This window comes from Amblyomma maculatum, unplaced genomic scaffold, assembly GCF_055883805.1.
Source record: "Amblyomma maculatum isolate TAMU_Amacu unplaced genomic scaffold, ASM5588380v1 scaffold_15, whole genome shotgun sequence".
NCBI classification, from domain to species: Eukaryota; Metazoa; Arthropoda; class Arachnida; order Ixodida; family Ixodidae; genus Amblyomma; species Amblyomma maculatum.
The window spans coordinates 2,963,850-3,035,938 of NW_028146740.1; the positions used below are offsets into that span (position 1 = coordinate 2,963,850).

The following is a 72,089-nucleotide window of genomic DNA, read 5'->3' on the forward strand; positions in this document are numbered from 1 at the left end:
GCATCTCAGATAAGTCAACTTGAAAGTGAGCTTGATGAGACGCGGAATGAGGACGTTCTTGAGAGTAACCTCTTGCCGCCAGTGTCTAGTAAACTTACGAGACTTCTAAGTGGAACCCGAGAGGACTTAGCTATGGAGCAAGCCAATGATCCCAAGATACAGGAGATAAGGGAGCGCCACCGCGCCACTAAGACAGCAAAGGATATTTCTTTCGAGATGAGAAAGGGAGTGCTGTATCGCTTATTCACGGATAAGCGCAGAGTAGAGCGGGAACAATTAGTCGTTCCTCAAAAGTACCGCGAAGACTTACTGCGACTTTCCCATGGCAGCTCGTGGTCATGTCACCTTGGAATAAAAAAAAACGAAGCAGAGGCTGTTGCAAGAATACTATTGGCCTGGATGTTTTAAGGACACGGAAAATTTTGTACGGTCATGCGACACTTGCCAGCGGGTTGGAAAGGCGCAAGATAAGTGTAAAGCTCCGATGGTGTTAGTACCAATCATTACCGAGCCGTTTCACCGGATAGTAATAGATGTAGTTGGGCCACTTCCTGTGACAGAGTCAGGGTACCGTTATATCCTCACTATGTTATGCCCAGCCACAAAGTTTCCAGAGGCTGTTCCGCTGCACGAGGTGACGTTCGAGAATGTTGTGGATTCGCTGCTGTCAGTGTTTGCACGAGTTGGATTCAGTTCCAAAGTGATCAGGGTAGTGTTTTCAGAAATGTCCTCACCACCTCATTTCTCGAGCGATGCGGCATTAAGGTAGTGCACAGCTCGATCCACCATCCGCAGAGCAACCGCGTAGAAAGATGGCATTCTGTTCTCAAACGCGTCCTAAGGGGACTGTGCTATGAAAACAAGCGCGAATGGGTTACCTGCCTGCCTGCAGCACGTTTCGCTTTGCGGTCAGTGCCACACGAATCCACTGGATTTAGCCAGCCGAGTTGGTGTACGGAAGGTCACTGCGCTCACCTTTGCGAATGGTGCGCAAAGCTTGGGATGGGCACGGAGAAGACCCAACAGTAGTAAAATCCAGTCTGAACCTCCTGAATCGCTTACATAACACTAAGGAACTCGTTGAGGCCAGTATTTAGTCAGCCCAGGCTCGTTCCAAAGTGTACTATGATAACTCAGCCCGTCAAAGGACGTTTCGTATCGGGGACGAGGTGATGTTGCATAAGCTTGAAGTACAGTGGGAAGGACCTGCTGAAGTCGTTGCAAAGCTTTCTAACACTAACTACGCAGTGAAAATCCCCGGTGGGCGTAAAGAAGTGCGCATTTATCATTGCAATCTTATGAAGCCTTATGTGCAGAAGGAAGCCTCCTTCTTAAACCTGAAGTCTGTGCTGATTAGCCGTCTGGTATTGCGAGCTCCAGACTACGACCGAGAATTCACGGTCCAGTGTGATGCAAGTGATCGAGGGCTAGGTGCTGTTCCTTGCCAGAGGGATGACGACGGTAATGAGCACCCCGTGCTCTACCTGAGCAGAAAACTGAGCTCTAGAGAGAGGGCTTATTGCGCGTCAGAGAAAGAGTGGGCTTGCATGGGTCATTCAAAAATTGCAGTGCTATCTTGGAGGGGCCAAATTCACCATAGAGACGGACCATTGTCCCCTGGCTTGGCTGCAAACTGCGACATCGAAGAACAGTCGCCTTCTGAGGTGGAGCTTGATTTTACAGCAGTACAATTTTGAAATAAGATACAAAAGGGGGAAGTTAAATGGGAATGCGGACGCGCTTAACCACTGTTTCTAAGCGGTCCGAGGTGCTCCTCACCATGTATCCAAATTTACACTCAGGTTTTTTTTTCTCGTGCGCTTGTATATATGTGACAATGTAAAGCAGCACGTTTGGTTTTCTAGGCAAACGTGGGTCCTGAGTGTCTTGAGTGTGGGCTTTTCTCGGACAACGATGGCAGTTTTCGTTTGGCCTGGTCTCTTCAGACGGGAGCCGAGTGCTTGCTTAGACATGTGGTTGAGTTTCAGAGACAGCTCAAGCAATTTGGCCTACGACAATCAAGACAACGCGAGAAGCGACAGCGAGCTTCAAGCGTTCATGTGCAGGCCATTAAGTCGTCTCTTCATGCAGCAGCTGCGACTGTTGGCCTCCGTGACTCTTCTGGCGGGGGAGGAGGCTGTTATGACCGTGCATGGTCCGCGCTTGCGCGCACTATTGTTCGCCTGTGGGCATGGTATTGATATGTGCTGTTGGTGCAAGGGCTCGAAGTGAGCCTTTTTCCATGAATTTCTTTGTGTTAGCCTGCTTTGCTTTGTCGAGACCCTGCAACTGCCAAATTGGCCCTTTCAAGGGAACGTCAAGAAAAATACAAAGAAATGTCGCCGTGTGGGAAATAGCCGGAAGTGCTTTTGTTCAACTGTTCACCCTTCCCGTCGAGAGGCGCTATTGTCAAGTGAGGAATGCCTACTGTCCAAAGGAGACGATCGGAATGACACGTCCGCTGACTTACAGGAGAAGAAAGGAGCATGACGAATACGGCCATTAGAGGATTTCCCGGAAATGCAGGAAAGAGTTCCAATTGCCGGAAAGGGACAATGCTGGGAGCAGTATTCGTGGCGCGAACGTACACTTGGGTTTCTGAGAAGGAAATCTACTTGCCGGAACCACCATATCGGATCTTTGCAGAAGAATAGAAATGTACCTCCTCGCCGTTCCCAAGCTCTACCCGCCAACAAGTGACCACGCCCGAAGAAACAATACCGGACCAGTCAGTGCATCAGACCATCAGTGCAGTGATGTGTTCGATTGGATGCCGATATCTGAGGGTCGTGCCCTGGAACTGGTTGGTCAGCATCTTCAGAGAGGGGCTGGACATAGGGGGTTTTAAGGACGTTGCAGAGAACGAAATGAGGCTCTGAGCCCTGAGTAAACGGCTCATCCAGACGCTTCTCGCTATGAACTCTTAACGCTTGCCATTTTGCTGATATACCTTTTTTTCTTTCATGTAAATAAGTTTTCTCAAAGTGCCATTAAACCTGCTTGTATATAATTTACCAACTTTGAAGATTCAATCCTTCATCAACCCAGAGTCTCTGCACGCTACCAAGTGAAGGCCGGGTCGACTTAGTCCCAGCGTCACGACAATAATCAATAGCATACGTGGTTCCTGAGCGTCTTGAGTGTGGGCTTTTCTCGGACAACGATGGCAATTTTTTTTTACCTGGTCTCTTCAGACCAGAGCCTAATGCTTGCTTAGACATGTGGTTGAGTTTCAGAGACAGCTCAAGCAAGTTGGCCTACGACAATCAAGACAACTCAACAAGCGACAGCCAGCTTCAAGCATTCATGTGCAGGCCATTGTCTCTTCATGCAGCATCTGCGACTGCTGCCCTCCGTGACTCTTCTGGCGGGGGAGGAGGCTGCTGTGACCTTGCATGGTCCGCGCTTGTGTGCCCTATTATGCGCCTGTGGGCATGGTATTGATATGTGCTGTTGGTGCAAGGGCTCTAAATGAGCCTGATTCCATGAATATTTTTGTGTGAGCCTGCTTTGCTTTGTCCAGACACTGCAACTGTCAAGGGAGCCTCAAGAAAAATACAAAGAAATGTCACCCTGTGGGAAATAGCCGGAAGTGCTTTTGTTCAACTGTTCACCCTTGCCGTCGAGAGGCGCTATTGTCAAGTGAGGAATGCCTATTGTCCAAAGGAGACGATCGGAATGACACGTCCGCTGACTTACAAGAGAAGAAAGAAGCATGACGAATACGGCTATTAGAGGATTTCCCGGAAATGCAGGAAAGAGTTGCAATTGCCGGAACGGGACAATGCTGGGAGCAGTATTCGTGGCGCGCACGTACACTTGGGATTCTCAGAAGGAAATCCACTTGCCGGAACCACCATATCGGATCTTTGCAGAAGAATAGAAATGTACCTCCTCGCCATTCCCAAGCTCTACCCGCCAACAAGTGACCACGCCCGACGAAACAATACCGGACCAGTCATTGCATCAGACCATCAGTGCAGTGATGTGTTCGATTGGATGCCGATATCTGAGGGGCGTGCCCTGGAACTGGTTGGTCAGCATCTTCAGAGAGGGGCTGGACATAGGGGGTTTTAAGGATGTTGCAGAGCACGAAATGACGCTCTGAGCCCTGGGTAAACGGCTCATACAGACGCTTCTCGCTATGAACTCTTAACGCTTGCCATTTTGCTGATATACCCTTTTTTCATGTAAATAAGTTGTCTCAAAGTGCCATTAAACCTGCTTGTATATATTTTACCAACTTCGAAGATTCAATCCTTCATCAACCCGGAGTCTCTGCACTCTACCATGTGAAGGCCGGGTCGACTGAGCCCTAGCGTCACGACAGTGTCCAAACCCTCACTTTTTCTCCTGGATTCTACTCTGCGTGGCGTCGTCGTAATTTGTATCGTCGGCTGTAGGTGCGCTGTTGGTCTTTAATACGCAGCTGTGCCAGTCGTCGGGCGTCCTCTGCACGCTGCAGGTAGGCGGCGATGTCAAGGTTGGTCTCGTTGGTCACGTGCGGCAGCATTGCGTCGAGCGTCGTCGTGGCCTCCCTGCCGTACACAAGCTTGAACGGGGTCGCTCTGGTCGTCTCCTGAACTGCTGTGTTATACGCGAAGATCACGTATGGCAAGACGGCGTCCCAGGTCTTATGTTCAGCGTCGACGTACATAGCGATCATGTCCGCGATCGATTTGTTCAGGCGCTCCATAAAGCCATTGGTCTGGGGATGGTACGCAGTTGTTCGCCGATTGCTTGTATGACTGTATTCCGGCATGGCTTGCGTCACCTCTGTCGTAAACACCGATCCTCTGTCCGTGATGAGCAATTCTGGGGTGCCGTGTCGCAAGAGAATTTGTTCGACAAAAAATTTGGCGACTTCGGCCGCAGAACCATTCGGGGATGCTTTTTCTTCGGCGTAACGGGTAAGGTAGTCAGTGGCCACGATGAACCACTTGTTACCCAAAGACGAAGATGCAAAGGGGCCGAAAAGATCCATCCCAATTTGTAGAAAGGGCAGGATTGGGGGCTGAATCGGGTTTAGTAGTCCTGTTGGTCTGATCAGCGGTGTCTTGCGTCGTTGGCACTCACGACATGTCTTTACGTAGTTTGTAACTTTGGCAGGCATTCGCGGCCAATTGTACTTCTCCTGGATTCGACGCAACGTGCGCGCAAATCTGAGATGGCCTGCTGTGGGCTCATCGTGCAACGCCTGCAGGACTTCCTGCCGGAGGTTTTTAGGCACTACAAGGAGCTGCGTGGTCCTGTTGGGTGCGAAGTTCTTCTTCACGAGGAGGCCATTGCATAACGCAAACGATGATAAATGACGCCTGAACACACCAGGAGGGGAAGCGGTCTTTCCTTCTAAGTATTCGGCTAGCGCTTTCAGCTCAGGGTCTGATCGCTGTTGTTCAGCGAAACTGCTGGCAATTACCGGTCCCAAAAAGGCGTCATCGTCCTTCGGGGGAGCGCCGACGGGAGCGCGTGATAAGCAGTCTGCGTCGGAATGCTTCCGGCCCGGCCCACTCACCGAACCAATCTCGGCACATGTGTCTGAGCTTGCTGGTGTCTGTGTTGTCTGAAATAAAGCAGCAGCACTTGAGCGTCCTACCAAACAAGCAGTGTTTGTTGCTAAAACACAGCCAGAAAAGCCTGAAGTTCACATTCCTATTGCTCATTAGTGAGCGGGTCCCCGTAGCTTCGGCTAACTGAAATAAAGGATGCGTGTTAAGGATTGGTGTTATTGCAAGAAGACAGTGTTCCTGTGTAAGTGCAGCCTTTCTAAAGTTGCGCATGACGCTGCCCCGTTCAACTTGTGAACAAATATGGTTATGTGCAATGGCCAGTCTGCCTCATACTCTAGAACCACTGTTTTACACAACAAAACTAAACATTCACCATGGTTTACTCAATGATAGGTCAGCCCAAAGTGTATCTGACATTTAACCAGTGCTGCTGCGCCGAATTAAGCTTGCATGATGTGCACTCTTGTAGCCTTCCATTTTTCAGAGCCATCAGAAAGGTTGGCAGCTATGATGCAGCCACTATTCTTCATTCCGCACAAATTAGCTGACAGGATTCCCTCTTGGCTACACCAGTGGTCTCCACAGCCTTTGACATCTCAAAGTATTCAGGGTGAACGTTGGCGCTGGTGTGTTTTTTTTTTTCAGTTGAATCAGCTTCCCTCTTGGCTACACCAGTGGTACCCACAACCTTTGGCATCTAAAAGTAATCAGGGTGGACGTGGTGCTGGCGTGATCTTTTTTTTTTTCAGTTGAATCAATGTGAAAACTCTTGTACACAGCCATATTTGCAATTTATATGAGAAGCATGCCTTCCTGATAAACATACCGCATTTGTATAACTGTGCAGAAGGTCTGTGCCACGGTCCAAGGTAGGGTGTGATGGTGCTGTCTGTGTAGCCTGAAATAAAACTGCCACTTGTGACTACACAGTACAGTGCACACGCACTGCCACACACATTACTTGTTCATACATATCCATGCTTCAGAGTGCAGCGGTGGCGTAGCGGTAGAACATCCGCCTCGCATGCAAGAGGACCGGGGTTCAAATGCCGGCGCCACGCAATTCTCCACCGGATGAAAAAAAAAAAATCCACGTGTCGATGAAATTGATTAAACACGTTTGGGGTGCGACCGGTGAACACCTCCAGCAACGCACTCCCTCACCAGAATAGGAGTTGGCCACCCTGGTGCAGTAATTGGCCACAACCTCCTATGATAAGCTCCATAAAACCCCGGCCCTCAGTCACCAGCGGCTGCGGAACAACTGACCGCGGCGGCGGTCAGCCCTATGATGCAGCAGGGGGTGCTAAGAAAGCCTGGCTCCGATGGACAGGCCGCCATCGGAAACTGACCCTGGGAACGTTTAATGCTAGACCAGCCGGTAACACCTCCGGCAACGCACTCCCTCACCAGAACAGGAGTTGGCCACCCTGGTGCAGTAATTGGCCACAACCTCCTATGATAAGCTCCATAAAACCCCGGCCCTCAGTCACCAGCGGCTGCGGAACAACTGACCACGGCGGCGGACAGCCCTGTGATGCAGCAGGGGGTGCTAAGAAAGCCTGGCTTTGCTGGACAGGCCGCCATCGGAAATTGACCCTAGAAACGTTTAATGCTAGAACCCTAGCTTGTGAAGCTAGTTTAGCAGTGCTGTTAGAGGAACTAGAGGGCATGAAATGTGATGTCATAGGGCTTAGTGAGGTTAGGAGGCCGAATGAGGCATATACCGTACTGAAGGACGGGCATGTACTGTGTTATCGAGGTTTACCAGAGAGGCGACAACTAGGAGTAGGTTTCCTTGTCAATAAGTATATAGCGGGTAATATAGATGAATGCTATAGTATTATTGAGAGGGTTGCATTCATCGTGATTAGGCTTAATAACCGGTATAAACTGAAGGTTGTACAGGCCTATGCACCTACATGTACTACATAACTACATGTAGTTATGATGACCAGGCAGTTGAAAGCTTCTATGAAGATGTAGAATCGGCAATGCGAAAAGTAAAGACGCAGTATACTGTACTAATGGGCGACTTCAATGCCAAGGTAGGGAAAAAACAGGCAGGAGACAAGGCAGTAGATGACTATGGCATTAGTTCTAGGAATAGCAGGGGGGAGCTACTAGTTGAGTTTGCACAGCGCAATAACTTACGAATCATGAATACCTTCTTCAGCAAACGGAAGAACCGGAAATGGACATGGAAAAGTCCTAACGGAGAGACTAAAAATGAAATTGACTTCATAATGTGTTCAACCCCCGCAATTGTGCAGGATGTAGATGTGATCGGGAAAGTGCGATGCAGTGACCACAGGATGGTGAGGTCCCGAATTAGCCTAAATCTGAAGAAGGAACGCAACAGATTAGTAAGAAAGAAACCCATCAACGAATTAGCGGTGAGGGGGAGGGCAGAAGAGTTCAGGATCTCGCTACAGAATACTGAGGATGGCGACATTGCCCTAGAGGCAAGGAACAATAATTTCAGAGATATCATTACTGAGTGCGCGGTAGAAGTAGGCGGTAGGATAGTGAGAAAGAATACCGGTAAGCTGTCTAAGGAGACGAAAGATTTGATTAAGAAACGACAGAGTATGAAAGCTTCCAATCCAACAGACGAGATCGAATTGGCCGAGATATCAAAGCTAATCAATAAGCGCAAAGTGGCCAATATAAGGAAGTATAACATGGAGGAAATTGAGCATGCTGTGAAGAACGGGGGAAGCCTTGAAGCGGTAAAGAAGAAATTGCGCATAGGCAAAAACCAGATGCATGCGATAAGGGACAAGGCGGGCAACGTCATCACTAATATGGACAAGATAGTCAAAGTAGCCGAAGAGTTCTATACAGATCTTTACAGTAGCCAAAGTAGTCAGGACCGTAATGAGATTGGCGGTGGAGAAAAACAGTCAGACGTTCCACCAGTGACGGAGGATGAGGTCAAGAAAGCTCTAGAAACTAGGAAAAGGGGGAAATCAGCTGGAGAGGATCAGATAGCTACAGATTTGCTGAAGGACGGGGGAGATATCGTGCTAGAAAAACTGCCCACCCTGTATACGCAGTGCCTGGTGTCATCGACGGTACCAGAAACATGGAAGAATGCAAACATTATCTTCATTCACAAGAAAGGGGACTCTAAGGACCTTAAAAATTACAGACCAATCAGCTTACTGTCTGTTACGAATAAGGTATTTACTAAGGTAATCGCTAATAGAATCTGGACAACCTTAGACTGCAATCAAGCAAAGGATCATATCGATCATATCCATACCATCAATTAGGTGATAGAAAAATGCTCGGAATATAACCAGCCCTTGTACACAGCATTCATTAATTACGAAAAAGCATTTGACTCAGTTGAAACCTCGGCGGTGATGCAGGGATTGCGAAATCAGGGGGTAGACGAGCCGTACGTGAAAGTGCTGGAAGATATATATAGTGGCTGCACAGCAACCATAGTTCTGCATAAAGAAAGTAACAAAATTCCCATAAAGAAAGGTGTTAGGCAAGGAGACACAATCCCCCCAGTACTATTCACAGCTTGTTTAGAGGAAGTATTCAGAGACTTGGAATGAGAGCAGTTAGGGATAAGGGTAGATGGAGAATACCTCAGTAATCTGCGATTTGCTGATGACATTGCTTTGCTAAGCAACTCGGGGGATGAACTGCAAATAATGATTGACGACCTAGACAGAAAAAGTAGAAAGGTAGGCTTGAAAATCAATATGCAGTAGACCAAGGTAATGTTCGGCAGCCTCGGGCGGCAACAGCAGTTTACATTAGGTAGCGAAATGCTGGAAGTAGTAGGCGAATATGTCTACTTAGGGCAGGTAGTAACCGCAGATCCGGACCATGAAAAGGAAATAACAAGAAGAATAATATTGGGATGGAGCGCATTTGGCAAGCACTCGCAGATTATGACTAGCAGCTTACCGGTATCGCTCAAGAGGAAAGTATACAACAGTTGCATCTTGCGTGTACTCACCTATGGGGCTGAAACGTGGAGGCTAACCAAGAGAGTTCTACTTAAGTTGAGGACAACCCAGAGGGCTATTTAACGAAAACTAGTAGGGGTAACATTAAGAGATAGAAAGCGTGCAGAGTGGGTCAGAGAAATAACTCAAGTTACCGACATTCTAGTGGAAATTAAGAAGAAGAAATGAACATGGGCAGGACATGTAGTGCGAAGAGAGGATAACCGATGGTCGCTGAGGGTAACAAACTGGATTCCAAGGGAAGGAAAGCTGCAGGGGGCGGCAGTAAGTTAGGAGGGCGGATGAGATTAAGAAGTTCGCAGGGGTCAAGTGGATGCAGCTAGCACAGAACCGGGTTAAGTGGAGAAATATGGGAGAGGCCTTCGCCCTGCAGTGGGTGTAATCAGGCTGATGTTGATGATGATCCATGCTTCATTGCCCAGTAACAAAATTGTGAAGAACGCCTGAACATCATGCACTATAACATTGCTCAACTTACCATGTCAGCACAATGCCACTGGTAATCTTCCAATTCTTGGAGCGATAGTAAACCGGTCTGTGTTGTCTGTAACAGAACAGCAACTTGTCAGACTGAATGCTCCCTAAAAGGTTGTTTAAGCTGAATAGTGATGTTTCACACATATTCATCCAGTGAAACGATAAGACAACATAACCTACTTATTATAAGACTGCTAGCAGTGTTCGTAGGAAATGTATGATAAAGCTATTGCCTAACTTACCATGTCTGTAGTCTGCTTCTGGTGGCCTCCCTCCATGTTGCGTGAAGCAGTACCCTGCGTTGTCTGCATCAATTGAACACAAGCCAAAGAGGCACCCTGACTAAGCATAGTTAAAACTGCAGCATTTTATAGATAGAACAGACGTAGGATTATTTTAACATCAGAGCCACAACAGTTTCTTAGGCAGCTATTACATAATTTTTCTGGCACTTGCTGAATACTGCATATCGAAGCTTGCCTCACTGCTGCTACCAGCAGTGTCTTTCACCATTTTCTGTTTTGCCTGAAATATATTTTTTCACGCTGTCGTTACTCGATTCAAGACGTCCCAAATATGCAGCACAAAGACAACTTGCTCGATAGGCAACTCAGTGCAACAACACAACTGACATCACAGAATAACTGGGGGCAAGACACAACTGTTTATTCACCGTCTCATATTTCTGAATTTCCTGCACTTGCTGTATTGTGGTTTCGTCTTCAGACACTTGCAAGGATATGCTAAGGTGAGCTATGTTCCTTGAAACGAACATATAAGTAGAGTACATGGCAGAGAAGTGTGGTGCTTTGACTTAGGAAAACATCTTCTTTCCCCATTATTAGCGTAGTGGTCCATTTGGAGCTAGGAATGTCAAGTACGTAGACGCAGGGAATAATTTCTTTTAAGCAGCACTATTTTCGCACACACCACACAAGCAATAATCAAAATTCTGCGGAAATGGAAGCTTGCGTGTAAGCCTCCAAATACGCGCGGAACGTAGTGCGTAGGATTTAGCCTTTCAATTTAACTGGTCAACCCAGCTCTCAGACACTCGAACACGGAGCATATTTAATAGAAGCAAAATAACACCTACCATTACCATGGCGGTACGCAGAGCGCTTGTAACGCAACATTAGAGTGCGTGCCAGCCGTGCCAGACTACAAGTGCGATTAAAGCAATGCCAGCTCACTGGGCCACGTCTCCTCTCGGGCGAAAAAGAAGGCAAAACCTAAGTGAATAAAAAAAAAATACAGACATCTTACCGTTGACTGATGCTCTTCCCTAGTCAAACTATTCGCTGCTTCCTGCACACATGACTCGGAGGCACTCTGGATGGAAGCAGATCCCACAGAAACATCCCCCTTCGCTCGCTGAAAAAGAACAATTCTTTTAGTAACGCCGCTTTGCACATCGTGTCTTAACGAACCTTTTCGGGGTGCGTCGTCTCCCTTTAACAACCTGTAACTATTAAGACATTCATGGCATTTACCGAGGAACTGTTTTGCGCTCGTTACGCGCCCTGACCTTCCTGTTGTAGCCAAGGCGAAGCATGGGTTCCGGATTTTTATCCGTTCGCTTGCCATCAACAAAATGGAGAGAGCGAATGCGCGACAACTCAGAGGGCACAAAACCCTTGCGATTTACTGCATTTATCCAACGCTGCCTCAAGTCAGAGTCTGCCGGAAATATGTGCAATAAAAACATGTTGCACCCGCAGATTTCTTGCATAACGCCGTGAGCTGAGCAGTGCGCTTTTCTTGCCGAATTTCTTTTTTTCTTGTTACTCGTACACGCGTAAACAGCACAGTGTTGTCCAGGTGACGACCGGTAACAGCCGGCCATCGAAATTAGCGGGAATCACCACAAAAAACAATCGCACACAACTATCGCGTTTACAGCGCATCAGTCCAAGCAGTCAACAAGCCGTCCAGAGGGAATGAGCAACACTGAAATGCTCGGTACTCTTGCTACCAGCAAGCTAGCTTTGCTTTGGCTCCCTGGTTTGAGGCTTCTGTCAGAGGATAGCGCCTACCTTGTTGGAAAGGAGTATACTTGCAAGGTCTTCGCCTCCTGGCCACTTCACAGAAGAAAAAAGACGCCAGCGAGCACCCCTGCACCTGCGGAACCGTGACTCGTCTTAACCCCCCTCACCTCCTTGCTTCTCTTTTCTTTCACACCCATCGAAACGTCGGGTTTTGTAAAATAAAAAAGTAATGGTTCGAGAAATTTCAAGTTTCACATAGTTATCAACCCAACTAGACAGGCAAATCTGAAGCAAAATGTAGCTTTCAATGGTTCAACGTCCGCCCACCGGTTCCTACTACCACAGCGATGCCCGGCTGTCAACATCCCAGCGGCCCCCTCCACACATCATCGGGTCATGGCCATGCACTTCCGGATTTTCGTCTATACGTCACCAGCCCTACATAAATCACCGCGACATCGCCACCACTTTCAGTGGGCTTGGCAGCATGGGAGCGATGACGTCGCCTCACCGCAAAACACTTTTTTTTGCCAAGATATTTTGTTGGGCGAGTTGGTACTTATTCATTATTCGCACTGTTCTTTGCGCAGGTAACAAACTGTTAGCGCAAGCGCTACCGCGGTCTTTTGGTGCTGCCAAGCCAACATGCAGCGTATGTCATTGTTGTAACTGTGCACATGTTATTCAAGCACTTTTTCAACCGTCCGAAGATGTCGAGCTAAACACAGGATCCCCCTTTGCTCGTGCCTCTGCTACACTGTAAAAACAAAAACACCTTTTTGGACATTTGTCTGATTCAAAACACCATTACACCCTGAGTCTAGGGTGTTCGTGCCATTGGAAATCACCTCTTGCATGCCAAAGGGGTGCTTTGTTTGGAGAATATGCATTAGGGTGTTACGGGCAAGCAATATCACCTAACATGCTGGGGGTATATGGCTGCGTAACTTCGTAGCCTTTTATACACAAGCGGCGCTGCTAATATAACCCAACATCTAAATAAAGCACCAAAAGTAACGCTAAAATTAAAATTACGCACGAGTGCTTTCTAAAAATGAAACAGAAACTGAAACAAAATTTCACCGCCAGGAGGTCGCGGGAAGCTACGAACGCTCTTTTCAAATTTCACAATATGGCCGTTAGCATTGTCGGGTGCGTTTCGACCACGTTTCGGCGAATGCTGAATGTGCTTCTTCGATTGTGTACCCTCGTGAAATGTGTTGCATTTCCCATGCATATGTGTTACAGAAGTGTGTACGCTTGTGAAGTGCCTTCTACATGTGATGTTTAACGCAAACGGACATTTATCGTGTCGGCAAGTGTCCGGGCTTCTTTTTGCTTTGCTCAGGCCGAAGGACTGCTGCACCGCTTTATGTTTGAGATGTTCGAAAGAAGAAGGCATGGACGATTTTTTTTTTCTGCGTGACTAAGAGGTATATGCGCCGACTACATTGCACTCGCGCTGAAATCGCACTGGTTGGTTCGGTGCCGGTGATACGAAGGCGGACAGCGTACTTTGCGGCTGACGCAATCGTCTGTAAAGGTAAGCCTATTCTCACGCATATTGCGCTTTGTGGGAACAGTGTCCTACCGGATTTCTGCATTCTGTGTCTTTTTGTGCCGGAACGCTCCAGAATGTGCTGAAATGAAAACGTGAAACACGCGCTTGTTTTCACCTGGCTGCCAAAATGACATCGCACATGCGGTAGATGTCGCGGCGAGTTACGCAGATTTCGCGCAGAACATCAGCCTTAACTTTCTTGAACAGAAATAATGTATGTGCTACGTTTCCTTGCATTTTGTACGCGCAGGAGGTTCACGAAACGATTTTCGTTTCTTGACAGTTTGATACTTGCGCTCAGTTCTCAACGACTCGGTTTTGTTCTAACGTTTCCGTTCGTGCGGCAAGGTCATGTTGGCGTACTACCTTAATTCTCCTAGCACTCTCGACTCCCCCCTCCTCCCTTATCTCTTACACTTAGCGCTGGCTCTCCTGAAACCTCTTTCATGCTTTGTCGTCTTCTTTCACTCGGAGCGCTGCGATCCCCCCCCCTCCCCCCCCGCCCCCCCTTTTTTTTTATTTACTCGGAGCATAGGCGCGCACCGTCCTGCTGCTCGGGGAGCGTCCTCCCGCAGCCCTTCCGTTTAAACTTTTTGTTCGAGGAGGCTATGTTCGTTCTCGGCGGCCGTTCAGCGCGGCACGCCTCTGCGCTCGTGCTCTCGGCATCGAAGTGCGCTGGTCGGCCGGCCTGGTTGCATAATAGTTTATTCCAAACTGCGTAAACTATATGCCGCTATCATCAGCCTATGTTAACTCCCCGCTTCTGGATTTGCCTTTTTTAATCACAATGGGAGCATTTTTCATTTTACGGGGACCATATTTTGCGGTTGCATGGAATGTGAATTTCCATTTTTATTATGCTGCTTTTGTTATGGCGTTTACTTTTGCTCTCGAAGAATCATTTAGGTACGTATTTTATTTTCAGCAAGACTTCAATTAAGGCACTTGTACACGTGCTAAGTCAGCTGATGTGGTTTAAACATCTAGTTTTCATTATTTTTGTCGTCACATTTCAACATAACTGTTTGACCGCATTACTTGATTTTTGTAGTGTCTTTAGACTAGAATAAATGGATATTCGATACTGATGCCTCAGCATTCAAGTAGAGGTCGACAGCTTGAATCCCGTGGCCAAATATTGTACCGGATGTTGCTATTACAGATTTTGATTCTGACCAGATGTTTACTTTTTTTTGTCTTTTGCTTAAATGTACATATGAAGCGGTTATCATAGCCTTAGTCGCATATGTTTACCTTCTTTGCTCATCACAGTGCGCATATTGCAGGCAAATTTGTGACTTACTGTTATTAAAAAGTTGGTAATGTATGTGTTGAAAGCGGTTTACTGATTTAAAGGGCCCAGAAAATAATTTGACTTTCATATGCTAACAATGCATGTCTGTAGATTGTCTCTAAGAATTGAAGCCTACTTTTTAAAGCCGAGCGGGGACCCTTAGTTTAGAGATATATTACATATTTTATTGCCATTCAGCCGTGTGCCAAGTTGAGGGAAGGAGGATCATAATTTTTGCTTTGTTATTTTTTTATATTAGACTTTCCTTAATATTGCTTGCAGTTTGGCGATGAGTGGCAAAATACTGATGGTTTTTGCAGTTTTCTAACCTTAGTAAATATTTGTATTTGCTGCTTGCTAATGCCAGTTTTTTTTTCAGATATGTACAAAGGCATCATTTGCCTTAGCTTTTGTACAATGATTTTTAATATTCAGTTACTTGAAACATTGAGTAAAATGAATTCTTTATGGCTACCATTCACACAAACTTGCAGTTCTTACATGACGTCAACATGCTGATCAAGAAGGACGGCAAAGAGGCAGTTGAAATTGGCCTTAACAAGACACTTGTCTTGGTTTTGAAGGACACCATTCGTGCAAGAAAAAAAGGACATTGCCCGGGTGCTCGAAGTATGTTCTGAGGGAATGCGTGAAAGGAGAAAGAAGCGTAAGTATTAAGCTGTTTCCTTCTGTTTGCTGCATGTGCTATCTAATTGGCAGTTTTTCGCTAATGCCTACATTTTTGCCATTTTGCATTGCCTTATAGATATACTAAAAACATGGCTGAGCATCAGAAAGAATAATAAAACCATAACTAGCCTGTGCATTTCTTCATATGTAACAATTTTCGCATTAGCTAAATTTAAATTACCTACTGTTCTTCTCCATTGTAATGGTGCAGCCTTTTCGAATCTGTTCAACTAGTAGCAGAGAATTAGGTGATACCTGATTCGAATCTTCACAAGCTTTGCTAATTTTTGCTGTCAGATGTTTGGCTTTCAGTTTGCGTGCCTCTACATGTTTTCAATTTTGTTTATTTGCCTTCCTAAACTAGACAATAAATTATCACCTCAAAACTCGGCTGTCTCTTTTTACCTGCAAGGAGGTACACCATTGTTGTGTTACTTATTTCTATTGTAGATGTACAGACAGTATGCATTCTGCAACTCTTGGCAAACATTGGGAACCAGCCGGGAGCTCTGGATGTTGTTTGTATCATTTGTAAGTTTTCTCTTTGTCATTTGAATATTCAGAAAGCCTACCTTAAACCGACATTATTAGCGAATTTTCTTTGTTTATAAAATGGTTTAACGTCTAACTTGTAATATGTATTAGTGATTCATAATTCAGATAGAAATACTACACAAGTTTTCATCACAACTGTGAATTCTTTGCTGTGAAAGGATTATTTGCACTGTAAGTACAATCAAAAGCACTTTTAAGAGACTCCTGCCATCACATGCTTACCACGTCGTATTGCATACACCTGATGAAGCACTGGTTTCACCTAATGAAGCACTGGTAATGTCAAGATTGGTGCAGTGTGCCATTTGACTAAGCACTCTGCTGCAGTGGACCAGCAGTGCTTTATCAAATGGCTATTGCAGGCAGCTTGGTGGGGTTTAGCATTTGCTGGAAAGGGGTCTCTCAACCTGCTCATGCATGCTAGTACTTAACATGTTCCTAATGTCTGGAATATATAATCTGAGACTGCTGCAAGAGAAATATTTGCCACACTGTCGTATCCTACAGGCTTCTGAAGGTGGGTAATGCAGTTTAATAGTTGTTTTAAAAAAATGCTGTAATTTGCTAGCCAAGTTTGAAATGATGTAATAATTTTAATTCTTCTGAGATTAGGTTTACCACATTGGTTGGGAGAAAATACTGCTGTGTTTCAAGGTTCATGCTGTATAAATATAATGCGTTCAACTACAGATGCTAACATTTCATGAATTAACCATGTGGCACTGTCATAGACATTCTCATTTATAGTAAACATTCTCAATAAATCCAAATTGTTATTTTTGCATTTCAAGTTAGTCAACATATTTTTAGTTTTCGAACCTTTAGTATTTCAAAGTGCTCAGACTGCCTGCCGCTATAACGATTACAACTTCTATAACACTTGAGCTTCCTGCCGCCTCTTGAGGCTCACCACTGATGTTCTGGATGTCTATGCATACAATGTGCTATGCGTGGAAAACGTTTTAACATGCCATGCTTCAGTGCTGACATTTTTTAGAGCTTCTGCTGTTTGGTTGTTTGGTAATGCTCTGCTGTTGCACATGTAATTGTCGCGCAACTCAAAGCTCCACTGTACACTTTCACTGAATAATGTGTGATGAAGTTTCAGAGCTGCCACATAGAGCAGCGAGAACACTTTTTCCTTGTTAATAAACCTTAAATGTAAACACTTCAGGAAGCATTGCGATGACCTAGGGCTTGGCTGGTTCATACTTAGCACAAGAAGACGTGCAAAAGTTCAGAAATGCATTGTGTTATGTATTACATGCACTTTGTTTTTTTTTTGTAGTGCCTCATGACTAAGTATGCTCTTTCTACGTTTTTTTTTTTGTTGGGTTCTGCGGTATCTACTTGGCCAGTGCAGGGTATGCTGTAGGCCTTGTGTGAAGCCTTCAATTGAGCCAGCTGTTAATATTTTAGTAGTAAACACCGTGCTCCAGTGCTGTTTATTGTTTATTTACATTTTTAACTATCATAATAAGCATTCCAGTTCATGTGAAATGAAAAGTTCGTGGGGCAGCATTGAAGTTCTCTAACCCAGGTGCTTTTGATGAGTGTAGCCATTTTTGTTTGATAAAATAGCTTGCATAATCTAAAATTACCATGCAACAGCATGCTGCATGAATAAAAATGGGTTGACCTTATGTGCTCTCATTGATCAGACTGCTGGCTTTGTGCCTCCTGAACCAACCATAACAGTATACTCTGCATTGTTAATTGTGAGATAACCACCAGTGGTTTCCGATAGGGCCCTTTTCCAGCACACTGCTGTACACTAAAGGGGCATTGGCGTATTCTAAATATAGAGTAGAAAATATGTTGAATTTGCTTTTTGCCAGGTGCAGTGCATATTTATACAACTGCTCTGTTATACACTTCTTTCACAATTTTATCAAGGAACAGGAAGAAAAGCCTGCCACGCCGTGCGTCGGATATACTGGGAGCAGCATCAAAGAAGCTGAAGAGCATTTCCCCTTCATTCAGCAGCGGAAGCTTCTTCGAGTCATCGACTCTACTTAGGGTATTGTTCCAATAATGGGTCGATTTTGGCTGTTCAATCTGACATATGACAAGGGGCCGACAATTTGTGCTGCTTTATAGAGCACCTCTTTTTGGGCGTCTGCGTGTCGAAGCCAAGATGCGCTGCTGACGCTTTATTTCATCGCTTAAGGCCGAATTTTATGCAAGCGCACGCGTTGACACTGACAAAGCATAGTATTAATATTGTTTACTGCGATTATTGTTGCATACGACTAAACGTTTTGTTGTTGTTTTTTCAGAAATGTCACCATGCTGTTGTGTTAATTGTTCGGTTCTGTTTTTGAAAAAAATTGTATACTTTGCTGTCTGCATTTGTTGGAACTGTTTTGCTTCTTTCATTTTTTTAGGTATTTACGTACATACCATGTATGTTTTTGCCCGTCTGCTAGGCTCTCGGTGGAGAGTGGCAATATTGTTAAATAAATGAGGTTCCATAGCGCGCATCAATGAAGAAACAGAACACAAGTGCCCCCTGCCCCCCCCCCCCTCCACCAGCACCCGAGCACCCACTAGCCCGAACCCTGACCCTTCTATGCCGAATAAAAGACTTCCAGTTTCCTTCTGGGTGACATTTTTTTGTAACATGCTCTGTGAATTTGAAAAAAAAAAACAATCATACTGGCATGGGCCATTCGATATGTCAAAATAATGGCATGCAGCATCTCTTTACATCCTCATTTGGCATTACAGATGGTTAAAAGGAATACCATTAGGCTTGATTGCAAATGTGCACATAGGAAAACCATTAAGGAACGTGTAGTGGCAAAAGTAATTCCTTATTAGGGAATGCAATATATGGACGCTATCAGCACTGATTTTTATCAAGGGGTGTAAGGGTGCAATGCCACTGCTTCCACCCTGCAATAGGGTGTAAAGGTGATGAAAACACCCCAGTGCATTGGCCCCATAAAAGGGTGTTATGACCAACCGAAGCACCATCTTTGAGGGTGTACTGGCACTCTGAAGCCACTTTTTTTCAAGGGTGCATGGGTGTTAGTTATAGACATGCGAAAGCACCTAATAAGGTGTTTTTGTTTTTACAGTGTAGCGATGACCAATCTGCTTAGTTAGACGCCTTGAAGAACTGAAAACTGAAAGATGAGGTAAGAAATATTCGTGAACAGCAATCCGAAAATGATAAAAAACTGCAAGATATAAAAGAAAGATTAACCAGAATTGAAGAATACTAATCCCTTACGGCAATTAAAGCAGATATAGAAAGTGTTCAGACGCTCGCAGAGGCAAACGCTTGTTAGATTCATCATCATCATAGCATCATCATTTATTATACCCTTAAAGGCCCCGGGTGGGCAATTACATAAGGGGGGAGGGGAGGTAACACATAAAGATAATTATTCATGGTCTAAACATAGGCACCAAAAGTCAAAATGCTCAAATATAAGAATTCAGGAGGAAATGCAAATAAAAAGGAAGAGGAAATAATCGGTTATGAAGCGAAATCACATGTCATGCGTTCTTTAAATCTAGTAGGGTCACGTTCAGTTGCAATGTGTTCGGGAAGCTGGTTAAAAAGATTTATTAAGCGCGTTAGTAGATCCATGTAAGCGCTGGATGCTCTGCGCAATGGTAGAACTAGTAGAGAATCCCGGAGATGGTGGAAGTTGTGGTACATTTTATGGAACAGGCATAAGCGAGAAATGTTGCGTCTTAGGGTTAGAGGGCTGATACCGAGAGATGTCTTAATACAGCTGGTGCGGAAACGAAAGTCATAATTTGAAGATATAAAACGGACAGCGCGTTTCTGGATGGATTCAATTTCGTTAACTAAGTACATCTGATGAGGGGACCAGATTGCGGATGCGTATTCGAGCTTGGGCGTATGAAAGTTTCGTACGCAGGTTTGCGAATGAAGGGCGGTGCTAGTGAAAGTGACCTTCTAATGAAACCCAGAGTTGTCGAAGTGTCTAGCTGGTTTTGTGATATGTTCATTCCATGTTAGTTTATTGCTGATTAGGACGCCGAGATACCTGTAAGTTTCCATCTGTGATATAATAGTTGCCTTTAGAGAATATGTATAAAAAGAGTTACAACGGTTACGTGAGACCTGCATGAATTGGCATTTGGTTGCTTTCAGCTCCATCATCCAGTTTGAGCACCAGGTTTTAATTTTACGTATGTCGTTTGAAGGGTTACTTTGGTCATCGCGAAAAGAAATGCGACGGTACAGCACGCAGTCATCGGCGAACCGGTGAATGGATGATGCTATGCCAGAGCGGAGGTCATTTCTGAAGATAAGGAATAGCAATGGCTCAAGCATGCGGATCCTTGCGGCACGCCCGAGATTACTTAGTGTGTGTCGGAATGACGCCCTCCGATGACGGTGTATCGAAAGGGGTTCATGAGGAAACAGTTAATTCAGGATAAAGCCAATGGATCAATACAAAGGCGTGAAAGATCAAACATCGGTTTTTTTGTGGTAGACGCGATCGAAAGCTTTGAAAAAGTCCAGGTATATAATGTCGGTTTCGAAACATGAGTCAAGGTTAAAGTGAAGGTCAGTAGTGAATTCATAGAGTTCAGCTTCGCATGAAAGACCGGGGCGGAAGCCATGCTGATTCTTAAAGAAAAATGAGTTATTATCGAGGTGGCTGGCAACTTGGGCTATGTAAGTTAATGCAGGCTATGTAAGTTAATGCTTTAGGGCGATAATTGGATGAATGAAAGCGGTTTCCGGATTTGAACATTTGGGAACTCAGTTTCCTGTCATCCGGAATCGAACTGCTAACAAACGACTGGGTGAATATGATCTGAAAGATAAGGCTGGAAATAACTTTGGTGGACTAAGCGCCTTCGCAGGGATATTGTCAGGGCTACTTGACAGCTTTAAGCTGTCGATCAAGTTTTCGATTCATTCAGAATTGATGTGAATGGGGGACATCTGAGCAAAATTTAAAGTAGGTAGGGTGGGTGTGTTTAGGTTAGGTTCACTAGTGAGAATAGAAGAGAAGTATGAATTCATGACATCGGAACGCTGATCGATCGGCACTGGGGAGGCGTTATTAAGTAAGGATATGTTATGGCTTTTACTACGCTTAGGAGCAAGAATATTTCAGAATTTTGGGGGGTAGGTACGAAGAATGCAGAGTAGGTCTTGGTGATGAAAATTCTTTTTTTCTCGAACGCTGTGTGTATTCCTTCAGACAAAGAGGATATTTTTCCCATTGAAGTTCAAAATATGATGTCTTCGCTGCGCGAAAAAGGCGTTTTTTCTTTCGGGATAGCTTTCACAAAGCGTTCAAGTACCACGGGTTTTCTATACTATATTTTAAAAATACACAGTGCAACAAACATAGGACAAGCGAGTAGTTCCCGTCTACTCGCTTGTCCTATGTTTGTTGCGCTGTGTATTTTTAAAAAATGATGCACCAACTAGCTCAACTCACAGTTCTTTTGGAATTTTTTTCTATACTATTACCACGAGTAGAAACTCTTTTATCTGCTTTAACTGCTCGAGCAAACGACGGCGAAGATAAGGCGCGGAGAAACAACCTGGCTGTGTGGACGATGAGTGCGATGAAAGTTGGTCGAGTTCTGAGAAAGAGGTAATCGCTTCCACCAGAATTTGTATTGAAGCGAGGAACACAGAGCAGGCTTGGGTGCTCTGCCCCAAATAAACCCATACCAATTCTAGTGAAGTTTGGCTGTTTTAAAGAAAACAGACAAAACAAGACCTCTCAAATAATGTAGTCCAAGACTTCTCAAGCCACCCGCTTATCTCGGAAAAACTTGTTCAAATTGAAAAAAAAAAAGAAGCCTTCGAAATACTCTTCGCCACAACAGACTGGAAGCAGGAAAGGACGCATACGTTTACGATCCGGTCAACAAACAAGTTGATCTTTGTTCACCATAATAATTGGAGCATGACAACCATGGCGACCAAATGAAATCCCTCTCCTTTCTTTCCACTAGCATAAGGAGCGTGCTGACGAAACGCGATATCTTTGCTAACCTTATGAATTCATCACCTTCTAAGTTATAGCACTAACTGCGACATGGCTCTATTCATCTATAGATGATTCTGAACATTTTCCCTAACACCCAGACTAAAACCCAGAAGTTTTTCGTACGGACCGCGACAACAGACGCGATGGCGGTGTTCTTATCGCTACTCATCCTGATTTGACTTGCCACCGAATAACCAATCATAATTCTTTAGAAATCGTGTTCGTATTATGCAGAGCTGCACACCCCCTTATCATCCTACACTGTAAAAACAAAAACACCTTATTAGGTGTTTTCGCATGTCTATAACTAACACCCATGCACCCTTGAAAAAAAGTGGCTTCAGAGTGCCAGTACACCCTCAAAGATGGTGCTTCGGTTGGTCATAACACCCTTCTATGGGGCCAATGCACTGGGGTGTTTTCATCACCTTTATACCTTATTGCAGGGTGGAAGCAGTGGCATTGCACCCTTACACCCCTTGATAAAAAATCAGTGCGGATAACGTCCATATATTGCATTCCCTAATTAGGAATTACTTTTGCCACTACACGTTCCTTAATGCTTTTCCTATGTACACATTTGCAATCAAGCTTAATGGTATTCCTTTTAACCACCTGTAATGCCAAATGAGCATGTAAAGAGATGCTGCATGCTATTACTTTGACATCTCGAATGGCGCATGCCAGTATGATTGTTTTTTCAAATTCACAGAGCATGTTACAAAAAAATTGCACACAGAAAGAAACTGGAAGTCTTTTATTTCGGCATAGAAGGGTCAGGGTTCGGGCTAGTGGGTGCTGGTGGGGGGGGCAGGGGGGCATTTGAGTTCTGTTTCTTCATTGATACGCGCTATGGAACCTCATTTATTTAACAATACTGCCACTCTCCACCGAGAGCCTAGCAGACGGACAAAAACATACATGTTATGTACGTAAATACCTAAAAAAATGAAAGAAGCAAAACAGTTCCAACAAATGCAGACAACAAAGTATACAATTTTTTTCAAAAACAGAACCGAACAATGAACACAACAGCATGGTGAAATTTCTTAAAAAACAACAACAAAACTTTTAGTCGTATGCAACAATAATCGCAGTACACAATATTAATCCTATGCTTTGTCAGTGTCAACGCGTGCGCTTGCATAAAATTCGGCCTTAAGCGATGAACTAAAGCGTCGTGCAGCGCATCTTGGCTTCGACACGCAGACGCCCAAAAAGAGGTGCTCTATAAAGCAGCACAAATTGTCGGACCCCTTGTCATATGTCAGACTGAACAGCCAAAATCGACCCATTATTGGAACAATACCCTAAGTAGAGTCGATGACTCGAAGAAGCTTCCGCTGCTCAATGAAGGAAAAATGCTCTTCAGCTTCTTTGATGCTGCTCCCAGTATATCCGACGCACGGCGTGGCAGGCTTTTCTTCCTGTTCCTTGATAAAATTGTGAAAGAAGTGCATAACAGAGCAGCTGTATAAATATGCACTGCACCTGGCAAAAAGCAAATTCAACATATTTCCAACTCTATATTTAGAATACGCCAATACCCTTTTAGTGTACAGCAATGTGCTGGAAAAGGGCCCTATCAGAAACCACTGGTGGTTATCTCACAATTAACAATGCAGAGTATACTGTTATGGTTGGTTCAGGAGGCACAAAGCCTGCAGTCTGATCAAGTCATAAATGAGAGCACATAAGGTCAACCCATTTTTATTCATGCAGCATGCTGTTGCATGGTAATTTTAGATTATGCAAGCTATTTTATCAAACAAAAATGGCTACACTCATCAAAAGCACCTGGGTTAGAGAACTTCTATGCTGCCCCACGAACTTTTCATTTCACATGACCTGGAATGCTTATTATGATAGTTAAAAATGTAAATAAACAATAAACAGCACTGGAGCACGGTGTTTACTACTAAAATATTAACAGCTGGCTTAATTGAGGCTTCACACAAGGCCTACAGCATACCCTGCACTGGCCAAGTAGATACTGCAGAACCAAACAAAAAAAAACGTGGAAAGAGCATACTTAGTGATGGGGCACTACAAAAAAACAAAAAACAAAGTGCATGTAATACATAACACATAATGCATTTCTGAACTTTTGCACGTTTTCTTATGCTAAGTATGAACCAGCCAAGCCCTAGGTCATCGCAATGCTTCCTGAAGTGTTTACCTTTAAGGTTTAGTAACAAGGAAAAATGTTCTCGCTGCTCTATGTGGCAGTTCTGAAACTTCATCACACATTATTCATTGAAAGTGTACACTGGAGCTTTGAGTTGAGCGACAATTACATGTGCAACAGCAGAGCATTACCAAACAAGCAAACAGCAGAAGCTCTAAAAAATGTCAACACTGAAGCATGGCATGTTAAAACATTTTCCACGCATAGCACATTGTATGCATAGACATCCAGAACATCAGTGGTGAGCCTCAAGAGGCGGCAGGAAGCTGAAGTGTTCAAGAAGTTGTAACCGTTATAGCGGCAGGCAGTCTGAGCACTTTGAAATACTAAAGGTTCGAATGCTAAAAATAGGCTAACTTGAAATGCAAAAATAACAATTTGGATTTATTGAGAATGTTTACTATAAATGAGAATGTCTATGACAGTGCCACATGGTTAATGCATGAAATGTTAGCATCTGTAGTTGAAGGCATTATATTTATACAGCATGAACCTTGAAACACAGCAGTATTTTCTCCCAACCAATGTGGTAAACCTAATCTCAGAAGAATTAAAATTATTACATCATTTCAAACTTGGCTAGCAAATTACAGCATTTTTTTTAAAACAACTATTAAACTGCATTACTAACCTTCAGAAGCCTGTAGGATACGACAATGTGGCAAATATTTCTTTTGAAGCAGTCTCAGATTATATATTCCAGACATTAGGAACATGTTAGGTACTAACATGCATGAGCAGGTTGAGAGACCCCTTTCCAGCAAATGCTAAACCCCGCCAAGCTGCCTGCAAGAGCCATCTGATAAAGCACTGCTGGTCCACTGCAGCAGAGTGCTTAGTCAAACGGCACACTGTACCAATCTTGACATTACCAGTGCTTCATCAGGTGACTCTTGTATGCAATACGACGTGGTAAGCATGTGATGGCAGAAGTCTCTTAAAAGTGCTTTTGATTGTACTTACAGTGCAAATAATCCTTTCACAGCAAAGAATTCACAGTTGTGATGAAAACTTGTGTAGTATTTCTATTTGAATTATGAATCACTAATACATATTACAAGTTATACCCCTGTCACACGAGCAAATTTAATGTCATTCGTATCGAATGACATTAGCATCTAATGTCATTATTCCCATGCTACACGAGAAAATTTAATGTCATTAGGTTCGAATGACATTCTTTATCGAATGAGTTTGGGGAACTCATTCGCATTCGATCGCGAACCGAATGTGTACTCTTGACGCCAGATACGCAGCAGAAACAAGTAACGCAACAACATATTCTGCGCACATTGAAATTTAAAAATTATATTTCTAAAGTTTTGTTTTAAAACCTGTTAATTTAGGTGTAAAATTATTAGCACTGCAGACTCTTGCGGAACGGCATTACTCTCGGTCACAGCAGTGGTCCAGTAATGGCAGCAACTCACGATCATTTTGGGCTCTGTGTTCCTTGGTAACCGCATCTCCCCGTATGTTTATCTCGGAACTATTTAAAGTTTTGACTCAGCGCCTCACAGTTTGGACGCCAATTGCATGCTCTACGTGTCTCCGTGCGTCTCCGCACTGTGTATCTGCGCTCCGCTGTGCTCAGCCATATTGTTTGTTTACATATTTCGGATTTCTGGGTGACTCGATACTTGGCTTGGATATTTTATGGCTAAAGTGCTACAGCACAGCCAAAAGTAATGTTTTTCGCTTGAATTATCGTACAGAAATGTTTTGATCAGCTTTAAAATGTTACATAGTGATTTCAAACGCCTTTTATGCGCACTGATGCTCCTTAAGTGCAGCATTTTTTGTAGCTGATCGTAATTGCTACCATTTGCGAATGACATTATATTTTACCGTGTAGCACCGAAAGAAACCGAATGACATTTGATGCATCGAATGACATTCGATTCGAATGACATTAAATCTGCTCGTGTGACAGAGGTATTAGACTGTAAACCATTTTAGAAACAAAGAAAATTCGCTAATAATGTCGGTTTCAAGTAGGCTTCCTGAATATTCAAATGACAAAGAGAAAACTTACAAATGATACAAACATAACATCCAGAGCTCCCGGCTGGTTCCCAATGTTTGCCAAGAGTTGCAGAATGCGTACTGTCTGTACATCTACAATAGAAATAAGCAACACAACAATGGTGTACCTCCTTGCAGTTAAAAAGAGACAGCCGAGTTTTGAGGCGATAATTTATTGTCTAATTTAGGAAGGCAAATAAACAAAATTGAAAACATGTAGAGGCACGCAAACTGAAAGCCAAACATCTGACAGCAAAAATTAGCAAAGCTTGTGAAGATTTGAATCAGGTATCACCTAATTCTCTGCTACTAGTTGAACAGATTCGAAAAGGCTGCACCATTACAATGGAGAAGAACAATAGGTAATTTAAATTTAGCTAATGCGAAAATTGTTACATATGAAGAAATGCACAGGCTAGTTATGGTTTTGTGATTCTTTCTGATGCTCAGCCATGTTTTTAGTATATCTATAAGGCAATGCAAAACGGCAAAAATGTAGGCATTTAGCGAAAAACTGCTAATTGGATGGCACATGCAGCAAACAGAAGGAAACAGCTTAATACTTACGCTTCTTTCTCCTTTCACGCATTCCCTCAGAACATACTTCAAGCACCCGGGCAATGTCCTTTTTTCTTGCACGAATGGTGTCCTTCAAAACCAAGACAAGTGTCTTGGTTTCCAATTTCAACTGCCTCTTTGCCGTCCTTCTTGATCAGCATGTTGACGTCATGTAAGAACTGCAAGTTTGAGTGAATGGTAGCCATAAAGAATTCATTTTACTCAATGTTTCAAGTAACTGAATATTAAAGATCATTGTACAAAAGCTAAGGCAATTGATGCCTTTGTACATATATGGAAAACAAAAAAACTGGCATTAGCAAACAGCAAATACAAATATTTACTAAGGTTAGAAAACTGCAAAAACCATCAGTATTTTGCCACTCATCGCCAAACTGCAAGGAATATTAAGGAAAGTCTAATATAAAAAAATAACAAAGCAAAAATTATGATCCTCCTTCCCTCAACTTGGCACACGGCTGAATGGCAATAAAATATGTAATATATCTCTAAACTAAGGGTCGCCGCTCAGCTTTAAAAAGTAGGCTTCAATTCTTAGAGACAATCTACAGACATGCATCGTTAGCATATGAAAGTCAAATTCTTTTCTGGGCCCTTTAAATCAGTAAACTGCTTTCAACACATACATTACAAATTTTTTAATAACAGTAAGTCACAAATTTGCCTGCAATATGCGCACTGTGATGAGCAAAGAAGGTAAACATATGCGACTAAGGCTATGATAACCGCTTCATATGTACATTTAAGCAAAAGACAAAAAAAAGTAAACATCTGGTCAGAATCAAACTGTAATAGCAACATCCGGTACAATATTTGGCCACAGAATTCAAGCTGTCGACCCCTACTTGAATGCTGAGGCATCAGTATGGAATATCCATTTATTCTAGTCTAAAGACACTACAAAAATCAAGTAATGCGGTCAAACAGTTATGTTAGAATGTGACCACAAAAATAATGAAAACTGGATGGTTTGAACCACATCAGCTGACTTAGCACGTGTACAAGTGCCTTAATTGAAGTCTTGCTGAAAATAAAATACGTACCTAAATGATTCTTCGAGAGCGAAAGTAAACGCCATAACAAAAGCAGCATAATAAAAATGCAAACTCACACCCCATGCAACCGCAAAATATGGTCCCCGTAAAATGAAAAATGCGCCCATTGTGATTAAAAAAGGCAAATCCAGACGCGGGGAAGGTAAAATAGGCTGATGATTGCGGCATATAGTTTACGCAGTTTGGAATAAACTATTATGCAACCAGGCCGGCCGACCAGCGCACTTCGATGCCGAGAGCACGAGCGCAGAGGCGTGCCGCGCTGAACGGCCGCCGAGAACGAACATAGCCTCCTCGAACAAAAAGTTTAAACAGAAGGGCTGCGGGAGGACGCTCCCCGAGCAGCAGGACGGTGCGCGCCTATGCTCCGAGTGAATAAAAAAAAAAGGGGGGGGGGGGGGGGGGGGGTCGCAGCGCTCCGAGTGAAAGGTGACGACGAAGCATGAAAGAGGTTTCAGGAGAGCGAGCGCGAAGTGTAAGAGATAAGGGAGCAGGGGGGAGGGGGGAGTCGAGAGTGCTAGGAGAATTAAGGTAGTACGCCAACATGACCTTGCCGCACGAACGGAAACGGTAGAACAAAACCGAGTCGTTGCGAACTGAGCGCAAGTATCAAACTGTCAAGAAACGAAAATCGTTTCGTGAACCTCCTGCGCGTACAAAATGCAAGGAAACGTAGCACATACATTATTTCTGTTCAAGAAAGTTGAGACTGATGTTCTTGCCCAAAATCTGCGTAACTCGCCGCGACATCTACCACATGTGCGATGTCATTTTGGCAGCCAGGTGAAAACACGCGCGTGTCTCACGTTTTCATTTCAGCACATTTTGGAGCGTTCCAGCACAAAAAGACACAGAATGCAGCAATCCGGTAGGACACTGTTCCCACAAAGCGCAATATGCGTGAGAATAGGCTTACCTTCACAGACGATTGCGTCAGCCGGAAAATACGCTGTCCGCCTTCGTAACACCGGCACCAAACCAACCAGTGCGATTCCAGCGCGAGTGCAGTGTAGTCGGCGCATATACCTCTTAGTCACGCAGAAAACGAAAATTGTCCATGCCTTCTTCTTTCGAACATCTCAAACATAAAGCGGTGCAGCAGTCCTTCGGCCTGAGCAAAGCAAAAAGAAGCCCGGACACTTGCCGATACGATAAATGCCCGTTTGCGTTAAACACCGCATGTAGAAGGCACTTCACAAGCGTACACACTTCTGTAACACATATGCATGGGAAATGCAACACATTTCACGAGGGTACACAATCGAAGAAGCACACTCAGCATTCGCCGAAACGTGGTCGAAACGCACCCCACAATGCTAACGGCCATATTGTGAAATTTGAAAAGAGCGTTCGTAGCTACCGGCAGCCTCCTGGCGGTGAAATTTTGTTTCAGTTTCTGTTTCATTTTTAGAAAGCACTCGTGTGTAATTTTAATTTTAGCGTTACTTTTGGTGCTTTATTTAGGTGTTGGGTTATATTAGCAGCGCCGCTTGTGTATAAAAGGCTACGAAGTTACGCAGCCATATACCCCCAGCATGTTAGGTGATATTGCTTGCCCGTAACACCCTAAGGCATATTCTCCAACCAAAGCACCCCTTTGGCATGCAAGAGGTGATTACCAATGGCACGAACACCCTAGACTCGGGGTGTAAGGGTGTTTTGAATCAGACAAATGCCGAAAAAGGTGTTTTTGTTTTTACAGTGTAGGTGCATGCTATCGCCCACCTTATCACGACAGCTTCTCCGTGTCCCAATTTTATGACGCACTTCACTCTGTACGATCTTTGTATCCGCATTCCCCAATCGTTATATTCGGTGATTTAAACCTCCCTGAGCTCGCCCTCCCCATTTCGAAGTTTATTAACACATGCCTAATATTTTTTGCTATCCCAGATCGTTGACTCAGCAACGAGGCATACCCGTCATTCAGCTAAGATCTGGGATCTAGTACGTACTTACAACTCATCCCGACATAATTCCTCCGCTGTCTTACCTGTACATATATCACTGTAAACCCCTCACAACACCCACGTTTTTTGTTAAATGGGTGTTCTTATTTGTTCGCACCCATTTCACCTCCACTCGGAATTTCTAGGGTGTTGAAAAGGTTCATTCGGTAAAATGCACCCCGCCTATCTATCTCCAAGGGTGTAAGGGTGTTCTTGATCTTTTTTTATCAATCACAAAAACTTCAGGATAAGGGGAGTGATCAGCGCGGGTTTTGTTTGCAGCATGACGAAGTCTCTTCAAGTGAAAGCAGTACAAATGCTCTCACGGTGTTGATATCATCTTCTCTTTACTGTACATTCAGGCGCTCATTTTTGTTTTTCTCAAACGGTTGCGAGAATGAAAAAAATACAGTTCAGTGTCCATAATTAGGCTATATACAACAGCAGCAGCTAGGGAGCGCCGTGCGTAGTACAGCAATCCGAGATTAACTTGTAATGCGCTATACATCGGCGTTGTAAACATTGCGGAAGGTTTAGTATCCATTCTCGACAAACGAAATCTGGGCACTGCCCAACGCCGGTCAGAGTCCATGACTCAGGTATACATTATTTTCATCCACCCCGTTACCAGAGTGACTGCGCCAAATAGAGCGCGCAATGCCGTTGCGGAATTAAAATTTGTCCAGCGCTTCGTGTGCGTCCTGACGATCTAGGAGAAAGTGTCACAATACTGCTGACGCGCATGCGCAGCTAGTGCATGTTGCTATTTTATTTGGCCACATGTTTAACGCCTAGAGCCCCGCCACTCTACCTCACCTCCCGGCTTTCCTGCCTCGCATGAGATAATGCGCCCCATCCGAAAAAGGCGCTGTGTTCAGAATGGATGTAACGAAAAATCGAAATGTTGGGCATCACATGTTCCTTTCAAATTGGAAAATGAACATTCAGTTAAGCTCAATTTTCATATATCAGTAGTTTTTGCGCTCCATGCACATATAGAGCTGGAGGCCGACAGCTCCCTGTTACCTGACCGAAGATAAAGCGCACGGGAAGACACGCACAAGAGAAGAAAACACAGGACAGGCGCTAACTCACATCTGGTTTATTGCAGCAATAACAGCAAATATATGCAGAAAAGGGGTCATGCGCAGTACATAACAATCACATAAAGACAGAGAAAAAAATATAAGGAATATTACAAAACATGATCAAGGAACATCACAAAACCCGGTCAAGAAAACTGATCTCTGCCTTCCAGAGCTGCACCGACGTATCGCTGACACACCTATCTCCCCTTTTCCCGATATGGAATGCCCCCAAAAGCTCACGCGCTGTCTTATCACGGCCTCTGCCCAGAATCTTAATGTCAGCCAGACGCGGCTCGCACGCAGTGCAGTTCGCGCAATGCGCTGCCAAATTTGTCCCTCCACATCTTAAAGCCCGCAAATGATCCCCTGCTCGATCATTAATACAGCGCTCGGTCTGGCCAATCTAGGCCTTCCCACAGGTCAGCGGGATCTCATATACGACCCCCATGCAGCAGTCGACAAACCGCTTAGCATGTTTTTTTCTCACAACCGCTCGATTTTCCAACACGCGAAATGCGTGAGCAAAGCTCCGCCATCTTCTTCGGAGCGGAGAACACCACCGGCACGCCATGTCTGTTGGCCACTTTCTTCACGTGGTGCGCAACCTTATGCATATACGGTACCACAACAGGTTTAGCCGTATTTCTCACCGAAGCAGTTTTCTTCCCAAACATGGCTCGCTTGGTTTTCCGGAGCAGGGCTTCCGCCACTGACATAATGACCGCGCAGGGGTAACCAGCAGACAGCAACCGCTGCATTTGCCTATTAAAACTCGACTGCACAGCATGCGGGCACGACTTCGTGAGGGCAGACCGTAAGCATTGGCTAGCGATAGCTCTTTTAACAGTTTTAGAATGTGCCGAAGAGTAGGGCAAAAGTTGTTTCTGTGCCCGCGGAGCGTACGACCAACAAACATGACCATTCCCTAAAGTAACGTTAATATCTAAAAACTGCAATGAACCCTGTGAAGGAAGTTCATGAGTGAAAACCAGACCTCTCCCATTCTGCCGAAAGTTGTCCAAAATCCCACCCACCGCGTCAGTGTACGTCGAGTTTGGTAGCTTGTTAAGAACAATCAGAAAATCATCCACGTACCGAAATACCTTTAGCACACCTTTCCCATTAAAGCTCTGCTCAAGGGCACGGTCAACAAAAGCTAAAAACACATTACAAAGAACCGGGGCAACACAAGAACCAATACATATCCCTTGTTTCTGGGGATCAAATTTGTTCTCAAAAGAGATAAACGTAACACCAATACAAAATTCAAGCACACGTATAAAGTCATCCACTGTTAGACCACTAGCGTTCTGAAATTGCACAACCCCACTTTCTTCAATAGCCTCTCTCACAGCAACGAACAGGGCAGCATGAGACACCGAATAATATAAATCTTCCACGTCTACAGAGAATACATAGCCAATCGAGAAAGCTCACCACTTCATTCGAATTTTTCGTTAAAAATGGGTCTTGAAACGGCAGTGAATTTAAATGCTTCTGAAGGTACTTGCTTAATGCATGCTGCCAAGTACCATTTTCACTAACAGACCTAAAAGGCACATTCAGCTTAGCGCAGATAGCAGCAGGCATAGAGGAAGCAATAGAGAAAAGCCCGAAACCCGAAAAAGCCCGAAAAAAGTTCGAAACCCACCGCCGGACACCCACCGCTAAATATGGGTACAAGCGTCCCCCGGCCTGGCGCTCGGCTTTTCCAGGAGTGTGCGTTTGGGAGAAGCTCCGTAAACCCCGCTGCGCGCCCCTCCTCCGCAGTGGGCCCAAACCCAGTTTCGAACCTCGCAGCCTGCAAAGGTGGTTCTGTTTGTCTTGCAAAGGTACTTCCTATGAGCCTCACCTGAAGTGCTCCCTTAGAGCCTCAGCTGCAGCAGTCCTAAAAAAAAATGGGCCACATAATGGGCTGTTGCCGCACAAGGCGGACTTATTGTTGTCCGATGGCGGAACGAATCACTGCCACATCGGCGCAACTATTTGGGCCGTGACACCCTTTTCCCAAGCTTTTCAACCCAGAAGAGCCGAGCACCAGGCCGGGGGAAAGCTTGTACCCATTTAAAAACCGGTGCGTAACCGGCGGCACCAGGGATCGAACCCGGTACCTCCCGAATGCGAGGCGGATGCTCTACCATAAGGCCACCGCTTCGGTAAAACAGGTAAAATTACTCATAAGGAGGAAAATTAAGGATTTAAAGTAGCATACCGCTGGAATGGAATGAGGAAGCCACGGAGCTGGTGGATTAAGAAAATAAGGGAAGCCATTGAAAAACGACGGGCTGCTTCAAGGGAACACCGAGAGGTAAATAAAGCACAGGTGTCTCAGGAGGAAATCGACCAAAAATGGGAATCATATCGAAGAAAGAAACTTCACGTACAAGCTCTCGGCCAAAGTAAAATAAAGCAGTCCACCGATCGCTGGATGGCTGATATACACGATGCCTCTAGAGGCAGAGCAAGAAAATTCTGGAACCATATAAGCTGGCTAGGTAAAGAGAATAAAAAAAAAAAAGCAGGACATTACACCAGTTATAGCCGAGTCATCTAAGCGCGACGATAGGGTAATCCCGTCAAATCAGGAAGCAACACAAGATAACGCAATACAAAGCAGCTTATAACTGACCAATCTAAACTGGAAAAAGGCAGAAAAAAGTATTCCTAGAAACACATCTGCAAGAATAGATGGAATTCCGATCAAGCTAATTAATGAACTTGATCTAAGAAGTAAGAAAACGTTGTTAAAAGCTTTGGAATCAGTCATAACGAATAAGCAAATTCCGGACAGCTAGAGGCAGAGTAAAAGGAATTTGATTTATAAAGGGAATGGAGAAAGGATGCACATAAACTTCTACAGGCCAATTACCATAACTTCGGTTATGCACAGGTTAGCCATGCAGGCGGTGAAATTAAAAGTGCAAGCATTGGTAGAAAGTAACAAGATACTCGCAGAACTTCAGAACGGCTTTAGAAATGGTAGGCGCTTAGATGATAGCCTGCTCGTGCTTACACAATGCATCGAAATATCTAGAGGGAAAAATAGACTTCTGTATTTGGCCTTCCTGGACATAAACAGGGCGTACGACAACGTAAACAGATATCTCCTGTGGAAAATATTAAAAGAAGAAGGTATCGGTTATGAGATAACGGAGTTCCACCATGAAATAGCAGCGGTGGCGTAGCGGTAGAACATCTGCCACGCATGCAAGACGACCGGGGTTCAAATCCCGGTGCCGCGCAATTCTCTAAAGGATTAAAAGAAAAAAAATCTCCGTGTCGTTGGAATTGCGTAAGCAGGTTTGAGGTGCGACCTGATGCCGGTGAACACCTTCGGCTACGCACTTCCTCACCAGAACAGGAGTTGGCCACTCTGGTACAGTAATTGGCCACAACCTCTCATGATAAGCTCCATAAAACCCCGGCCCTCAGTCACCTGCGGCTGCGGAACAACTGACCACGGCGGCGGTCAGCCCTGTGATGCAGCAGGGGGTGCTAAGAATGCCTGGCTCCGCTGGACAGGCCGCCATTGGAAACTGTCCCTGGCAACGTTTAATGCTAGAACCCTAGCTAATTAAGCAGTGCTGTTAGAGGAACTAGATTGTATGAAATGGGATGTCATAGGGCTTAGTGAGGTTAGGAGGCCGAATGAGGCATATACTGTACTGAAGGATGGGCATGTACTGTGTTATCAAGGTTTACCAGAGAGGAGACTACTAGGAGGAGATTTCCTTGTCAATAAGTATATAGCAATGAGATGGTGGCAGGCATTGTAATTAGGTTTAATAAGCGGTATAAACTGAAGGTTGTACAGCACTATGCACCTACATGTATTTTTTTTTCTATGCGGTTATGATGGCCAGGCAGTTGAAAGCTTCTACGAAGATCTAGAATCGGCAATGCGAAAAGTAAAGACGCTGTATACTTTACTAATGGGCGACTTCAATGCCAAAGTAGGGAAAAAGCTGGCAGGAGACCAGTCAGTAGGTAACTATGGCATTGGCGCTAGGACTAGCAGGTTTGGAAGTGACCTGTGTGACTAAAGTCTCTAGGTATGTTGATGACTTCTTGGTACTTTTAAATATTCCTCCCGATGATAATCTGCATGTTGCAGCCGCCGACATTTTGGACTGTTTTAGATCTTGTTCTAAAGCTCTAACATTCACTCACGAACTACCAGACCGCAACAGTATTAGGTTTTTAGTCATTGTTCTGACATACCATAACAACGGGCACCTTTGCTGGGCCACGTACAAAGAAGGCCTTGCTACAATACAGCTCATGTCATTCAAAGTTGACAAAAAGGAGTATATAGATAACCTGCGGCGTAAGAACGCGTTGAAGAAAAGTTGCTTTCACACCATGCAAGATAGCTCACTGCAACAAGAGAGACGTTTAATAGAGTCGGAATTTCCTGTGCATGGAATTAAAGGGATCTCTGAAAAACTGCTGAAGGCAGTCAAGACGAAGCAAATGAATCTGACAGATAAAATGGAAAAAACCAAGATCGAAGTCATGCCTTATGTGCACACGCTTTCACACAACATGAAGAAGGTCGCCAATCGTCAAGATGTGCAACTAGTTTTTTCCCGCTCCACGTAAATTGGCTAGCTTGTGCAGGAGAATTAGCAATAAAGCCAAGCCACAGTGCACGGTGAACCACGAGAAGAAGTTTGTACCCTGTGAAACTCAAGTTGTTATTGCATTCCATTATCATGCGGGAGCATATATGTACGTCGGACAGACAGGTCGATGCCTAAATGCCTGAATTCGTGAGCATGAAAGATCTCTACTTTCCGACGAACGGGCCAATTTGCCGAAAAACTGCCGGGAGCATAAATGCAGGCCGCTGCTTAAGGAAACAGTCATTCTGGGGTTGGGGAAAAACAAAGAGCCGACGCGAAATTCTGGAGGCTTTTCACATTATTAAAAAAGATGAGACTTGTGTAAGCGAAACTTCTGTTACCTTGTACGATAAAGAATTTCAGTTTCTAAGCTCTTTACAGCGGACATAGATAGCGTGCTGTGAAGGTAATTTTCCCCGTAATTGTCTTTTGACTATTTCTCTTGCCACGTGCGCATGTGTTGCTTCTTCGCTGAAGGGAATACATGAATGTCCGTTTCTTAGCAATAAACTCCGTTTTTAATCCAGCGTTGTGTTTTGTTCTTCTCTCTTTGTCTGCCTCTTTCAGCTGGTTTCATTCCTTACGAATAGCAGGGGGGAGTTAATAGTTGAGTTATGAGAGCGCAATAACTTAAGAATCATGAATACCTTCTTCAGCAAACGGAAGAACCGGAAATGGAAATGGAAAAGTCCTAACGGGGAGACTAAAAATGAAATTGACTTCATAATGTGCTCAACCCCCGCCATTATGCAAGATGCAGAGGTAATCGGGAAAGTGCGATGCAGTGACCACAGGATGGTGAGGTCCCGGATTCGCCTAAATCTGAAGAAGGAACGCAACAGATTAGTAGGAAAGAAACCCATCAAGGAATTAGCGGTGAGGGGGAGGGCAGAAGAGTTCAGGATATCGCTACAGGATAGATATTGAGCTCTAATCGAGGGTGGGGACGGTATACCCTAGAAGCCATGAACAATAATTTCAGAGATATCATTACTGAGTGTGCGGTAGAAGTAGGCAGTAGGATAGTTAGGATACCGTTAAGCTGTCTAAAGAGACGAAAGATTTTATTAAGAAGCGCCAGAGTATAAAATCTTCCAATCGAATTGCTCGAGATATTGTCACGTAGTGGTGACAATGCCGTTGTCACCAAAAGAAGACACAGGCTTGGTGGTACTGAAATAACGTTATTGGGCTGTCTTGCGCCCGCAAAAGAACTAAGCAACTCGGCGATAGCAACAAACGTGCTCGTCGATCGTCGAACAAACAATGCCCGACCCACTCGCCAACGCTAAATTTAAAGGCTGCTCAGAACAATCTAGATAACGTCGCCGAACAAACAATGCCCGTCGCACTCGCCAACGCTCAATTTAAAGGCTGCTCAGAACAATCTAGATAACGTCGCAGCTGCTACCAGCGCAAGCTGGAACATTGTAGAAAGACCCACGAGTGGCCGGATTCTTCGAGACAGATTTCGGTGCATCTTACGCTAGCTGATAAAGGTGTGACTCGCGACATCGAGCATTAAAAAACAAAAAATACAGAACTGATACGCGATCCAGAAACAGAGTGATAAGGCCGTACGCCGGCGGCTGTTAAAAAACAACAAATATAGTTTTGAACGTTTCGCGGCATTACTCCCCCCTTAAAAAAACATCGCCTCGATGTTGCAAAACAAAGCAACTTAAACATAAACACTACAAAGTTTAAACACCACAGCTTCTTTAACGCGCGTAATATGGCTTCAGTCGTACAACATTTACAATTTCTGGGCGTGCGCGTCGCCGTTGTGATACTGACGTTCCGTCGGGAATGACATCATAGTCCAGTGGTCCGACGCGGCGAATGATTTTGTGTGGTCCAAAGTATCGACGCAACAACTTTTCACTTAGTCCGCGACGGCGAATTGGCGTCCAAACCCACACTTGGTCTCCTGGATTGTATTCTGCGCTGCGTCGTCGTAAGTTGTATCGTCGGCTGTCGGTGCGCTGTTGGTCTTTGATACGCAGCCGTGCGAGTCGTCGGGCTTCCTCTGCACGCTGCAGGTAGGCGGCGACGTCAATGCTGTCCTCGTTGGTTACGTGCGGCAGCATTGCGTCCAGCATCGTCGTGGCCTCCCTGCCGTACACAATCTTGAACGGGGTCGCTCAGGTCGTCTCCTGAACTGCCGTGTTATAAGCGAACATCACGTACGGCAAGATGGCGTCCCAGGTCTTGTGTTCAGATTCGACGTACATGGCGATCATGTCCGCTATCGTTTTCTTCAGGCGCTCCGTAAGGCCATTGGTATGGGGATGGTACGCAGTTGTTCGTCAATGGCTTGTATGACTGTATACCAGGATGGCTTGCGTCAACTCTGCCGTAAACACCGTTCCCCTTTCCGAGATGAGCACTTCTGGGGCGCCGTGTCCCAAAATAACTTGTTCGACAAAAAATTTGGCGACTTCTGCCGCGGTACCATTCGGTAGTGATTTTGCTTCGGCGTAACGGGTAAGGTAGTCAGTAGTCAGTCCACGATGATCCACTTGTTACCCATAGACGAAGCTGGAAAGGAGCCGAGGAGATCCGTCCCATTTTGTTGAAAGGGAAGGCCTGGGGGAGGAATCGGGTTTAGTAGTCCTGCTGGTCTGATCGGCGGCCTCTTGCGTCGTTGGCACTCACGACATGTCTTCACGTAGTGGGCAACTTTGGCAGGCAGTCGCGGCCAATTGCACTTCTCCTGGATTCGACGCAACGTGCGCGCAAATCCGAGATGGTATGCTGTGGGCTCATCGTGCAACGCCTACAGAATTTCCTGCCGGAGGTTTTTAGGCACTACAAGGAGCTGCGCGATCCTGTTGAGTGTGAAGGTCTTCTTCACGAGGAAGCCATTGCTTAACGCGAACGATGATAAATGTCGCCTGAACACACCAGGAGGGGAAGCGGTCTTTCCTTCTAAGTATTTGGCTAGCGCTTTCAGCTCAGCGTCTGATCGCTGTTGTTCTGCGAACCTGCTGGCGATTACCGGTCAAAAGAAGGCGTTGTCGTCATCGTCCTTCGGGGGAGCGTCAACGGGAGCACGGGATAAGCAGTCTGCGTCGAAATGCTTCCGGCCCGACTTATAGACTACAGTCAAGTCAAATTCTTGAAGTCGTAGGCTCCATCTGGTAAGGCGGCCAGAGGGATCTTTCAAATTAGCCAGCCACCAGATCGCGTGACGGTCGCTTATCACCTTGAATGGTCGACCGTATAGGTATGGACGAAATTTAGAATTGGCCCAGGTGATCGCAAGGCACTCCTTTTCGGTCGTCGAGTAATTGACTTCGGCTTTGGTGAGGGACCTACTAGCGTACGCGATTAGTTTATCCAGTCCGGCAATCTTCTGGACGAGAACGGCTCCTAGGACCACACTGCTCGCGTCGGAGTGAATTTCGATCTCGGCGTTTTCATCAAAGTGACCAAGTGCAGGAGGGCACTGCAGGCGGCGCTTAAGTTCGTCGAAGGATTCTCCTTGCGGCGCATCCCATTTAAAAGGTACGTCAGCCTTTGTAAGCTGCGTCAACGGTCCGGCGATGAGCGAAACGGTTCTGACAAATCGTCGATAATAAGCGCACAACCCAAGGAATCGGAGCACTACTTTCTGGTCGGCAGGCGGTGGGAACTGTGCGATTGTAGCTGTTTTCTCCGGGTTTGGGCGAATACCATCCTTGCTAACGATGAGACCTAAGAACCGCTGTTCATCGCAGGCGAAGTGGTACTTCTCTGTTTTTAGCGTTAGTCCCGATGACTTGATGGCTTCCAGCACTGTCTGCAGTCATTTTAGGTGGTCTTCAAATTTTGGCGAGAAGACAACAACGTCGTCCAGTTATACCAAACAAATCTGCCACTTCAAGCCTACCAGGACTGTGTCCATTACTCGTTGAAACGTAGCTGGTGCGGAGCAGAGGACAAATGGCATCACCTTGAACTCAAAAATGCCGTCCGGTGTGATGAATGCGGTCTTCTCGCGATTTCTTTCGTCGACCTCAATTTGCCAATATCCGCTCTTCGGGTCCATCGATGAGAAGTACCTTGCATTACAGAGCCGGTCGATAGTGTCGTCGATGCGGGGAAGCGGGTAGACATCCTTCTTGTTATGCAATTCAAGCTGCGGTAATCAACGAAGAAGCGAAGTGTGCCGTCGTTCTTCAGCAAAACGACCGGTGCCGCCTAGGGGCTCTTCGATGGCTGGATTACGTCATCACGCAGCATTTCCTCAACTTGATCGCATATGGCCTGGCGTTCTCGCGGCGATACATGAGGGGCTTTGGCGAAGAGGTCGGGTGTGTTCGTCCGTTATAATGCGGTGCTTGGCCAGTGTGTTTGTACCTTCGTTGATGACGAGAAGCACTCCCTGTAATTTTGAAGAAGACTGAAAATCTCGTCTTTCCTGCTGTGAGTAAATGTCAGGCTGATATCAAATGTGGGCTGACGGAATTCGTCCGGTGCGTCTTCCAGGTGTTGGTCGTGGAGGGTGAATACATTTTTGAGGTCCATTAATTCGTCGAGAAAAGCGATCGTCGTGCCCGTGTTGAGATGCCGGTATTCTTCGGTGAAGTTTGTTACCAGCACCTGAGCTTGACCTCTCCGAAATTTCGTGATGCCTCTTGCGATGCCGCACCTCGTTCCAAGAGCAATTGGATATTTCCTTCGACGATGCCTTCAGCGGTTTCGATTTTTGCACTAACTAAGCAGACAGCGACGCTTGTTCGGAGTGGCACTAGAGCAATGTGTTGCGTCGAAGTCGTTGTAGCAGGTATGGCTTTTTCTGCAGAGAGCTCGATGAGCTTGGATCGCAGGTCGATGATAGCCCTATGTTTATTTAGAAAGTCCATGCCTAAAATCACGTCACGGGAGCACTGCTTCACGACCAGAAAGCTGGTGGGGTAATTACGCCCATTTACGGTTATTCTTGCAGTACATCGTTCCGATGGAGTAATCAGGTTGCCACCTGTGGTGCGAATCAGCTGGTCATCATAAGCGGTCATAACTTTCCTAAGCTGGGAAGCTAACGGTCCACTGATGACTGAATAGTCAGCTCCGGTATCTACTAGGGCAGTGACTCTACGACCGTCCACATCAACTTCAATGTCATTTGTTCGCGTCCTCGCAATGCACGTGGGTCTTGGCGTCCAATCTCGGCTCCGTCGTTTCTTCAGGTCGTGGCCACGGCATACCTTTATTTCCCGGGGCAGCGGTGTCGTCTTGCACTCTGGTCGTACTGTCGTCGATGTCGTCATGTGAAGCGGCGGTGAAATGGCTGCGTCGTCGTTAGTGGTCGTCGGCGATGGAGGATCTTCGCATTTTCGCCGTGAAGCAGCCTCACCTCCAACGGTTGCTCTGTTTAGTTTCCCCTTCGCGGGCTTAAGGCCTTTCCGCGCACACTCTCATCGTAGTTACGGCCTGGCGATGCAAAGTGGGCCCTGTACAGTGATGGAGACCTGAACCGACGGCTTGCTGACGCTGTCTCACCGCTACGCAGATAGTTGGCGATTTCTTGCGGTCGTTCACCTGGTCGTAGCCGTGGAGCGTCGACTGCAAATCCGCGGAGACCGATTCGTCGGTACGGGCAGTGCCGCAGAATGTGGCCGGCCTCACCGCAGTGGAAGCATAACGGCCGGTTGTTTGCTGTCCTCCAGGCGTCGCACTTCCTGGGGCTTGGGGGTCGTCGGTAAGCTTGGCGGGTGGGGGCCAAGGGGCGGCTGTCAGAAACAGGACGGTAGCGGCGAGAGCTTGGAAAGTCATCACGTCGGGGCGCAAGGTGACGTAACGCAGCAACGTAGTTCATCGCTGTTGGCTCTTGTGCTGGAACAGTCGCAGCCGTCGCTTGAGGAACGCCCAGCGCCTGCTGGACGTCTTCACGGACGACTTCTGCGAGCGTCGCCACCTGAGGTTGTTGTGGTGATGGCGGCAATCGGTGGAGCTCCTCTCGCACGATCTCTCGGATGAGGTCGTGAGGTTCTCTCCGCTTGCAGATGCGTTGGGGTGGTGGCTTGAGTAGTCCGGCTGAAGTGGTAGCACGTAGTGGCGCATCCGGGTGTCCAATGTCTCCTCGATGGTACCCTTTCAAATTCTTCCACAGTTTTCGGCGGGTTCCGAACAAGTTCTGCAAAAAGGGGCTCTTTAACGCCTCGCATTAACAATTTCATTCTCTCACCTTCGGTCATGTTACGGTCGGCGCGGCGAAACAGGCGCTTCATCTCCTCTACATATACCAGGACGGGCTCGTTCGAGAGTTGATGTCTTGATTGGAGGAGGGCCTGAGCTCTTTCCTTTCGGACAGAACTTCCAAATGCCATCAAAACTTGCAAACGCCATCCCAATCCTTTAAAGAATTCTCTTGATTTTAGAACCAAATTTGGGCATGTCCCTGAAGAACAAATTAGACTTGCCTGAGTTTCGCAGCGTCGTTGCAGCTGTTGAATTCTGCCACACGGCCAAAAAGGTCCATTCAGTCTTCCGCATCTTCTTCCGGGCGTCCATGGAAAAAGGTGGGTTCACGGGGTTGGACGAAAACAACCGGCGCTGTAGGCTCGGCCTTTGTCAGCGTCGATGCCTACTGAGATCGAATGGGGTCAGGCAGCAGACCGTTTTCAGGTTGGAGCCCTTGAAGCCGGCGACTGGTTCGGTGGCCTGTTGGCTGGTCCTCCAGAGTAACAGGAACAAGGCTGGGGTCTTCGCTTGAAGGATCAAAGGCAGCACCTGCACCAGATGTCACGTAGTGATGACGAGGCCGTTGACACCAAAAGAAGACACAGGCTTGATAGTACTGAAATTAACTCTTTATTGGGCTGACTTCCGCCCGGAAAAGAACTAAGCAACTGGGCGGCGGCGATAGCAACAAACGTGCTCGTTGACCGTTAAACAAAGAATGCCCGTCGAACTCGTCACCGCTCAATATAAAGGCTGCTCAGAACAATCTAGATAACGTCGGAAACTGCTACCAGCCCAAGCTGGAATATTGTAGAAATACACATGAGTGGCCGGAATCTTCGAGACAGATCTCGGTGCATCTTGCTACAACGAAACTGATAAAGGTGCGACTGGCGACCTCGAGCATTAACAAACAATGAATACAGAACTGATACACGATCCAGAATCAGAGTGATAAGGCCGTATGCCGGCGGCTGTTAAAAAACAACAAATACAGTTTTGAAGGTTTCGCGGCAATATTGTCACGTAGTGGTGACAAGGCTGTAGGCAACAAAAGAGGAGGCAGGCTCAGTGGCAACTCTTTATTTTGCTGTCTTGCGCCCCCAAAATACCTAAGCAAATCGGCGGTGCTGATAAGAGCCCATGTGCTCGTCGCAGCGGCAAGGAAACATCGAGATAAAGCTGACTAGCGTAATCGGGAGCATTGCAGAAACACACACGAGTGGAATCTCCAATCGACGCATCTTGCGCGACAAAGGGAAGAATAAATCAGTATCTCGCGATACGCGCGCGAACAAAAACAAATGACAGAATCGATCCCCGCGCTAGAGTCACTGTGATATGGCCGCATTCCGGCCATATCACAGTCCGCGGCAATATAATGCGCTTCAATGACGTTTTGTTGGGCCAGTTGGTGTAGAAATTTTCAAAAATGGACGAAGCGCTAACAACACATTCTCACGAAAGAAGACACGGACAAGCGCTTGTCCGTGTCTTCTCTCATGTGAATGTGTTGTTAGCGCTTCGTTCATTTTTGGAATATTATATGCATCGTGTCTTCTTTCCCTTTATAAATCAAATTCATTTCACCCAGCTGTCCGGAATTTGCCTATTCGTTTTGACTGTTTCCAAAGCTTTCAAAAACGTTTCCTTACTCCTTGGACCAATTTTATTAATCAGCATGATCGGAATTTCCTGTAGATGTGCCGTTAGGAATATCTCCGCCTTGTTGTGGTTTAGATTGGTCAGTTCTAAGCTGCTGTTTATCCGGCTATCTTTTGCTGCTGATTTGGGGAGATGACCCTATCTTGGTCTTAAATTACTGGGCTATAGCTGTTGTAATTTACTTCACAGTGTTGTCTCCTTTTAAGCAATTTCCTTCGTCATCTTGTATCCGTTCCTGCTCTCTGGTTCTTTTTACCTAAACGACTTTAATGGTTCCAGAATGTTCTTGGTCCGCCTTCAGTGGCATTATGGATTTCAGCCATGCAGAGATCGCTAGAAAGCTTAATTTTACTTTTGACGAGGGCCTGTACATCCAGATTCTTTTGTAGCTACTTTTCACATTTTTTTGGTCTATTTCCTTGCGAGATACCTGTGTTTTCTTTGCCTCTCAGAGCTTCCTTTAAGCTGTCCGACGTCGTTCAGTGGCTTCCCTGATTTCCTTATTCCCCCGGATCCGTGACTTCCTTTCTCGATTCCAGTGGATTGCTACTTTAACCTCCGTAACTTTTGTCCGTATGAGTAGTCCCACCTGATCATAATCCCGGCAATCCATGGGGAGCTTCTCCATTCCTTCCTCTAAGCCTTCGGATATTTGCGCTATTTAATCATCGTTCCATTTCTGTTTTCATCAAGAGCCCCATCTGCAGACTAATATGTTCATGATCACTTCAATCTCCTTCTTTGTCTATTTGTATTATGGCGAGCTTGCTATACATTCCCTGCGACATTAGGCAGTAGTCAATGGTCGTCCGCCTGCTCAGGCATTTCCGCATGATTTCTCCCTCACATTTTGTTTCCCTATTTGCAATAACTAGGTTGTGTCGCTCACACAAATCTAGCCCGTTACAATCCGTGTATCCATCCAAATTTTCGATGTGCCTGTTCTTTTCCCATAGTAGAATAATGCCGGCTCCGTCTCCGAATTGTCTTATATTCGTCACTATTAGAGCCATCCTCATCATCACCAGCCTGATCATACTTAATGCACGGCGAAGGCCTCTCCCATATTTCTCCAATTAACCCTGTTTTGTGCTAGCTGCATTTAAGCATTAGAGCCAACAAGGCTCTAATGCTTTAATGCAGGAAGGAGAACAATGCCTGCCTGCATTGGCCCCATTTCCCTAGATAAACTGCCCTAGCCAGGTCCTTATTTATTTATTATTTATTTAACAGTACTCTGAGCTTTTCTCAGGCTCTGGCAGAAGTGAAAAAAGAAGTACAAAGAACCGACAATACAAGCATACCGGTAATTTTTCCTGATACCCAGATATGTTCTTTGCAATACCACATAATTCCTTGTCAGTTTGTTCCTTCACGTCTCAACGTACCTATCCCTGTCCCCTTTTTCTCTTTTGCCGTTCTGTTACGCCCTTTCCAGACGTAGCCTTCAGTATACGGCGGATCTTCTAGATCCCCGAGATGAGTCTTTCATAGAGCATACACACCGTCCTTCAACTGATGTTCTATATCTAGCCATTTCGCTCTCTTTTTACCCATTTGCATATTTATGTAGCTTATCTTGGTGTTAAATACGTTTTTGTACTTTTCTTTCTCGACCTTCTCTTTGCCATTTTGTTGGGTTCAGCCTTCATTAAGCTGTCGTCTGCTTCATTTCCAACTACCCCGGAGCACTCGCAGACCTTCTAAAAAGCTACAGCCCTGCCCGAAAGGCGCAGCCGATCTCTGCTCCCACCCTTCTAATAAAATTTGATGCCATCTCGTTACAACAACTGCTCTATGCACCTCTGCGTTGTGATGCGTGTGCATCTCTTGTGTGTCTTGTTCGCGTGTAACTATGCATCGCTAGAGCTCTTCAGAGTCATCTAGGAAACTAGGCCGCACGCAAGTACTACTGCAACCACTTCGATACGTTTAACTGTCACCACGTCCTTTTCAAGCTTTCCGTTCATTCCTAACACCGCCGGTACTCTGACACAAAGATTGGCGCTTGCTATGCTATTGCCCCGATATCGTCAACTCCCTTCCACCACTGTTGCAGCATCACCATTGAGGACATACTATCGCGCTCATACTATCACCATATTGCGCCCTCCGGAATTTTTCGACAGCCTATTCTTTGGGGTGCGACCTGATGCCGGTGAACACCTCCGGCAGCGCACCTGAACAGGAGTTGGCCACCCTGGTGCAGTAATTGGCCGCAACCTCTCATGATTAGCTCCATAAACCCCGGCCATCAATAACCAGCGGCTGCGGAACAACTGACCACGGCGGCGGTCAGACCTGTGACGCAGCAGGGGGTGCTACGAATTTCTGGCTCCGCTGGACAGGCCGCCATTGGAAACTAACAATGGCAACGTTTAATGCCAGAACCCTAGCTAGTGAAGATAGTTCAGCAGTGCTGTTACAGGAACTAGAGGGTATGAATGGAAAATGTTAGGATGCCGAATGAGGCATATACGGTACTGAAGGATGAGCATATACTGTGTTATCGAGGTTTACCGGAGAGGCGAGAACTAGAAGTAGGTTTCCTTGTGAATAAGTATTTAGCGAGTAATATAGATGAGTTCTATATTATTAATGAGAGGGTGGCAGGCATCATAATTAGGCTTAATAAGCGTGATAGCTGAAAGTTGTACAGGCCTATGCACCCACATGTAGTTATGATGACCAGGCAGTTCAAAGCTTCTACGAAGATATAGAATCGGCAATGCGAAAAGTAGAGACGCAGTATACTGTACTACTGGGCGACTTAAATGCCAAGGTAAGGAAAAATCAGGCAGGAGACCAGGCAGTAGGCGACTATGGCATTGGTTCTAGGAAGAGCCGTGGCAGCTTCTAGTTGAGTTTGCAGAGCGCAATAACTTAAGAATCATGAATACCTTCTTCAGCAAACGCAAGGACCGAAAATGGACAGGGAAAAGTCGTAACGGGGAGACTAAAAATGAAGTTGACTTCATACTGTGTTCAACCCCCGCCATTATGCAAGATGTAGAGGTAATCGGGAAAGTGCGATGCAATGACCACAGGATGGTGAGGTCTCGAAATAGTCTAAATCTGAACAAGGAACGCGCACAGGTTAGCAAGAAAGACAGCTATCAGCGAATTAGCAGTGAGTGGTAGGGCAGAAGAGTTCGGAATCTCGCTACAGAATAGATATTCAGCTCTAACCGAGGATGGCGATATTACCCTAGAAGCAATGAACAATGAACAGCGCCTGTGTCTTCCTCTCCCTTTCTTCGTGTTTCGTCCCGTTCGTTGTGCTGTTTTATTTCATTACACAATGAACAATAATTTCAGAGATACGATTACTGAGTGCGCGGTAGAGGTAGGCGGTAGAATAGTTAGAGAGGATACCGGTAAGCTGTCAAAGGAGACGAAAGATTCGATTAACAAACGCCAGAGTATGAAAGCATCCAATCCAACAGACCAGATAGAATTGACCGAGATATCAAAACTAATCAATAAGGGCAAGGTTGCATATATAAGGAAGAATAACATGGAGAAAATTGAGCATGCTGTAAAGAACGGGGAAAGCCTTAAAGTGGTAACGAAGAAATTGGGCATAGGCAAAAACCAGATGTATTGATAAGAGACAAGGCGGGCAACGTCATCACGAATATGGTCAAGATAGTCAAAGTAGCCGAAGAGTTCTATACAGATCTCTACAGTAGCCAAAGCAGTCAGGAACGTAATGAGATTTTCGGTAGGGAAAACAGTCAGATGTTCCACCTAGTGACGAAGGACGAGCTCAAGAAAACATTAGAAACTACGAAAAGGGGGAAATCAGCTGCAGAGGATCAGATAACCACAGATTTGTTGAAGGACGGGGAGGATATCGTTCTAGAAAAACTGGCCACCCTGTATACGCAGTGCCAGGTGTCGTCGACGGAGTCGGTACCATGAAATATTGCTAACATTCATCATTATCAGCCTGACTATACCCACTGCAGGGCGAAGGCCTCTCCATATTTCTCCACTTAATCCGGTTTTGTGCTAGCTGCATCCACTTGACTCCTGCGAACTTCTTAATCTCATCCGCCCACCTAACTTTCTGCCGCCCCCTGCTACGCTTTCCTTCCCTTGGAATCCAGTTTGTTACCCTAAGCGACCATCGGTTATCCTCTCTTCGCACTACATGTCCTGCCCATGTCCATTTCTTCTTCTTAATTTCCACTAGAATGTCGGTAACTTAAGTTATTTCTCTGACCCACTCTGCACGCTTCCTATCTCTTATTGTTACCCCTACCATTTTTCGTTCCATAGCCCTCACATTGCTAACATTATCCTCGTCCATACGAAAGGGGACTCTAAGGACTTTAAAAATTACAGACCAATCAGCTTACTGTCTGTTACGTATAAGGTATTTACTAAGGTAAGCGCTAATAGAATCAGGACAACCTTAGACTGCAATCAAGCAAAGAATCAAGGAGGTTTTCAGAAACGGTACTCTACTACCGATCATATCCATACCATCAATCAGGTGATAGAAAAATGCTCGGAATATAACCAGCCCTTATACATAGCATTCATTGATCACGAAAAAGAATTTGACTCAGTGGAAACCTCGGCGGTGATGCAGGCATTACGAAATCAGGGGATAGACGAGCTGTACTTGAAAGTGCTGGAAGATATATATAGTGGCTGCCCAGCAACCATAGTTCTGCATAAAGAAAGTAACAAAATTCCCATAAAGAAAGGTGTTTGGCAAGGAGACACAATCTCCCCAGTAAATTCCCGGCTTGCTTAGAGGAAGTATTCAGAGACTTAAATGGGAGCAGTTAAGGATAAGGGTAGATGGAGAATACCTTAGTAATCTGCGATTTGCTGATGACATTGTCTTGCTAAGTAGCTCGGGGTACGAATTGCAAGTAATGATTGATGACCTAGGCAGGAAAAGTAGAAAGGTAGGCTTTAAAATCAATATGCAGAAGACTAAGGTAATGCTCAACAGCCTCGGAAAGGAACCGCAGTTTACATTAGCTAGCGAAGCACTGGAAGTAGTAGGCGAATATGTCTACTTAGGACCGGTAGTAGCCGCAGATCCGGACCATGAAAAGGAAATAACAAGAAGAATAAGATTGGGATGGAGCGCATTTGGCAAGCACTCGCAGATTATGGCTAGCAGCTTACTGGTATCGATCAAGAGAAAAGTATACAACAGTTGCATCTTACCTGTACTGAGCTATGGGGCTGAAATGTGGAGGCAAACCAAGAGAGTTCTACTTAAGTTTAGGGCAACAAAGAGGGCTATGGAACGAAAAATGGTAGGGGTAACATTAAGAGATAGGAAGCGTGCAGAGTGGGTCAGAGAAATAACTTAAGTTACCGACATTGTAGTGGGAATTAAGAAGAAGAAATGGGCATGGGCAGGACATGTAGGGCGAAGAGAGGATAACCGATGGTGGCTTAGGGCAACCAACTGGATTCCAAGAAAAGGAAAGCGTAGCAGGGGGTGGCAGAAAGTTAGGTGGCGGATCAGGTCAAGAAGTTCGCAGGGGTCAAGTGGCTGCAGCTAGCACAAAACCGGGTTAATTGGAGAAATATGGCAGAGGCATTTGCCCTGCAGTGGATATAGTCAGGCTGATGATAATGGTGATGATGATGATTCTTTGTCTCTTTCAGCACTGCCTGGGAAGGTTCCAACTGGTGCTCGCTTATCACCCTTTACACGTTCCATGATAGCATCTGTTGGAATGGCCGGCGATAAGCACACGGGCTCTCTCCCACCAGCTGCTGCACTCCTTCCTTGTTTTCCTACTCCTTGCAGCTACTTCTGAATGGACCTACTTTGCCTTTGCTGTCCATGCCAGTGCAGGTGCCAGCCATGTGGACACTGCTCTTTCCACCGCTTGTCCCTCTTCCTGTCTGTGTATTTCATGGTGCGCTGCCTGATAATCAATCATTAGAAGGAACAATGACGGACATTCTGGTGCGGGTCACGTGTCTGGGATCGGCGCTGGCATAGACAGCGAAGGCAAAGTATATCAGGCGGCGCCAACAGACAGCGCTATGCAGAGGTTGCTGCAACAAGTCGGAAAAGAAGAAACAAGTAGGGAACAAGGATATTCTTAGAGGGAAGGACACAGATAATACGAAGCAGGAGCCAGCATAGGTGGGTGTGAGAATGTCCGAGTGCTTATTCGCCGGGGATTGCAGCAGGTGCAGTCGAGCTTTCATGGAACCTGTAAAGGGTGTGCGAGTATCAGTCGGAACATTTCCAGGGAAGCAAGGAACAGTTCAGAGTTCGTGACTGCATTATATACAGAAACGGAATTTATTAGAGATTAGGTAAGCAGAATGAGCTGGCGTTCGTCGTCTTCCCTGAGAAGAGTCTCAATCAATATCTCGAAAACTTGGCTAAAATATTACATTTTTACGATGGTACGGAGCAACATACCCTGAATGAGATAGGTAGTTTGTTACCTCCACACCACATCACACACCCTACATACCAAGGGAGCCGAAATGAGGCTCAAGATCGGCCTTTTACGATGACGGAACCACTGGCGTCCCTGGCGAAGCTCACTCAAAATACCGCCCCTGGCAAGGACCGAATACAAACGAAACCTTACGCAAACTTAACCAAGAAGCAACGAGCAAATACAAAACATCGGGGAGACGGGGCAGATATACCAGAAGCCTGGAAACTCGATGATGTGTTCATGACTCCTAATGCCAACAAACCACCAGGACTTGGGAACCTGCGACCTATATCTCTGACTTCATATGCGCAGGGATGGTCTGCGAGCACATGGTCCTGAACCGCCTCGCAAACAATTTGGAAGATCAGGGGTACATTCGCAATACACTCTATGGATTCAGACACCTATCCGCACAAGATATCCTACTCCAACTCAAAGAGGATATTATTGACCATCTTGACAAATACAGCAAGAGTGTCATTCTTGCAATGGATATAAAGGGAGCGTTTAATGACGTCTCATACGCTGCAATGCTTCACTACCTACAGGGCACCAATTGCGGGTAGCGAGCATATAAGTATGTTCATACATTCTTGACCAATCGCAAGTGCAATATTCCAGGCTGGTTGGTACTGCATAACGAACATAACAGCGCAAAGAGGAGACGAAACAAGGAAAGAAGGAACACGAACGCGGGCGAAGCGCTCCCGTCCGTGTTTCTTCCTTTCGTGTTTCGTAACGTTCTTTGCGCTGTTATATTCATTGACGAATAGTACGGCTACCATAAGCTTGGGGAACCTCAAGACGGATAAATTCCTGGTAGCGGACAAAGGCCCCCCTCAAGGTTGTGTTATATCGCCTGTAAGGCCGCAGTGAAAAGCGACTCGCACGTGGAGTCACGCTGGCGGTCGATCCCCCCACGCGCCGAGGCCAAGCCAAGGAGCGAGCGCTGTTTTTTTTTTCTCCTTGTCTCCCCTTTTCTTGGGAGCGGGCTCGCGGGGCGCGCGGGAGGCCTGGTTTGTTTCGCCCTTTCGCCCCGAGGCGTCGCCAAGACGCGAACGCAGCCGGGAACAACAATGGCACGCTTCTGCGAACCACCTTACGGATAGCGGAGGGCGACAATAGGCGCGACCCTTGCCCCCCCCCCCCCCCAAGTAGGCAATCAGCCCAGCGTTCTCCCGCTGTGCCGAGAGACATTGGGTCCGCGCGACGGCGACTGTACGCTGCTCTGGGACAGTGACCCCCGCTCTCTTTTCCTCGAACGGGACGGCTGAGTGACCTCGTCTCGAGATCCCCCGCGGCGTTTCTTTCACAAAGGCACCAGCTGCAAGGTCGCGTCACAAACACGCTGAGGAGGGGAGGCAAAGACAGGCGCCGTGTGAAAGGGTTTGGGGACCGGCGAGTGGAAAGAGTGTGTGTTTTGAATGTTGTATTTTAATTTGAAGTAATTAAGGACCTGGGTCCGAGATTATTCTCAACCCACGGGGGTTGTGGCATGTTTTTCAATAATTTGATTGGCTGCTTTATTTTCGGGGCGGATCACCGAAGGTGACCGCCCTCGGGCCTTTGTTGATGTTTGTCATCAAAAAGCGGTCCTCGGACCATGTTGGTCAGTCAAGATTGAGGCTGCGTGCTTAGCACGTATTTACAGTCCCTAGGCTTTAACCGAAATGCTCGGTAGAAAAGTAAGGCTTGTAGAGTGACTTCTCTGTGTGAAAGTCTATTTTGTTTTAAGTTGCTGTTGCCTGTGTGACTCGTTACTGTAACTAACTGTTTTCCAGTGTATAATATCTTGCTTCTGTAAATATATATCTCCTCCAGACCATCATCAGATTATCGTCTACTGTTTCCTCACTGCTTCTGTACCTGCCGAACACGAACTTAACATCACTGGCGCAGTACGACAGGGTTCGGCGACCACGAGCATCACCCAGAGGACCCAGGCCCTGGGAACCCACTAGGCAACAAGCGTTCGCACGTCCAGCCAGAAACAGCAAGGTGATCCAGGCCCCGAACAAGAGGCAGCGTTCTGGGGAAGGACTCCGACGAGGCTGCGGCACCAAGGGACGGAGGCCCCAACTGGCGACACCAGCACGGGTAAGCGGGATTTCTTGCGCTTTGTTGAAGTGGCTATGGCTCAAGTGTAAAGTGGCGTATGGTTTTAACACGGAGCATGATGGCGAGCGTAGGCGAGAGAGAAACAGGGGGAAATATAACAGAGGGCAGCGAGCAATCGCAGCAAGCGACAACTCAGCCTGTAGCAGGAGCGCTACGTGAAGTAGCGGAGATGTCAGTATCCGATGCGGTTGCAATTCGCCGCATGGAACTAGATTTTGAGCTGGAAAAATTGAAAATTCTTTCACAGGAACGCCTAGAGTTACAGAAACTTGGGCTAGATCCAGCGGTTGCAATGGCGATAGCGGGAAGCGGGCAGACGTCTGTAAGGTCAGACATTGACGATCAGCGTCGAATGGGGCCCGATCCAGTCTCCCAATGCGCTAAAGTCCTTAAGGGACTGAAGCTGCCGTGTGACGCGGACGTGCCGTTATGGTTCGAGGAAGTCGAGAGAATGTTCACGACGTACAAGGTGCCAAACGAAAGCCGCGTTCACTTAATCATGCCAGCACTAGCTGAGCGTGTCAGGTACCTTCTCCGTAACCTCGGGGACGATGAGTGTGGTAGCTACGAGTCGGTAAAAACAGCCGTTTTAAAGGAGCTGAAGCTTAACCCCTCAGAATACCTCGAACGCTTTGAGCGCGCGACGAAACGCCGCGATGAAACTTGGGCGCAGTTCACCTCGCGCACTAAGACGTACTTTCAGTACTACCTTCGGTCACGGGACGTAGAAATCAAAGACGACCTGGTATCATTGATCATCGCAGATCACATAAAGGGTAGCTTGAGCCCTGACGGCTTAGAGTATGTGCGTCTTCGTGAGGAGGAGAGGTGGCTAAAACCGGATGAAATATCCGACGTTCTCCAAACGTTTGAACAGGCTAAGGGCAAGGCGCGCGCAGCGAAACAAATTGTTGTGTATGCGGCAAAACCGAAGGGACCCCCGCAAGCGGCGAACAATGATAGCAAACGGCCAATTCAGTGTTATGAGTGCCGCGCATCTGGCCACCGAGCCAAGGAATGCCCTCGCGCTTCACAAAACGTGCAGAAGAAGGAGAAACGCGCTCGAGCTCAAAAAGTAGCTGTAGCCAACGTAGAGGCATGCGAAACACCGGCGTCAGTAACTTCCCAGACAACCCTAGTAGCAGAGATGAAAACGCCCCAGTCATTCGACGAGGTACGCAAATTGAAGCTACAGCAGGTGGAGATTGAGTGCGCAGGGATACCGGCGATAGCTATAATTGATACCGGTAGCGAGATAACCGTGGTTAGGGAAGGCCTCGTGCCAAGTATATGTCGGGTTTCGGCTTTTGGGGAGACGGTTAACGCAAAACTGGTCACTCTTGCGGTAAGCATCAGGCGGCCCACCGCACACATAGCAGTGCCCGAGGCAGTAGACATTGTATGCGCGCTTTCGGATAAGCTGGCGGAGGGAGTGGATTGTTTGCTCTCCAGAGAGGATTGGGAACTGCTTTCGGAGATAGACAGTCGTTACGAGGCACTTGTTGTGAATAAGGCCTGCCCTCTGTCTGAAGCAGTTAACGCGTCTGTCACCATGGCGGAGCAGAGCGCAAAGCTGAGCTCAACATCACACGAGGAGCAAGCGGCGGGGCCTGAGGCAGAGAAACTAATGAGCGGTGAGCAGGGTGTGGCGACGGAACAGCTCTGTGAAGTAGATCTGGAAGAAAGCGAGAAGGAAGATGTAATCTCGATCCAGGATGACGCGGACGCAGCCCTAAAACAGCGCCAGGAATTCAGATCCGACCAAGTATCAGACGAAACCTTAAAGAAAGCGTGGGCTGACGCAAAGGCAGGGAAGGCAGGCATGTTTGTTTCAGACGGTTTGTTGTATCACTGGGACTCGAACTCCGGTAGCAAAGTGAAGCAGCTTGTGCTCCCCCTTGGCAGGCGTGAAGAGGTACTCTGCCTTGCGCATGAGTCCCTTTGGGGAGGCCATTTGGGGCCACGGAAGACAAACACCAGAATTAAGTACAGCTTTTTCTGGCCAGGCTTAGAAGGGGACGTAACGCGACACTGCAGGACATGTCACGGCTGTCAAGTCCGCTCAGACAGGCGAATTAAAGATAGGGTTCCCATCACACCTCTCACCAGATCCGACTATCCGTTTCAGGTCGTAAATCTCGATATAATCGGGCCGCTCGATGTTCCGTCGAGCAGGGGTCATAGGTACGCTCTCTGCCTCGTTGACTTGTGCACGCGGTGGCCGGAGGTAGTCTGTTTGCGATCCCTAACCGCTAGGGCAACATGCGACGCCTTGCTTACGATTTTCAGCCGCACAGGCATACCTGAGGTAGTCTGTTCAGATCAGGGAACGAACTTCACGGCGCAGCTGACGCGTGAGATGTAGCAGGACTGGGATGCGCACCGCGTTTTTCGACTCCTGAGCATCCGGAGAGCAACAGGACAGTGGAAAGGTGGAACCGCATTTTGAAGAACATGTTGTTCCATGTTATTAAGAAAGATCCCAAGAACTGGAATAGACTGGTCCCGTTCATTCTCTGGGCGTACAGGGAAGTCCCCCATGACACTACAGGCGTGGCGCCGTTCCGGCTCTTATTCGGTAGAAACCCTATCGGACCGCTAGCAATTCTGCAGCGAACATGGGCAGGCCAGCAACCCCTCCCGAACACACTCAGGGAAGAACCCGCGAAGTATTTGCGACAGCTACGCGAGCAGCTAGAAGTAGCAGCAGAAGTAGCGGGTTTGACGGCGAGCGCACGTCAGGGAAGTTACGCGCAGGCGTATAACAGGCGCGCACGGAGCAAGACGTTTGTCGTCGGAGACCAGGTATTGCTCTTTGACACAGACCTTGGCAGTAAAATGGCCCCCAAATGGCTCGGCCCATTCGTCGTAACCGCGCAAGAGGCAGAACTCGTACAGAATCGACAAGGGAAAAAAAGCTACAGCGATAGTGCATGCGAACAGGCTGCGACCCTACTACGCACGTGTCAGCCATGTCGGAGTAGTTTTCGAAAAAGGCGAGGAGTTTGGTGAAATCGAGTACACCCCTCGGTCTGTGCTTGAGAGATGTGGTTGTTGTCTGATAGATGCGGAGAAACTCGCACACCTACCTACTCAGGACCGCCTCGAGATCTCGGAGGTGTTTGCCGCTTACGCTGATTTGTTCAGCGAAACGCCGGGAGTCGCACGAGTTGGGGACATAAGATAGAGCTGCACGAAGGCCACCTGCTGAAACGCACTTTCCGATATCGCGTGCCGGAGTTATTAAGGAGTGAGGTGAGTCGCCAGGTAAACGAGTTGCTAGACCTCGGGCTGGTGTATCCGGTGGAAAGCGAGTGCGCCCATCCCGTTGTATGCGTGGGTAAGAAGGATGGATCGGTGCGCATGTGTGTTGACTATCGCGCTTTAAACGCAGCGACGCGCACGGATGCCTTTCCAATGTCACCCCCTAAAGAGCTCATCATGAGGGTGGGCCGCGCTAGGTATATCACTCTTATCGACTTGCGACGCGGATACTGGCAGGTGCCGGTAGCTCCGGAGAGCCAACATCTGACCGCCTTCGTAACTCACGAGAGACAATATGCTTGGCGCGTCATGCCGTTCGGGCTAAAGAACGCCGCGGCCACCTTTCAGCGGATAATAAACACCCTCCTCTCGAAACATCAGGCTTATGCGGCCCCATACCTCGATGACATCGCCATTTTCTCTTCCTCGTGGACTGAACACTTGCGGCACTTAGAAATAATTTTTGATTTGTTGCGCGACGCCAAGCTTAAAGTGAGCCGGGAAAAGTGTCAGGTCGCACAGGCCCACATTAAGTACCTAGGACACATAGTGGGAGGCGGAACCCATGGGCCCGACCCAGAAAAGATATCGGCCATTCGTGGGCTCGTGCCCCCCGCAACAAAGAGACAGCTACGGAGTCTGCTAGGCTTATGTGGTTACTACCGCGATTACGTTGAAGGATACGCCGAGGTGGCCGCACCACTCACGTCTTTGACGAGGCGAGGTGTACCTAACACGATTCCGCGGAGCCAGGAAGCGCAAAACGCGCTCGACAGGCTCAAGTCAGCTCTGTGCGAAGCTGCATCGCTGAACACCCCCGACATTAAAAGGCCATATTGGCTGTTCACCGACGCGTCCGACGTTGCAGCGGGGGCTTGTTTGGCGCAGGTGGGAGACGAGGGACGGGAAAGGCCGACAGCGTTTGCCAGCCACCGGTTCACGCCAACGCAGACCCGCTGGTCTACGATCGAGCGGGAAGCATTCGCCATTATCTGGGCACTAAAGAAATTTGGTCATTGGGTGTACGGGGCAGAAATTAACGTGGTGTCTGACCACAACCCCCTCTCCTATCTCACTACTAGTACGCCTCATGGGGCAAAACGTGCGCGATGGGCGCTGGCCCTACAGCGCTACAATGTGACAGTGACCCACAGGAAAGGGTCAAGCAATGGTAACGCCGCCGCGTTAACCCGTGTCCCCAATGTGACTTGGGGCGTAGAGCAAGCAAACGCTTGAGCCATGGCCTTTCGACGACGCGTGAATGTTCCCGCGTACCCGGTGCAATGTGTGATGTGAACGGTGGAGTGCGCGTGAACTTGACGTGAGGACATCCAATTGCTCGCGCGCGGGACTTTCACGAACACTGTCCGGTCCGCTGATGCGAATGTGTGATTTGTTTTGTGTTATACCCATCTTGTGTCGCGAGTTTCATTTGGTGTTCCATTCACGTGCGAAGTGTCTTACATGTTTTGTTTCCTTCGCGGGTTGTTGCGGCCTTTGTCGTATTAGGCTGAAATGACCGGATTCCAAGCTCATTTACCCTCTTGGGAGGGGCGTGTAAGGCCGCAGTGAAAAGCGACTCGCACGTGGAGTCGCGCTGGCGGTCGATCCCCCCACGCACCGAGGCCAAGCCAAAGAGCGAGCGCTGTTTTTTTTCTCCTTGTCTCCCCTTTTCTTGGGAGCGGGCTCGCGGCGCGCGCGGGAGGCCTGGTTTGTTTCGTCCTTTCGCCCCGAGGCGTCGCCAAGACGCGAACGCAGCCGGGAACAACAATGGCACGCTTCTGCGAACCACCTTACGGCCAGCGGAGGGTGACAATAGGCGCGACCCTTGCCCCCCCCCCCCCCCCAAGTAGGCAATCAGCCCAGCGTTCTCCCGCTGTGCCGCGAGACATTGGGTCCGCGCGACGGCGACTGTACACTGCTCTGGGACAGTGACCCCCGCTCCCTTTTCCTCGAACGGGACGGCTGAGTGACCTCGTCTCGAGATCCCCCGCGGCGTTTCTTTCACAAAGGCACCAGCTGCAAGGTCGCGTCGCAAACACGCTGAGGAGGGGAGGCAAAGACAGGCGCCGTGTGAGAGGGTTTGGGGACCGGCGAGTGGAAAGAGTGTGTGTTTTGAATGTTGTATTTTAATTTGAAGCAATTAAGGACCTGGGTCCGAGATTATTCCCAACCCACGGGGGTTGTGGCATGTTTTTCAATAATTTGATTGGCTGCTTTATTTTCGGGGCGGATCACCGAAGGTGGCCGCCCTCGGGCCTTTGTTGATGTTTGTCATCAAAAAGCGGTCCTCGGACCATGTTGGTCAGTCAAGATTGAGGCTGCGTGCTTAGCACGTATTTACAGTCCCTAGGCTTTAACCGAAATGCTCGGTAGAAAAGTAAGGGCTTGTAGAGTGACTTCTCTGTGTGAAAGTCTATTTTGTTTTAAGTTGCAGTTGTCTGTGTGAACTCATCTTTTCTAGCGCTTCTTTGACACACAAGGGACATTAGATGAAGGAGGAACACAAAAGAACAGGACGGACAGGTGTTCCTCCTTCATCTAATGTCCCTTGTGTGTTAAAGAAGCGCTAGAAAAGATGAGTTCAAATGCTTTCCAACTCGCCCAAGTTTCCGCCTTATTAAGTGTCTGTGTGACTTGTTACTGTAACTAACTGTTTTCCAGTGTATAATATCTTGCTTCTGTAAATATATATCTCCTCCAGACCATCATCAGATCATCGTCTACTGTTTCCTCACTGCTTCTGTACCTGCCGAACACGAACTTAACATCACTTCGCCCCACTTTTTTAATATCGCTATGCTTACACTCCCGAAGGATCTATATAAAATCAACGGCATACGACATGCTCTATATGCCGATAATATACCTATCTGAATTCGAGGCGGCTGCCCAGGATAGCAGCAAGACTCTCTTCAGGAAGCCGTCGACTGCACCAACAACTACCTAAGTAACTGCGGACTCATCCACGCGCCGGAGAAATCTGCACTCGAGGTTCTAAAATCCAGAACTCGAAGAGCAAGATACCGTCCGTATCTTCCAGGCTCCCATCATAAGCCGCATAACATACGGAACCACATATGTAATCTAAAGAAAGCAGAAGTGGAAAAACTCAACACTCTCATTCGTAAAGAAATCAAAATCGCCATCAGTATATCCGCACGTACCTCTATGCAACGCTTCCTCCACCTCGGCCTTCACAACACGTGGGAGGAGCTTGCCGACGCCCACAAAGTAAATCAAATGGAAAGCTTAAAACTAACAGAAACTGGACGTGTAACCCTCTAGAAACTGGGATACAGAGAAGGCAAAGCACTAAGAAGCGCGTCACGGACGAAATCTGCTCATACATCATCGTAGCCCGCGAAATATGCATCCTACATTCAACAAAGACAAATCCAGATACACAGATGCCGCGAAATAAACGGGAAGACGAGTCCACTCCATTAACATTCTACATTTACAGAAAAAACCTATTCCAACAAATGACGCAGCCGAAGAGGCCGCAATTGCCTTAGCAATCTCGACGAGCAACGACCATCATTCTCACCCATTCACAATGCAGAAACTACCAAAAGGGAAGAATTTTCAGCATAGCACTTGAAATCCTCCGTCGCACCACCGCTCCCCACCTTCCAAATGCCTGAGGGGGCAGCACGGGCGTGATGACCGGTTCCTTCTAACACAGCGATGCCCGGCTGCTGACCTCCCTACTGCGCATCCTCGAATCATGGCCATGCACTTCCGGATTGCCTTTTTACGTCACAAGTCCTACATAAATCAACGGAACATCGTCCCCGCTTTCAGTGGGCAGCACGGGCTCGATGGCATCGCCGTTGTGCTAGCCAGGATTCCTGCGGAGCAGACAACTGCTCTAGCGGAGATGATCCTGTACTCGGAGCTTACTGCTGAACGACCATGGCGATGCCATCCGGATGCCTTTTCTTTGATGCACGATTCAACATCCAAGTGAAACTTAAAATTTCTCCAACCATCTCTTTTCAAAAAAATAATCAGTTCACCCTAGAAATGGAGCCGTTTTTGAACGTTCTGGTGACCCAAGAAAACAACCGTCTGCAATTCTTCGTCTACCGAAAACCCAACCACACAGGGCGATATTTGCACTTTACTTCGGACCACTCGACAAGCCATAAAACGCCAGTTGTAAAGACCTTATTAGAAAGTGTGAAAACACATTGCACCACAGAACCCGACGAAGCAAACGAAAAACGCTTGGTATTTAAGGAACTAACCACGAACGGCTACCCAAACATTTTATCCGGAAAATCGTTCGCCTTCAAAAAGGCAACGGCCGGTCCCGGGAAGAAAATAACAAACAGCAAGCAACTGCATCTGAAAACTACGTCACTATGTCCGAAGCGAAACCATCGCCCGCATACTAGGAAAAGGAGGAGTGGAGCCTTCAAACACTTTTGAAAGCGTGCTGCCCTTTTCCAAAGATCGACCGCCAAGAGCCCAATGCATTGTCTACAAAATTCCCTGCGCCGACTGTGACGCTAGATACATTGGCGAACCAAAACACCTAAAAGACAGAATTCGGCAACACAAAGACGATGTGCGAAATTTTTCAAGAGAATACAAACTCTGACCTGAACATTCAGAAGATTTCGACCACAGAATAAATTTCGAAGAAGCGTTAATCCTGGAGATCGATCCAATTACCGGAAAATATGCCTTCTCGGGTCATGGTATACATATACAGTCGACAGCAAATAATATCAACCGGACAATAAGCAACCTTCCGGCTGTATACACCTTTCCAACAAGGCTCCCCTAGGCGGCCCCATTTTTAAAGCCCCCGCGCGAGGATGGATGGATGAATGGATGGAATATAGGAGCGTCCCCTTTGAAACGGGGTGGTAGCAGTAGCTATCGTGCTCATTTTTCTCCCTATATCTTAATTATTGATTTAGATTGGTTAACTAAACTATCATTCTATTTATTAAATTTTTGTTTCTACATTACTAACATTATGTCACTTCTCTGCTTTTAAGCCACCAATCTTGCAGTCGTTTGTTGCTAGTTCCCACTGCCGGTTTATTCACCCGACCACTGGCATCTCTAAACCCCAGAGCTTCAGGAACAGTGATTGCGCCTGCATCAACTTCCGGATGGATACCGTTAGATTCGAGTGTAATATAGTCAATTGTTTCACTGGAGTTTCCACATACAGCACATGCGTCATCTCCATTGTTAAATTTCTTTTTGTAGCTGCGTGTTCTAAGGCACCCTGATCTAGCTTCAAGAAGTAGGGCACTGCCTCTTGAGTTATCAAAGAAATCTTCCTTCCTGATCTGCATTTTTTCCCTTTTGGTATAATTCCACACTCTGTTTCTTTTCCATCGAATTTATCCAATTTTTACCTTCTGTGTTTTTCCCCTGTTGCTTAATGCTCTTTATTTCTCCGTCCTTGTGACTAGCATACTTACTAGTTAGTTTCCTAGTTCTTTTCCTCCATTGTGAGTCAACGCTTTTTAAGTACAGGTATTTAAATACTTTAGCTGCCCATCTGTTACTGTCCAATTTCCTCAGGCGTTCCTCTGAGCTACCCGTGCTTCGAAAGATGCCCAGCCCATATCTCCCTGTACTGCCTCATTTGTAGTTTTGCCGTGGGCACCTAGTGCTAATCGTCCAACGGATCTCTGATTTATTTCAAATGTCGACTGTACCTCTGATGTTAGGCACAAAACCGCATTTCCGAAAGGATGTCTGGGCACCATAATTCCTTTCCTAATAACCCTCAAAACCTCATACCTATTGTATCCCACAATGCCTTATGCTTCATTGTCCCGGCATTCTTTCGCCCTTTGGCCTTAAGTGATTGCTCATGCTTTCTACTGTATGAAACAGACGCTTGGGCAAGTTGGTAATCCATTGAGGGTGAACAGCGCAAAAAAGACGAGGACGAAGGAAGACACACACGAGCGCTGACTTTCAACTCGCTTTACTGCTTGTCCCGCGAAAATATATCCATGGAACAAACAACAATAAAACGTGAAGACACTGATAGTCAAAGATACAATAATCTCCAGCTGTGGATGACAACAGCGGCGTCATTGCCTTGCATTAAGAAACCTCATTTCCTTCGCTGTTAGAGCCACCGAAGCGCTACTAACACAATCATCCTCTATCTTCGCGATTTGAACGGCTTCCAGAATTTCCCGGGTTAACTGATTGCGGTGTTTGTTTATCACTCTCGTTTGTTCAAATTGTGGCGTGCAATTATCACAATCCCTGCAGTGAATGCCAAGGTGCCCTTTCACTGCTTCGTGCACATTGTAGTGATGTTCTTTGAGGCGTTCATTGAGGCAACGTCCCGTCTGCCCGATATATTGCTTACCGCAAGAAAGCGGAATAGCATAAACAACACTCTCCTGACAGGGCACAAATTGTTTCTTGTGTCTAACTGAGCAACGTTGTGCAACGAACGCGGCGTTGTTAACTTTCTTGCAAATCATCCCCAGCTTGTTGGGGGCCGAAAGGGCGACTCTGATATTAAATCGGCTTCCTATTTTCTTCAACTTGTGTGAAAGGCTGTGAATATATGGAACCACAGTAACTTTTTCTTTTTCTTTTTGCTGCACGGTCGCAGGTGGAGCCTCGTCCTCGTTCCTTTTCTTCGACCTTAGGCCTGAAAGAATTGATTCTGCTGTTGTGGCAAGCAGCTGCTTGGGATACCCGGCATTCACTAGACGTTGGGTTTGATACTCGAAGCTGTCTTTCATGGAATGGAAGCATGACTTTTTAAGTGCATTGATATAACAGGACTTGACAACAGCTCTTTTTACTAGTTTTGAGTGAGATGATGCAAATGGAAGTAATGGTTTACTGTTCCGTGGTTCGTACATCCAGCATGTGTGACTAGGTGAAAAGGACAGCTTGAGGTCAAGAAATCTGATTGTGTTATCTTTAGGAAACTCACAGGTTAACATCAGCGGATAAAGGCACTCTTCAAAAATAGATGTAATGTCGGGCATAATTCTCTCAAAGTCATTAACGTTAGTGTTGATCAGGACAAGAAAGTCATCAACGAAACGGAAGCACTGCACAACCTTCGACCCTTCCAAACGATTTCTCAACTTTCTGCCTTTTTGCGCTAAAAGAAGATCGCTTAGCACTGGTGCAATACATGAGCCAATGCATACCCCTTGTTTTTGCAAGTAGGTTTCGTTATTCCAGGTGGCAAAGGTGGAAGTCAGATATGTTAGTAATAATTCTAAAAAACCTGCCACAGACAGGCCTGTCTCGTTCTGGAACGACAAGACACCTTGACGGTCAATACAGTCTTCTATGCACGAAAGGAGCTCATCATGCGGTAGCGAGTAGTACAAATCTTTCACGTCAAACGAGCAAGCCATTAGACCTTTGTTCTTATGCACTTCAAAAGATTTTAACACATGCTCCGAATTCTTTACCTGGAAAGGGTCGTCTAAGGTTAATGAATCTAAGATTTTCTTTAAATAAGTTGCCACAGAGCTTTGCCACGTGCCTCTCTCGGAAACAATTACTCGAAATGGGTAGTTAGGTTTATGGGTCTTAGCGCTAAAGAATAACTGTAAACTAAGACCTTTACTATTACCGAGTGAATTTCTTAGACCTTCAAGGTTAAGTTTCTTACAAACTTTCTTTGCATTAGCTTTAGCCTTTGCCAAGGTGACATTTTTAATGGGATTGAAACATGAGAGGATAGCTTCTCGGCCTTTCGCAACATAAAGCTGTGAAGGCAGCACAAGAAAACCTCCTTCCTTGTCTGCCGGGAGCAGGCTTAACGAATGTTGCTTCAAGTACGAAATAGTCTTTCTTACAGGTAGGCTCTTCACTGGGGGTTTGTGACGAAGTACAGCGTCCACTCCTTCGGACACACACCTGTCAACTTCCGATGCAGGTGCCAACCTGGAGACTTGCCTGGCCATCCCTAGAAGTTCAGCTGAAGACTTCCTGGGTTCGGTAGCGAACTTCGGTCCTTGGGATAGGACGTGTCGTACGTCCTTTGGGAGATTAACGTTGCCTATGGTGTGGATGACGCCTTCTGTCTTTTGTTCCTTGGCTTGAGAAGCACGGATCTGTTGAAGAGTTTGTTGCCATAAGAAGTCCGCGGTTGAATTGGCCAGGTTGGAAAATTCCGTCCATTTTTTCTTCCCTTGACGAGGACCCCAGTCGTTTTGCATTCTGAGACGGAGACAGTTCCGGTGGAACCGAGCTTGTCTGTTCCATTCTGCTTTGAGGATTTTGCAGATTCTAGAGCAATGGCCCTGAGATGGCTGGAAGCCGCCGAAGAGCTGCAGAACTGGATGCGGGAACCGCTTTTCTCTGATGAGGAAGGACAAGGTTCTGGCTTGGCATACAGCGAAGGCGATGTAGGTCACCAGGATACACGGATGGACGGACATACAGTTAAAAGGGCCCGATGTACTAGAAATAAAACTGGCTAAAACAGACGCTTGGGCAAGTTGGTAATCCATTGAGGGTGAACAGCGCAAAAAAGACGAGGACGAAGGAAGACACACACGAGCGCTGACTTTCAACTCGCTTTACTGCTTGTCCCGCGAAAATATATCCATGGAACAAACAACAATAAAACGTGAAGACACTGATAGTCAAAGATACAATAATCTCCAGCTGTGGATGACAACAGCGGCGTCATTGCCTTGCATTAAGAAACCTCATTTCCTTCGCTGTTAGAGCCACCGAAGCGCTACTAACACAATCATCCTCTATCTTCGCGATTTGAACGGCTTCCAGAATTTCCCGGGTTAACTGATTGCGGTGTTTGTTTATCACTCTCGTTTGTTCAAATTGTGGCGTGCAATTATCACAATCCCTGCAGTGAATGCCAAGGTGCCCTTTCACTGCTTCGTGCACATTGTAGTGATGTTCTTTGAGGCGTTCATTGAGGCAACGTCCCGTCTGCCCGATATATTGCTTACCGCAAGAAAGCGGAATAGCATAAACAACACTCTCCTGACAGGGCACAAATTGTTTCTTGTGTCTAACTGAGCAACGTTGTGCAACGAACGCGGCGTTGTTAACTTTCTTGCAAATCATCCCCAGCTTGTTGGGGGCCGAAAGGGCGACTCTGATATTAAATCGGCTTCCTATTTTCTTCAACTTGTGTGAAAGGCCGTGAATATATGGAACCACAGTAACTTTTTCTTTTTCTTTTTGCTGCACGACCCTGAAGCCACGTGGTTTTAGCGAAGGGAAGAAAGGAAATGCGGAATAAGGAAATGATTTTTTTTTACTTACCGTAAATCTGATGCTAGGGGGATGTTTATGTAGAATGGTATTGAATTAACGATCAACGTTAGTGCTCAAGTAAACTGGTTCATCACTGAAAGTGTCGTCGCGAGTTGTTCACGCTCCGGATTGCTTTTGCCGCGCTTTTGTAGGCACTGTGTACTCAAGGAGCCAAGTGCAGAGTTTTGTCTTTTGTCTTTTGTCTGAGTTTTGCTTGTCTGGCTTACATGCCTCCCCCGCCCCCCTCCCCTCCCCCACCCCCAAGATTGCATCACAGCCTGGATAGATGATACCCGAGAGTGGCTATCCATCAGTGGCCCACACATTGTGTACTACCTGTTGAACTCTAAAGCTTGTGACCTGCATGCAATGAAAAACTTTAGGTCCCAACAGTTCAGTTCAGTTGTGTCGTTCAGTCGTGTCCGACTCTTCGTGACCCTCTGGACCATATCACGCCACGCTTTCCGGTCTCTCACTATCTTCCTAACATCACATAACTTCATCTGCAGCGCCTCGAGGATGCCATCTAACCATCGCGTTCGCTGCCTACCCTTTCTTCGGAGACCCTCAACATTTCCCAACATCAAATCTTTCTCCAGCGACTCCTCTCTTCTAATCAGACGACCAAAGTAGCTGAGCTTTAACTTTAGAATTTGAACCTCCAATGAGCATTCACGGTTTATGGCCGTCAATATCGACTGATTTGATCTTCTGACAGTCCAAGGAACCCTCAAGAGTCTCCGCCAGCACCACAACTCAAACGCGTCAATTCTTCGGCGGTCAGACTTCTTCACAGTCTAACTCTCGCATCCATACATCACAACTGGAAAGACCATAGCATGAGTTATACGAATCTTGGTTGGCACACTAAAGTATCTGCTCTTTACTAGGCGGTCAAGGCTAGCCATGGCTCTCTTTCCCAGAAGCAGGCGTCTCCTAATTCCATGACTGCAGTCTCCTTCCGGGGTAATCTTGGAGCCCAAGAAGAGAAAACCTGTCACAACTTCCACTTGTTGTCCCTTCAGGACTTCATAGGGCAGGACGCCATGATCTTTGTCTTTTTAGTGTTCAGTTTAAGCCCAAACTTCTCACTCTCGTCTTGTCTGCGCAACAGAAGTATTTTGAGTTCCACTTCATTTTCTGCCATTAAAGTGGTATCATCCGCATATCTAAGGTTGTTGATACGTTTCCCAGCAATCTTCACTCCAGCTGAAGACTCGTCCAGACCGGCCTTCCTCATGATGCACTCAGCATACGGGTTAAATAGGCACGGCGACAGTATGCAGCCTTGTCTCACTTCTTTCTCAATCGGAAAACAATCAGTAAGACCATGCCCTGTTCTGACTGTGACCTCTTGCCCTTCATACAGGTTCCTAAGGAGACAGATGAGGTTAATTGGAACTCCCATCTCTTGGAGAGCTTGCCGCAATCTGCTGTGATCTACGCAGTCAAACGCTTTCGCATAATCAATAAAGAAGAAGTAGATGGGTTTCTGGAACTCTCTTGCTTTTTCCATGATCCAGCGAAGGTTGGCCATCTGGTCTCTAGTTCCTCTGCCCTTGCGAAACCCAGCTTGCACGTCCGGAAGCTCCCGATCCACATACTGCTGCAGCCTACCTCGGAGGATTTTCAACATCACCTTGCTAGCATGCGAGATAAGCGCGATCGTGCGGTAGTTGGAACAATCTTTGCCACTGCCTATCTTTGGAATGGGAATGTAAACTGACCTCCTGCAATCCTCTGGCCACTGCAGTGTCGTCCAAATTTGTTGACATAATGTATACAGAACGTTAACAGCGTAATGGTTGAGGTTTCGAAGCTACTCAGCTAGAATGCCATCAATTCCGCTAGCTTTGTTCTTACCAAGGCTGGCTAAGGCTCATTCAACTTCCCTCTTCAGGATGTCCGGCTCGAGATGAGTAATCACACTGTCTTATGTTGGGTTTGCACATCGGGATCCTTTTTGTACTGTTCGTCTGTGTATTCCTGCCACCTCTTCTTTATCTCGAGGCTCCAGCGAGGTCCTCGCCTCGTTTGTCCTTTATCACGCCAGCTTAGCACAGAAGCTTCCTTTGATATCTTTGATTGTGTTATAAAGAGCTCTTGTGTTCCTCAGTTGGCTGTTGTCTTCAACTGCTTGGCACTGTATGTTCACGAAGGCAGTCATTATCTCTCCTTGCTATTTCCTGAACCTTGTTAATTTCTCTTTCCCCCATAACTTTTGTCATCCTCCTTTCCTCAGCTATTTGCAAAGCCTCTTTGGATAACCATTTTTCTTTCATGCATTTCTTTTGCTTTGGAACTACCTTAGTAGCAACTTCTTGTATTATATCACGAATATCAGTCCACATCTCTTTAGGCTTCTAGATCTAATTCCTGAAATCGATTCCTCACTTCCACAGCATATTCTGATGGAATTTGGTCCGGATCATACCTGAAAAGCTCTCTAGTTTTCTGCGTTTTCTTCAATCGAAGCTTAAATTTGGCAACATGAAGCTGATGATCGGCGCCACAATCGGCCGCAGGCCTTGTTTTTACTGCTTGTATAGCGCTTCTCTATCTCTGCCGGCAAGGAATATAATCAGTCTGATTCCTGTAAAGACGGTCCGGTGAAGTCCATGTGTACAGGCGCCTCTTGTTCTGTTGAAAATGAGTATTCGCTATGATCAGGTTGTTTTCTTGACAAAGCCCTACTACCCTCTGCCCAGCTTCATTCGGCTCACCAAAACCGACCTTGCCTGTAATTCCAGATATTTCTTCACTCCCGACCTAAACATTTCAGTCTCCTATGAGAAAAAGGACGTCTGATGATTCAGTGCGGTCTAAAAGGCATTGCAGGTCAGCATAAAATCTGTCACCATCAGCTTCTTCGGCAGTAGTGGTTGGTGCATAGACTTGGAGAACTGTTCTGATGAAAGGGTGACCTTGGATCCGAGGTGAAATCATTCGGTCGTTTCTGGGGTTGTACCCTAGCACTGATTTGCTCATTATTCTGTTTACTATGAGAGCAACCCCATTCCTTCTCCCGGGTTCGTGCCCACAGTAAAAGACATAATGGTCGCCGGAATTGAATTCTCCCATTCCGGTCCACTTGAGCTCGCTGATACCCAATATATCAATGTTCAATCTGTCCATTTCTCGCTTGACGACATACAGTTCACCTTGCGTCATAGATCTTACATATCATGTTGCTATGTGATATATCTGCTTGGAACATCGGACTTTCCGGTCGCTTCCCGACACATCCACAACTGAGCGTCGTTTCAGCTTTAGCCCAGCCGCTTCATTCGGCCTTGAGCTACTAGGAATCGCCCTTTGTTCATCCCCAGTAACATGTGGGACGCCTTCCAACCTGGGGGCTCATCTTCCGGTGCCATATTATTAATGCTATTGTGACTGGCCATGGGCTTTTCTTGGCAGGGAATACTAGAGTGGGTTGCCATTACCTTCTCCAGTGAATCACATTTTGTCAGAACTCTCTGCCGTGACCTGTCTATCTTGGGTGGCCCTATACAGCAGAGCTCACGAGCTCATCGAGTTTCGCAAGCCCCTCCGCTACGACAAGGCAGTGATCCATGAAGGGGTTAGGTCCCTAGAATCGTATAATTATGTTCAGAGCGGATGGGAGGGGAAAGTGTATGTACACAAAATCTCTGCGGATGTGTGCTACATTAAAGGGTAGTGTGTCCATCGCAGTCTGTAAATGCTGCCCCAAGAAATGCTTGGGTATGTGTAAACGCCACAGGGGAGGTAGTAACGGCAGGCTGCACGTGTATGGCGGGCAACGGCAAAGCATGCAGCCATGTAGGGGCTGTACTCGTCTAAAACCAACGCTGCCAGCGACTTCTTGAATACGTGTATAACATTTGGCTTAATGCAACTTGTAACTGCTAACACGCGCGTTGCTGACCGCTCGTCTAACATTCTAGATCTTGTATTAACAACTCATCCGGATAACTTTACTCCTATCACACTGCTCCGCGGTTTGACTGATCATTTAGCTGTACACACTTCCTTTCATTGAAACATACAAAAGAAACAAAAAATCAAAAAGACTCTTACTTTATATGATAAAAGCGACTATGCCAGCATGAACAGAGCATAATCAAACTGTTCTGTCACCTTCGCTGCTAGTTTTCCACTAAATTCTGTCGTGACAAACTGGCTACTTCTCAAAGCGGAGATGCATCCGGTTATGCATTTTTACATTCCCACAATTAAAATAGCAGAAAAAGTAACATCACCATGGTGTACCGCATCTCTTGAACATCTACATAACAAAAAAAAAAAGCCTTTTTCGCACAGCTAAACGATCTAACACCCCAACCGCATGGCAGAAATATTACGCAGTCCTAAAAGAATGCGAGAAGTCAAGTGCTCAAGCTATAGCGAGCCAAATGAAGCTGGGCAAAGGCTAGCAGAGTTTTGTCAAGAAAACAACCTGACCACAGCGAATACTCATTTTCAACAGCACAAGAGGCGCCTGTACACATGGACTTCAGCAGACGGTCTGTACAGGGATCAGATCGATTGTATTCTTTGCCGGCAGAGATGGAGAAGCGCTATACAAGCAGTAAAAACAAGGCCGGGGGCGATTGTGGCACCGATCATCAGCTTCTTGTTACCAAAATTAAGCTTCGATTGAAGAAAACGCAGAAAACTAGAAGGCCTTTCAGGTATGATCTGGATCAAATTCCATTAGAATATGCTGTGGAAGTGAGGAATCGATTTCAAGAATTAGATCTTGAAGCCTGAAGAGATGTGGACGGATGTTCGTGATATAATACAAGAAGTAGCTACTAAGGTAGTTCCAAAGCAAAAGAAATGCAAGAAAGGAAACTGGTTATCCAAAGAGGCTTTGCAAATAGCTGAGGAAAGGAGAATGGCAAAAGTTATGGGGGAAAGAGAAAGATACAAGGTTCAGAAAATTTTCAGAAAATAGCAAGGAGAGATAAGACTGCCTTCGTGAACATACAGTGCCAAGCAGTTGAGGACAACAGCCAAGTAAGGAACACAAGAGCTCTGTATAAGACAATAAAAGATATCAAAGGAAGCTTCTGTGCTAATCTGGGCGTGATAAAGGACAAACGAGGCAAGGACCTCACTGAAGCCTCAGAGATAAAGAAGAGGTGGCAGGAATACAGAGAACTGTACAAGAAGGACCCGAATGTGCAAACCCAACATAGGGCGGTTGTGATTACTGATCTCGAGCCGGGCATCCTGAAGAGTTAAGCTGAATGGGCCTAAGCCAGCCTTACTAAGAACAAAGCTAGCGGAATTGATGGCATTCCAGCTGAGTTCCTTCAAAACCTCAACCATGACGCTGTTAACATTCTGCATACATTATGTCAGAAGATTTGGAGAACCCTGCAGTGGCCACAGGATTGGAGGAGGTCAGTTTACATCCCCATTCCAAAGAAAGGCAGTACCAAAGATTGTTCCAACTACCGCACGATCACGCTTATTTCGCATGCTGGCAAGGTGATGTTGAAAATCCTCCAAGATAGGCTGCAGCAGTATGGGGATCGGGAGCCTCCGGACGTGCAAGCTGGGTTTCGCAAGGGCAGAGGAACTAGAGACCAAATTGCCAACCTTCGCTGGATCACGGGAAAAGCAAGAGAATTCAAGAAACCCATTTACTTCTGCTTTATTGATTATGCGAAAGCGTTTGACTGCGTAGATCACAGCAGATTGTGGCAAGCTCTGCAAGAGATGGGAGTTCCAATTCACCTCATCTGTCTCCGCAGGAACCTGTATGAAGAGCAAGAGGCCACAGTCAGAACTGGGCATGGTCTTACTGACTAGTTCCCGATTGAGAAAGGAGTGAGGCAAGGCCGCATACGGTCGCCCTGCCTATTTAACCTATATGCAGAGTGCATCATGAGGAAGGCCGGTCTGGACGAGTCTTCAGCTGGAGTGAAGACTGCTGGAAAACGTATCAACAACCTTAGATATGCGAATGATACCACATTAATGGCAGAAAGTGTAGTGGAACTCAATAGACTTCTGATGCGCGTACAAGAAGAGAGTGAGAAGTTTGGGCTTAAACTGAACATTAAAAAGACAAAGATCATGGCGTCTTGCCCTATGAAGTCCTGGAGCATCAGTGGACAAGAAGTGGAAGTTGTGACAGATTTTCTGTTCTTGGGCTCCAAGATTACCTCGGAAGGAGACTGCAGCCATGAAATTAGGATACGCCTGCTTCTGAGAAAGAGAGCAATGGTTAGCCTTGACCGCCTAGTAAAGAGCAGAGACATTAGTCTGCCAACCAAGATCCGTATAACTCGTGGTATGGTCTTTCCAGTTGTGATGTATGGATGTGAGAGTTCGACTGTGAAAAAGGCTGACCGCCGAAGAATTGACGCGGTTGAATTGTGGTGCTGGCGAAGACTCTTGAGCGTTCCTTGGACTGCCAGAAGATCAAATCAGTCGATATTGTCGACCATAAACCCTGGGACAAATTCTAAAGTTAAAGCTCAGCTACTTTGGTCATTTGATGAGAAGAGAGGAGTCGCTGGAGTAAGATTTGAGGTTGGGAAAGGGTGAGGGTCGCCGGAGAAGGGGTAGGCAGCGAACGTGATGGTTAGATGGCATCCTCGAGGCATTGCAGATGAAGTTATGTGATGTTAGGAAGATAGCGGGAGACCGGAAAGCGTGGTGTGACATGGTCCATAGGGTCACGAAGTGTCGGACACGACTGAACGACTGAACTGACTGACTGACTGACTGACTACCCTCCATGCTACAAAATAACACAAAACACTTTTTGGAAGACCATTAACCTTAATCAAATTAATTAAATTTCACTTCCTAACAGCTGCCAACTTCCTATAACTGAGAATGAGGTCGCAGATATTGTGAATAAAACATTAAACCGCGTGACACTTTTCCAGATACACCATACCTTACGCACCCACTCATGCAAAACGTCACATTTCATCCCATTGGCATTGTTAAAGTAATCGAATCTTTGAAGAACTCGTCATCCACTGGAATAGACGGTATTAACACCAAAGTTTTGAAAAATACTAAATATCCATGTAGCCTGTTTTTGTCACTCATCTTTCAGGATTCACTCGAAACTGGTTCAATTCCACTTGACTGGCAGGTGGGCAAGGTCATCCCAGGCATCAAGAAAGGAAGCCGTTCATCTCCGAGTAACTACCGCCCAATTTCAATAACAGGCGTCTCTTGTAAAATAATGGAACACATTTTATATTCTCAGACTGCTACATTTTTAACGTCCGTAAATTTCTTTAATCCTAATCGGCATGGTTTCCGCAAAAATCATTCTTGTGACACTCAGCTTGCTCTTTTCCTGCACGACCTACATTTAAACCTGGACAGCAACATCCCGACTGACGCAGTATTTTTAGATTTGGAGAAAGCGTTTCATAAGGTTCCCCTAATTTAACAAAACTATTGTTTGGGCTGGATGGTGCATAGCTTATTTTGAAATGAATACAAGCGCACAAAAATACGCACACAAGAAAGGAAAACACACAGGACAGCGCCTGTCCTGTGTGTTTTCCTTTCTTGTGTGCGGGTTTTTGTGCGCTTGCATTCATTTCAAAATAAGGTTCCCCATTGTC

The 72,089-nt window shown here is 46.4% G+C and overlaps 1 protein-coding gene and 1 long non-coding RNA gene across 4 annotated transcripts; one reads left to right on the forward strand and one right to left on the reverse strand.

Moving 5' to 3' along the window:
- The first annotated feature begins 13,106 nt into the window (after positions 1 to 13,106).
- On the forward strand, positions 13,107 to 18,642 carry LOC146171942 (uncharacterized). Of its 3 annotated transcripts, none has more exons than XR_014702639.1 (4): positions 13,107 to 13,510; positions 15,317 to 15,489; positions 15,963 to 16,043; positions 17,964 to 18,641. XR_014702639.1 is itself a non-coding variant. In XM_084586122.1 (4 exons), the coding sequence occupies exons 1-4, from the start codon at positions 13,405 to 13,407 to the stop codon at positions 18,084 to 18,086; spliced, it is 393 nt and encodes a 130-aa protein (XP_084442248.1). In that variant the 5' UTR covers positions 13,107 to 13,404; the 3' UTR covers positions 18,087 to 18,642. The 3 variants fall into 3 exon arrangements, 2 of the variants coding, with proteins under 2 accessions (XP_084442248.1, XP_084442249.1); XM_084586122.1 differs by having other exon boundaries at positions 15,407 to 15,489; positions 17,964 to 18,642; XM_084586123.1 differs by having other exon boundaries at positions 15,407 to 15,489; positions 17,970 to 18,642.
- Positions 18,643 to 23,156: 4,514 nt separating this feature from the next.
- On the reverse strand, positions 23,157 to 26,960 carry LOC146171943 (uncharacterized). Its single transcript, XR_014702677.1, has 3 exons — positions 26,853 to 26,960; positions 26,296 to 26,378; positions 23,157 to 23,505 (listed from the first exon to the last, which is right to left on the reverse strand). It is a non-coding gene; the product is annotated as an uncharacterized LOC146171943 (long non-coding RNA).
- Between the last annotated feature and the right edge of the window lie 45,129 nt (positions 26,961 to 72,089).

What these genes read in the sequence shown, in the direction of transcription:
- LOC146171942 (XM_084586122.1), top strand. Translation starts at nt 13,405, where the DNA reads ATGCGCCGACTACATTGCACTCGCGCTGAAATCGCACTGGTTGGTTCG. An exon ending in TGACGCAATCGTCTGTAAAG is followed by an intron (nt 13,511 to 15,406) that starts GTAAGCCTATTC and finishes TTGGTTTTGAAG; the next exon opens with GACACCATTCGTGCAAGAAA. An exon ending in GGATGTTGTTTGTATCATTT is followed by an intron (nt 16,044 to 17,963) that starts GTAAGTTTTCTC and finishes AATTTTATCAAG; the next exon opens with GAACAGGAAGAAAAGCCTGC.